This window comes from Nansenia antarctica, assembly GCF_963989245.1.
Source record: "Nansenia antarctica genome assembly, chromosome: 16".
Classification (NCBI taxonomy): domain Eukaryota; kingdom Metazoa; phylum Chordata; class Actinopteri; order Argentiniformes; family Microstomatidae; genus Nansenia; species Nansenia antarctica.
In genome coordinates, this window is record NC_137686.1 from 22,133,907 (window position 1) to 22,194,730 (window position 60,824).

The following is a 60,824-nucleotide window of genomic DNA, read 5'->3' on the forward strand; positions in this document are numbered from 1 at the left end:
GGTTAAAAGCATCACTTCTTTCATTTGTAAAAAATATTAATATTCTGAAAACTCCTATGCTACCAGTGGTAACTACACAATTCCAAAAATGTTCCAACGTGCAATTCCCCCAAAAAATAAACAACGTGCAGTGATGTATAGAGCTATGATTGAATGGAACGCTCTACTAGATCATAATATCTCAAAAACCCTGAATAAAATCAGTTTAAAAAAACAAGTGAAACAACACATCGTACGCACTAGATTCGTGTAGTTACCACTGGCACTCCTAACTGAGCATTTTTTGTCTATTTTTGTTATTTATTGTTGTGTGTAGATGGTTCTTTTTTTTGTTATGTGTTTTGTGATTCTCACCAAAAACGGAGTCTGTGAGCATTGACGACTTCTATTGAAAAGTTGTTATTTGTTGTTATGTATGTTGATGTATTTTTTCTCCTTTGTTATGTTACGTGATGTTATGTGATGTCATTGTTCTTAGTTATAGGTTTTTATGATGATTTCTTGTATATGTTCTGTGTGGACCCCAGGAAGAGTAGCTTATGCTTTGCACTAGAAGACATTATATCAGCTAATTTCTCTCATTAAAAAAGACAGACCGATTTTCAAGCAAGAGGAGAGAGAAGAAGAGGTGGAATTGTATTACGTCAGAGACATGATTGCAGAGGATGACGTGCGGCAGTAACTTAAAAGAGGTATGTAGGAAGGTAAGCAAACTTGTTAAATGTTGAAACTGTAGAATTGCACTAAATGCACTTATTTTGCTGTGTGAAGACCCCTAGACCCCTAATGTAGACATTTTGTATTTCTACATTATCCCCTTACGTTTGAAAAAAAAAAAAAAAAAGTGTATGCCCATGGATATGTTTTGAGGTATGATCAGATTGAGTAGGATCCTATATAGTAGTAGATATAGTATTAAACAACATGCCTGTGAAGCATCTGAAGATGCAGCAAATCAACTGAAACAATACATATGATGTATTATATTCTGTAAACAGATGTCTATGTAGCCAATTCGTTTTATACAACTCACCAGAATGTGCAGTAGGGTGGTTTTCCTGGAGCTCTGGCACTTCTGAGAGCCTGGCTGTTTCGCTGCAAATAAAAAGCCTTCTTTCATGACGCTGGTCTGGATCACAAGACCGAGATAATCACATTGGCGATTAACCCTTCCCCTGCATAGCTCCTCTGAAAGCCAAGTACATCTCCCACAATTGAACAATTGTCAAAGAAATGTTGCTGTTTGATTGACTGGTTGAATAGTCCAGTGCATAGCAACTGTTACTAACCAACATAACCCAGACAAACCCAGGTCAAGACAGACCTAGGTTCAAACAGTATTTTAAATCATTAAAAAAAAACGTTGCTGTGTTTGATTGAGTTTGCCTGGTGCAATGGATCCAATGGAATAGTCCCAAAAGTGCAACCTCCTCCCACCTGGCACTCCAGACAGGCTGCAAATGCTCAAAGTATTGGGTTAAGCCATTGTAGGACTAGCAAAAATATTCCAGGAATCAAGGGGGCTAAAGAAGGTGCTTGACTCTTTTTTAAATTAAAAACATGATTTAAAGTGATTTTTGTTTAGTTTCTTTGACAATACTTTTTATTGCGATAATTTTTCAGGCTGTTGCAATAGCATTATGACATGCAATATACCAAACACTTCGGTGAACACTTGATATATCCACATGTTATGGTTAAATCAAGTGTCAACAGTTGACTCCCTTACTGAAGAGAGGCCACAGGAAAAACTGTAGGAATAAATACAGAGATAGAGTTGACAACGAAACGTTGACAGTGTTCAGGTGGTCGGCTTGAGCAAGGCACTGCACTGATGCGCTGATCTTAATCACATAATCGGTATAGTCATTGCTGACAACAGATTATTTATAAATCTGGAATTTTACACAGTGTGTATGGGGGAATGAATTCTCATTGACTGAATCTTATCTGCTACATGGCAAACCGGCCTAACTTAAATACTTTAGTCTTTCATGTCAGTCTTTAGAGTCTGGCAGACATTGATTTTTAGATAGCTAGAGGACAGGAATATCACTTCTTTAGATTGCACTATACACTACCTTGAAAAAAATCTCTGTATTCCTTTCTCTTTAGTAACCAAAATTGACAAAGCGTGACATTGTATGTATGTGAAAATGTGGTGGCACATAATGTGGATAAAAATGATAAGAAGAAGAAAATAAATGTGTTTTGGTGAGCAATTCCTAATTGCCTGTAGGCAGGGATGTACAGTACACCATGAGTTGAATAGGTAGGTAAACCCTAATGGAAATAACATTGACCTAGCAGAAAAGGTTTATAAAAACATTCGCTGAAAATAAAAAAAGGTAGGTAAATTAGTCTAACTTCCACTACATCACTGGTTGTAGGCCTATTCTGCTCCCTAAGCAGTGATGTGGAAAATCTTAGAAAATTGTTAGCCATGTTAGGATGAACAATTGCTGTTTCCCCCCCCCCCCCCCCCCTCAAATGTAGCATAGGCATAGCACAGGATTACATGATATCACTTGGTCAATCCTGAAACATACATTGTATGGGTGTTGACGATCTTAAGAAGCCAGAGAGCCATCCTGTGGTGTAATCTAGTCAAGACGGCCCAGGTCACCCCACATCTCTGGCTGCTTTCTGCACTCAAGACTGCTGCCTGACATGCCTGGATACCATCACACCATAACCACAACTGAACCAATAAACCGCAGCAATGCAATAAACTGAACTGTTTCCTCACAATTAAAACTTAGCTAAATAGATGACTTTGGACACACTGTCAAGCAATGTCTGCGTGGCTGGCTGCAGGGAAAAACAAATGAGTTACTAACAGGTGCGAATTCTGCTAGCTCTGTTTTTTTTTAATATTCCATGGGCTCCCTACCAGTATACTTATCTGTTTAGGTTATTTTAATTAAATAAATGGTTAAACTGAACTGAGTGTCCTGACTGAGATTGCTTTAATTAACTGTCACCCTTGGTCTTGGACAAGTTAATCAAGACCAAGTCAGGAGGGGGTAGTCACACAAAATGGTCTTGAGTACTACAATTCGGATAATGATGCATTCATGACTTTTCATAATCCATTCTGTTGCTGACATGGTTAAGAAGTGTTCAGTAGCATCTTGTGTGATTTAACTTTCCATGGAAGGTGGCCAACACTTTCCAAGAAACGAAAGATAACATTTTTAGAACATACGTTTATAAACATATAAACCATGATGGGCATCATAATATTCCAACCAAAATGAACATCTTTGGGCTTAGAAATTGAAGATTTTCTTTTTTCGTATTTTCTTTCTTTTTTTTTTTTTTTTTACAAAAAACGTAGTCATTCAATATACATCGCAACAACATACAAAAAGGGAAAAAAATATTTTAAATCACAGTGCCAATAACTTTTTTCTCGACAGGTTGCACATTACCTCAGCTGTATAACATACAGCATTTTTATTGTACATCCTAAGAACACACATGAACTCATAAGGCATCGGTTAATCATACCATCATTTTACATTCGTCTTAGTTGGCCCTGCAGGTGTAAACACCAGTATTACCATCAAAGGGATAGTTCACGCTAGTCACATTTCTGTCATTAACCACATACCTTCACTCCAGTCTACACACAAAACACTTTTTAAAAGTGCATTTTTCAACTTCATGCCTCTTGCGACAAGTAGGCAAATTGCAGTTGGATTCAAACAGAATATAACTAACACAAACCTTTTAGACACAACACAAGGCTACCATACTCTATTCATCAACCAAAATACATTTTAAACTGGTTTACTCCATTCAGAAATCATGTAGCTTTATCGTACTACTAAGTAGTAAGCCTTGTGCAAGGCAGGCCAATATCAGCCTTTATCTCAGTTATTGAGAACGCCAACTCATTTTGCAGTTGTAAGCCGCCAAACTTGGATTAGGAAAGGTTGTTTTCCCGCTATTCCCTCGATTTGATTGGTGAAAACAGTGGTAGTGCACATCCATTCGGGACAGATGTTATTGTAAGCCCTAAGGCCAAGATTCCCGTTGATTCCAGGTTAGGTTTTGTCTAAGACTTTCAATCTGACAGTTTCATATTGATTATGGACATTACGTTATTTTCATTTTTACAATGTCCATAATGTTGCAGAATGCTTATAAATCATCAACCAAGGTTATTTAGCAACTTGCACTTCCACATTTTCGAATATAATGGAAGTGGATGGGGTCCACTTTCTGGCCACAAAAAAACATGGAGAAGCAAGTTGCTTACTTAGAATAATGACTTAAAAAGTGTCTTAGTGTATTGACTGGAGTGAAGACAGAGTGAACTATCCCTTTTGAGCCGTGGCTCTGCACACTAAACAAAATCAGTTTAAGTTCCTCAGATTTGCAAATTGACTGTGCACCAAAACAAGTTGAACAAAATAGATATTTTCTTTTCTCAGTTTATGAAGAAGTTTGATTTGGCAACTTTCTAAGAAATGTCTGCCCCAAATTCCCAGGAATCATCAGCCTAATTTCTGGTCCATACGTTGAGTCTTTGGATATCTCTAGTCTACTTAGAATGAGTCATAAGGGCGATATCCCAAAGTTTTACCCAGTAAAGCTGTAAGTACCGAGAGTAGTCATGTGTCTAGCTGGGAAAGTAGGCATCACACCGCCTTTCCTGCCCTTAATCTCCATAGCAACAGAGAACAACTGGTGCCACTATAAGCAAGATGCTAGTGGTTTCTATGTATTCTTTATTATTATTATAGCCCACCATCCCTTTAAACAAGTTTACCATCAGGAACAGTATGCATGTCATATGCGATCAATCCCACTTCCCTAATTACACTAGTTTTAGCTGAACATTTCTGTAAACATGGAAATTATGCTCCTCTGAGTCTCGTAGGTGGTCAAAAAGATGGGTTTCTGGAATTCAATAGATGCAAAATGCTCATAAGATGCCGAGAGATGCCAGAGTACATTTTGTAAGAAAATATTTTTGGGTGAAGTTAATCACTTGAAATACTAATGTTGCATATATGCAATTCTGGGCATTAAGTACTGTCACACATTCATGCTTTGTATAAGCTATCATGTAAAATAATAATTTATGGCTCAAAAGCTGAATGAAAATGTACATTGAGTCTGGATCTCTTTGTTACACGAGTGTTAGCTGCCTATATTTGTAAATATATAAAAATGTACATGCATATAGGCAACATTGAGGTCTCCATGGGTTAATTTGACTTGATTTTGACCATACATGTTTTGGAGTGCCCCCCCCCCCCCTCCCATTGTTATTGGTTAGTGGTGGCTTAAGTTAGCTGAAGTTAGTAGTGGCTATTTAAACAACTCTGAACCATGGATTAAAGTTACTCCTGTCTACTTTCAAGGTAATGAACCGTCTAACACTTTAAAGTGTTAGTTAAGTGTCACATGACCATTCTGATATAAATTACAAAAACCTAAATATACGAGATATGGACCCAAACACTGTCCGGGAGCATTGTAAAAACGGATGCAAAAGTCTAGAAGTTGGAAACCCCTCCTTTAAATCTCTATGAGATGATTGATCCCGCATCAAGCACCTGTCAGGCCCGCAATAGGCTAGGTGCACGATCTCCACTACTTCCTGAAAGGCACCTGGCATGAACATATCCTGTCTCACTCTATTGGTTTAATTGATTAATCAGCTGTGCACTGTGTGTTCCAACAGTTTACCGCACAGCTGATTAATCAATTAAACCAATAGAGTGAGACAGGATGTTCATGCAAGATGCCTTTCAGGAAGTAGTGGAGATCGTGCACCCAGCCTATTAACAGTGGACAAAGAAATGGGTCTAGCAAACACTGGCTCGCCTCGAGGTGGTATTCGAAATTAGGATAATGGTTCCTGTATACAGTAGTACACACCTGCCCATAACCTGATGACACTGACTGGTCACATGATTATGACCAACAGTTGGCTTTGTTTCAAACTTGGACACAGAGCTGCAGAACACAACCTGAAGCACCGACGCATTAATGAAAATGTTGGTACCAAAAATGTAATGTATTTTGAAATGTATATTGACTTATTGACTTTAATTTCAGAGGGCAGAATTGTTATCCTGATTGCCATTCGAGTCATACTCCCCATATTAAGAGAATAATATCTCAATGTTGTGATGATAATATGGTGCTCCACCGTCTTACAGAGCCAAAGAGATAGAGAGAACAGAGAGTCTGTTGTGAAGTGCTTGCACAAGTCTTATTCTGTTTTCACCATTACACACACACACACACACACACACACGCACACACACACAAAACTTTTAAACGCACATCCATGGTAACAATATGCACATTCATTAAGAGCAAGATCTCAATTTCCCTATTTGTGTGTTTTCAAGGCTTTCTGTGTGATCTCCTGATCCACTAGGGGTGACAGTCTCTGTAGTGGGGAACTGTCAAATGGAGAACCAAGTCCAACCAGTAGAGTGCCTCAGGCAAGAGCCAGGCACTGGGGCCCAGGTTCCAGCCATGGCAGGGTATTTGCATTGCCAAAAAAAGTTCAAGTTTTAAAAAAAGGACAAAAAAGGAGAAGAGGAGTACAAGTTTCTTCCTCGCAGCAGCCAGCTGCTCCGAGCCTCAGGAGGTTCCAGAGGTTTCCAGGTAACTCTGAAGTTTTCGCACTGTGGTTTTGTCCAAGGAACAGAGATCAAAGTCAAAAGTTGTGTTTGTGATGTGGAAGTGTCCTGTCTCTTCTATGAGGTTTACTATCTGTAAGAGGGAAGACACAAAGAGAGAAAAAACAAAACAATAAACAATTACGACGACTACAGTTGAAGTATGTCACCCAAAGTCTTATAAGGTGTGGAGAAAGCATCACCATTTTCCGAGTGAGGTAAGCGAGAGACATTTCCACCCTGTTTGTGCAGTCAAAGGGAACAGCACGGTGATAGATGATTTTGGTCTGTGCAGAATAAGCATAATTAAGAACTCATTTGTTGGAAGCGTTACTGAGTGGTGGGGCGGCTGATGTTGTGTGTTTATGAAGCTCAAGTTTGGAATGAGGAGCCTTTACCCCTCCTTGCATAATGAACCCTGCATGTAGACACTAACGGGGGCGTTCCCTTCCTAGTGGATTATTGGTTCCAGCTCTCTTCCCCCACTCCCCCATATCGGTTGTGATGGAACAACACCAAGATTTGGACCTGGTTTTGGTTAGGTAAGCAGGCTTTGACTAATTGTGTTTTCCATTGAATGATTAATGTGTACTGGAACTAAACACCAACTCATTTTAGTTTTTCAAGCCTTTCAATGACAAGAGAATTTTCCAATTTGTGGTTTCAAAAAGATGGGGGGGGGGGGGGGGGGATTGTGGGGCATCCTGAGGTAATCACTCCCATCTCTCATGGCCGAGGAGATGGTACGCATTGCTGAACTCTGTAGGATTAGCCTGATTGATCCACAAGTTAGGGCTACACTGACGATGCTGTTTAACATGACTTTTCCATCTTTCATTAGGATGGCAAGAGTGTCCTTGGCACTAGTGCTGGGAATAACCATTAATGCTTTTCATATTATAATGTAGGCCTTGAGAACAAGTATGTATTCTCTTATGTTGAAAATGTTTAAACACATAAGGGAAAGAAAGTGAGAACATAAGCAAAATGACATATGTGACACGTTCTAATCCTTTGGTCCGCATGTCAGGATCCGATGTAATGATCAGACTTTTCTTTTGAAAAATGTGAATACATTTCCACGTTGTTGAAAATCAATGACACATCGCTAGTCAACTAACACAGCTTGTTTTGTGAGCCTGCTAACAATGTAAAGTATTGTTATAGTTAAGTAGGTAGCAGTGGGGATTACTCACCGAATCCATTGCGTTGCAGTATTTTGGCTCGACTAGCGAGTTTGCGTTGTGATCCTCAACAACGTTTTGAAAAGAAAGTCTGAACATTTTGATTGGTTGCCGACATGCAGACCAAAAGACTGGAACGTGTCACATAGCTATCATCGGTGGTGAAGGGTTAACCAAATCATTGGTTAGCTCACCCAGAGAGCTTTGGACTGTCTGGATATGAACACTTGAACACTTGATCTCTGCACTTTATATTTATATTAATTATGACTCTTGCACTTTGATGTTGGTTTGCACTGTCTTGTCCTGTCTTGCACCTGTCCTGCTGTAAACCGTGCTCCATTGTTCCAAACCAAATTCCTAACATGTTTACATGTCATGGCAATAAAAGTCTTCTGATTCTGATTCTGATTTAGATTTCTTCAGGATTCTTAATTTAGAGTTTTCTGAAAGATTTCAGGACATTATGAAGTTGGTTTGGAGTTCCTAGTTCCAACAGTATAAGAGCAGTAGGGTTATATTAAAAAATTACTATTTAGAGGTACCGGTATGTGTTTGAGTAAAATGAACATTGTTGTTTTATTCTATAAACTACTGACAACATTTCTCCCAAATAAAATGATCGGTGATCTCTCTCTCGCTCCGAACAAGGGTAAACAAAAACGACGTGTCTGCTTTCTGTTTATAACCGTTTTACTTTTCGAACTGCTCATTAAGGATGGATGACAGCAGAGACTGAACCCAGAACAATTTATAATGAAGCCAAATGAAACATTATTATAACACATTATTGATGGCCATTATCAAAGGCAAACTCAGTGCACAAAGATAGGGCTGGCAGTAGCAGCACCGTAGCAGAGCTGCATCTGTCTGCATGGACACCGCAAGCGTGAGAGACGCAGCAGCTCCGCCACACACGGGCGCTGCTGAGGTAGAGCTTTCCCGTGTGTCCCAGCCGTGAGGGCACTTTCCCCATAACACTCAAACACAGAGTAGTAGACTTCACCTGTTGTAGTATGTGCCTCTCTCTCAGTGCCATCAGTTTTCTGTGCAGCTCCACCAGCTCATCCAGGTAAGCCTGAGACATGAGGAGAGACATTCACTTAACACTAGAGCCGCCTCGCCTCTTTACAATGCTCAAGCACTAGTTGGCCGCTTGTAAATTAGCCTGCCTCCTACACAGAGAAATGGCAAAATAGCTTTATACTAGCTTATCCTGATGTGATTTTGAAAAAGTAAGGATACTGGGTGGTAGAACGTACATATGTAGTAAAAGTAATGAAAGGAGGGTCCTGTTATCCAGTGCAACAGTATCATATTTTTCTTTACTCACAGGGGTCAAATGACCGGAGTTGAGAAATGCTATTGTAACAGACTTAAAATGACGTGTTCAAGAATGTCATGATCACATTGTAATATCACTGTAATCATCCGCAAATCCGTGTTCAATCCATAATCCAATTCAGACAACAAGACCACAAACAGCAACACATTCAGCCACTTACCTTGTCACAATCAATGTTTTTATTCTTAGCCTGTTTCTGTTGCTTAATGGGGCTCTTCACCTCAATAATCTGTAGGACATCAGAAAAACAACAATGTTCTCTCTGAAACGGATGCAAATAGCTTTGTTTCACCAACTGTAATTATTCCTAGGTATGTTTAATGTACTATATATTCTAGGCTTTGCGTTTGCCTTTGGAGTCTGCTATTGGCGTTTGTCAAGATGACGACCGAGGAGACGTCAGTGAAAGTCAGGTAAACCATGAGGCTGAAATATCCGAAACACAGCCGAAACCTTAGATTTACCAAAAAGAACAGTTTGGAACATCATTAAAAGGAAAGAAGGCACTGATGAGCTCAGAAATGTTAGAATAGGTATAGCATAGCATAGAGTACAGCACAGTGTTTTATTTGTATAGTATAGTATAGTGGATAGTGTACATAGCCTTTATTTATGTAAACCAGCTCTTTTCCCTTCTTGTTTTTAGTTTTTTTTTCCTAGCACCAGGGGAGCCCCCCCTCCTAAATTTCGTTGTTTGGTACCTGTACTATATCAATGACAATAAAGACCATTCATTCATTCATTCATTCATTCATAAATCACAAGCAGCCTAGTAGGCCAAGGACGACAGAAGAATTCTCACCATGATTAAGAAAACCCCCAAAACAACTGTCCCACGGATCAGGAATAGTCTCCAGGAGGTAGGCGTGAATGTAGAGACTACAATCCGCAAAATTACGCCACTAGCCGATCTACAGAGGCTACACTGCAAGGTGTAAACCACCGTTAGCCACAGAAACAGGCCAGGTTACAGTTTGCTAAAAAGTACATAACAGAGCCTGCAGAGCTCTGGGAAAAAAGGTCTTGTGGACAGATGAGACAATGATTAACATGTGCCAGAGTGATGGCAACTGTAATGTGTGGAGAGAAAAAAACTCCAAAGCATACCACCTCATCTGTGAAATATGGTGGATTGGGTGTTATGGCTCGGGCATGTTTGGCTGTCACTAGAAGACAGTTATCTGCATGATCAATGCACAGCTGAGCCTCCAAAGGAGAGACGCCCGAATGTTGAAATGCAGTTTGTCTAGTTAGTCTCTCGTTTTCAAGGAGAATTCTATGATATCTCTTCCCGTGTGTGTCTGTAGGCTACAGTACGTGTGTATGTAGGCTATAGTATGTGTGTGCGTAAAGGCCACTGATGTTAATAACAATACCTAAAGTGGGCAGTCAATGTGTAATGATGTGGATAATGGATGAGAAACAAACTCTCCAGTGCATGTGCATGTCTGGCAGGTTTATGAAATGTATCTTCCAGTTATGAATGGCTTACCCATTTCTACCCATGGATTACCCATTTTGTAATGGCATCAGCAACATAGACAGACTACGGCATGACTATATATGACTATAGCAGCCTTTTTAAAGTAGGCTTATTACATTTGTTTTACTCAAGCCATAATCTTGCTCTGATAGGGCTTTCACACCGTCACGGAACTGTGCCGGTTTGCGTTCCCAGACGTAGTCTGGAAGCAGCCGGCGCGCTCAGACCGAAAATAAATTGGTTTGGAGCTTGAAAAGTTGGTTCGCAGGTGGAACCAGAAAATAGTGGTTCTCAGAGCGAACCAAACACTAGAACCGTGATGTCGTCAGTGGGTCATATTCTAGGCTGTGAAGACTAGCAAGAAGGAAGGAGACAAAATGTAATCTAAATCATTAGGTGATTAAAAAAAAGATCAAAAGTTTCCTTATCTGCTCCATCTTCCTCACATGCTTAGCAAACACACACATACACGCAAACCTCGTGAGGCATTTCTATTCCAGTAACGGAGCAGCTGGGTAGTAAGAAAACGTGTTTAGAAAGTGTATTTTTTCCCCCATAGAAAATAGTGTTTATTTCAGATACTGCAGTGGATATTATCCTCATTTTCAGTGAAGTAGCTGCCATCTTGTTGTGACAGTTTTGTTTATCCCGCCCCTTCGTCACCCAACACCCGACAGATTTGTATGTGGACTTTACTGATGCATTTGCGGATAGCTACTGAAAGAAGAAGCGATTTTATATCCACTTTTACTCTTGTAACTTAAGCAAGTGTGGTGTATAGACCATGTACTATGTACAATTATATTTCATTACATGAATTATTGCTTCATATTTGTGTTCCATTTTAATTGTTATCAAGCATTGGTGCTTCACATTTAAATGTTTTAGCCTACAGTACAGTTATATATTACACCATTTATGTCCGTCAATGTGTTATATTCAATATGTAATCTCTTTAAAATACAGAATGTGATATTATAATGACTTAAGTCCTGACTAAACACAACCAGTTAATTATTTTGTGCATGGTATTGATTTAATGTAATGATTATACGGTTACACTAACATCAACAAAATGGATAAGATTACTGCTTCACAGTACATAACCACATCATTCATCATATCTTTGGTCCTACCTGATTATTACTGGTCTTTAATAAAGGCAGAGGCTCGTTTCGGGAAGGGGTCGAGGGGGCTGAGCTGTTGCTCTCGCTGCCGTCACTCAAGCAGACCCTGCAGAGATACAAAAGACAAGAACCATTGGGATCATCTGGTGTTAGCAAGATACGGAGTCACTGTCAGACATTTTGTGAGCAGTTTCAAATAATGATGAATACACTGATTATGATACAAATGTCCCCAATTATATATTGCACAACAATTTTTGTGCCTCATCACAACCGAAGCAATAAGGGCTTACCTTTTCAGTTTGTCAGAGGAGACTTTGTAAACAAATCTTAAAATGATGTTTTAATAAAGTAATGCTGCTCTCATGGAATGTCATTCTTTGAGCACACCAACAAGCACTTTGTGAACCCACATGTCCTGCGGCTCTCTGCCCGTTTAATAGCTGAACCTCTGGCTCATATTTCTAATTCTCTCTGGTGCTATTCCCAGAGGTCCGAGGTCTCTTTTGCAGGTGTGCCCTGTTTACAACAAAATATTACAAAAGAACACAAAAAACACACACTACTTTCTGCATGAGCTGGTCCCTAAACAAGGATGCTCCCTAAACATCCCTAAACAAGGATGCTCCAACCTTCCACCCTTAAAATCATTCCATGAGCCAGAGGTTCAGCTTTTAAAAAGGTAATGTATTGGGTTCACAAGTGAATCAGCCTATCCATTTCCTATCTAATTCCAACCATACCAGTCACACACTGACCTACGATGGCGGTGAGAGAGGTGTGCATGTGGCGGTCGCTCTAGGTCAGAGTCCATGTCATTGTCGTCATCTTCCGACTCTTCCTCGTTATCGTCCGAATGCATGTCTTGGATTATTGACCGAAGGGGACCTAACACTGTGGTGTGTGTGTGTGTGTGTGTGTGTGTGTGTGTGTGTGTGTGTGTGTGAGAGAAAGAGAGAGAGAGAAAGTGTGAGAAAAAGGATAGTGATAAATAAGTAAATGTAGAAAAGGAGAGTACCGTACAATTTAACTTTCCTTTCACCATGAATTAATCATGAAAAGTATAGTAACCCTTAACAAAAGACTTATTTCTAATGCATGAGCATACTGCCAAGTGGGAGTCCAGTGGAACTCATTCATAGAGAAGAAATGAATTAATTGTAGCCCATGCAACACATTATTAGTGGAAGGAGTGGGTGAGGTTTAGCACTCCCTGGTGACTGACTACCGTACAAGTGAGGTGCTGACTAACAGAGAAATCTAAACTTAGAAAAGTAAATAAAAGTCACATGCGCTTGTTTTTAATTAACAGAACATTAAGAAAAGACTGTGACTCGAGGTTCAGATGAGTTGTTACCTGTGTGAGCCGTGGCAGGTGTGGCTACCATTTTCCTGCGGACGAAGTCAGCCACTACATACACGGAACACAGTCACAAGAAGAGGGGTGAGCAGAACAGAGGGGAGGACATGCTCCACCCAAACTAGGAGTAAGTAAGTAAGTAAGTAAGTAACGTTTATTTATATAGCACAACATTTACATAGACAAGAGCCGCCCGCCCAAAGTGCTTAACAGATCAAATATAAAGAGAAAAACTAAATAAAAGAGATAATATACAGATTAAAGAAAACTGATAAAAATAGAAAAATACACTAAAATCAAGGTGCAGTACAAATAAAAGTGCAAAGAGTGCAGTGTCGGGAAGGCAGGCAGACTCACCTCAGGTCAAAGGCCAGGGAGAAAATATGTGTTTTGACTACGGTCGTTTTTTTTAAAAGCCTCTGAGTTCTATGTACTAGGTTCTGAGCTCTATGTTCTAGGTTCTGAGTTCTATGTTCTGATTTCTATGTTAACCAGTCCTCACCAATTGGCTATTTCTACAAAGCAGCTTACAGATACAGATAACTCTTGTACATAGTGTGACTGGGGCTGGTGAAAGAAGTAACAACCTCAGCCACCTTTTATGAAGTAGATTTTTGTTGTTGTTCATATTACGAAGGTTGAAGTGTTGTATAACAAACAACAGTTTTAGGATCACTAAATACTTATTTGTTAGCAAACTAGACTTGTTTTCGATATGCGATTCACACCACATCATCACCTGCCAAAACGTTCTGCGCTACATTCGTAAATATATTCATTCAATATTCAATGGACCACACTCAACATGACTGCTGGTTAGAGGTATGCACTGGAGTTCACCACAAAACAGCAGTATCGAACCTCCCCCACCTTTTTTATGTTTCCTTTAGTCCATCAGTAAACATACGGTAGGTCTGATCTACATTTCCAAGGAACTCTAATTTTATTCCAATTTATGAAACAAAATCAGAGCTGTTTGGCAATGCAGATCAGCACCAACTGATCATCTTCACACTGAACAGCATGAGATCTGAACCAATGTTTCAAGCTAAATGAATCACTTAACTTGGGGACTGTGTGTGTGTGTGTGTGTGTGTGTGTGTGTGTGTGTGTGTGTGTGTATGTGTGTGTGTTAATGCACATTCACTAATTACCATGACATTTGTGGCTGGGTGCAAAGCCTGAACTGGAACTGGAGCTTGAACTGGCAGGACTGAGCTGCTTAGAGAGAGAGAGAGAGAGAGAGAGAGAGAGAGAGAGAGAGAGAGAGAGAGAGAGAGAGAGAGAGAGAGAGAGAGAGAGGAAGAGAGAGAGAGAGAGAGAGAGAGAGAGAGAGAGGGAAGAGAGAGAGAGAGAGAGAGGGAGGGAGAGAGAGAGAGAGAAGGAGAGTTTACAAATATTTTACACAACAGGAACACTATTTGGCAAGCTGAAACACAACGACTTACTATAGTTATTTCACTATGATAGTGTTATGACACTGCTGTCATAGTGAGGCTGCTGTCACTTCAGTCATAACAAGTGCCACTACCTCTGTCATAACAGCGGTCATGAATGGATTATTACACCCAATTACAGATATTAGGTAATGTTTATGACAAGAAACGCATCACCAAACACTAAAATCTATTACGTCTACTTTCCCAACAATAGTACAGGCCTACTGGAAACTGAAGGTGTTTTCGGTAGAGAACGGATGCAACCGTTATGATAATGCCATAACATGGCGGAAGCCAGCAACAGATTGTTGTAATGGAAGGGCCCCTGGTTGAGGTTCCTGCCGAAGCGCCCTATGCTAAGATATAAATGGTGTGTTCTTCAGATATTTCTAACATTATATTAGATAGATAATATAACATTTCATGTTATTTTGATATTTTATGCATTTTATACATATAAATTCTCATTACTGATATGTGTCTTTAGATGGAGCCAAATATATTGCATGTGACGATGTGGCGATTGTGCACACTTCAATCGTGCCTCTGCAAAGGCATAATGTTTGTCACGGATTGGCCCGTTCCTTCAGTGTCAAAGCGAGAGAGAACCGTGAACAAAAGGCAGAGACATTTCAATGGCCATCACCCGACAACAACCAACACACAGCTGGTCTATTGGTTTATGGGCAAATTTCTTCAGTGCACCATAAATCTCACCACGACTCTGTTTCAGGACTTTTGTCTTGCCTTTCTCAAAGCCACTAAAGCAGCCCTATTAAAAGACAATAACGATAGATTGCCCCATCAATCTGCCGCCTTCTCTTTGTGTCTCACCGACTTGTGAGACACAATATGAACATTGCTAGACATGGTCAAGAAACTGAGGAGAGACAGAACTTTGGTTAATCCTCTTTCGCTTCAGCAAGGGTCGAACAAACAAGGTAGTTTGGATTTGAATTAAGTAGACATGTACTTTCAGTTTGATCGTATAGGTCAATTTAACAAAACAAAGTTGCTCTTAAGCAAGTTGGAATTGGCTGACCCATCATTCAGGGTCAACAACATGGAAAACATGGCATTGTGCATAGTAAAAGTAACTGAGGAGACAGTTTATCAACAGGACAACCTGACAAGTCTAGGAAGGTTTAGGTTTATAGCAAAACTGTGGAGAGATGAATGAATGAATGAATGAATGGTCTTTATTGTCATTGCTACAGTACAGGTACCAAACAACGAAATTTAGGAGGGGTGGCTCCCCTGGTGTTAGGAAAGAGAAAAAAAACAACAACACAACAATGGCAGTGTATAAGCATTGCTAGAAGGCTGTTTTTCTGCTTTTTATACTACTATACTCCCTGTTTTCTACCACTGGGTTGAGTGCAGTTGCTGGATGTAGCTACAGAGTAACAATGATTTTAAAACACTTGTAGGAGCATAGCCCTGTTGTATGTAGTATCACACACAATATGATGACAAAGAACAGGGATTCACTCTTGAGTTTGAACATAAAAACTGGATCTGCCCTGTGTGTGTGTGTGTGTGTGTGTGTGTGTGTGTGTGTGTGGATTGGAAACAGTGGGCACACAATTGGTATGAAGTAGAATTGTTGAAAAGAATATGCTATGAAAGCGGAATTTTTGGACAGTCAGGATTGCTAGCAAAACAGAGCCAGTGCAGTAGCTATTAACGGTAAATTCCAGTACATTACTTAATTTACCTTACCTGCAAGCTTTGTAAACCTTGGGCCAAATCATACCGTCTTTACCGTTCATTAGCTACCACTCAGATTTACTTTTACTAGCAATCATAAGAGTGACAGTGGCGTCTATCTCCAAAAATGATAAATGTCTCCAGTGCTGTTTTTATTCTGCAGATTATGACAGACTTTCTTAGCATAATGGAGAAAGACAATGAAATGTTTTCTGCCATAAATGCAGAATGTTTTTCCCTTTTCTCCCCCATTAAAAGGCAAAATACTCAAGAGGAACTTAGCTATTCATGGCGTCCTTTCCCTAATCTCCTTAGGTGCCAACCATAAATCTTCCTGATTGCTTTTCTGCTAATAAAAGAGTCCCCTCTTTATGTGAAGTTTCCTGACCAAAAGCATGAGGACCTGGAACCATGTGAAGGGCTTGTTAATTTATCTAATGATGAGTTTGTCTTGCCTACCTTTCTTTCTCTGCATCTGCATTCCGCAACATCATGCCGAAACTACTGGACACAGCCATACAAAAAACATTGCCCATAACCACATTTTTTTTGCAATACTCTACCATTTTAACTCCTGTTGGGCTTGAAAGTGAGCTGCTGTATAGTCTGTACTTGTATAAAACATCATATCGATCCCTCACCTCACCCATGGCTGCAAAATCATCTGCTGTAATGCATAACTTTTCCTAAAGCAATTTCCTGGTTGAGCATTTTCTTTCATGAATGACCTGCCTTGTGTATCCTTCCAGAGAAAATAATAAGTGCAGGTCTATCCAACTGGTGGCCAGGAGGCCAGATCCAACCCACACATCAATCTCCACTGGCCCTTTGAATGTCCTTTTAGTCACATCACCTTGTTATTGCCTCATTAACTCTGTATTGTCACATTTTATATGATGACTCATTTTATTTTTCAAAGCACTATTAAGTTGTATGTGCTATAAAAATTATTAACCTATAATAAACATAAATCACTGACTTTCATGAGTGCAAACATAGGCTACCTTGTCCTACCCACATATATTAATGCATAACATCTCATCACAGTATCAATGCAAAAACATTCACTGACCTGACTGCGATGACATTTATTTTCATATAACTAACATACCATTAACTTGATGACAAACAGCTCAGCTCAAATGCTCACTCCAATTGAGAAATATTGCTGGTGGTGGTGGGTGACCTCCTCCATCATGTCAGCATCAGTTGTTTCGTCATCACCGTCTTCTGATGAGTTTGGGGTACTTCTGATCACATAATCCTCCGCTGTTCTCAAAGAGAATTCAGAAAGACTGAACTCCGACAACAGTGAACAGTGACATCAATAAGAGCGGAGGGATGACAGAGATACTGCGTCACTTTGCAGCATTTTAGTGTGCTCTTCAAACGGTAGGAGTAATGAGGAGACAGTTCCAGTCTTGTTCGTCAGCCAGCTGGCAGAGCGTGTCCTTTACCTATAGGAATCGTGCAATCACATTGTATGTCCTGGACCATCTTGTGAGGCAGTCTTTCACTACACAAGCCACATTCTTCCAGTAGATTTGGATGATCTGTGAAACATCCGCACAGCTTCTCACACTTTGTCCAGTAGGCGCCTCACACTGGTATCTTTCATGTTGACACCAAGCTGTAGTGTATGGACCACACAGGGGGGTTCTCTCTAGGCCTCCCATGTTATGTGTGAGCTGGACATCATCAAGTGTCGGACTCCTCTTTCGAAATAAACTCTACAAGTACGGAGAGTGTACTTGATTAAAGAAACTAAACTGACATCAGATCTAGTTTTTGTGCCGTCAATGCGGGGCCCTGATGGCAGGTTAGAGGTATCAACGTCCTGTTGGTCACCCAGACAACGTCTGCTCTCTACAACTGAACACCCACCATGTGTTTATTAGCGCCCTTTTGCCCAAACCTCCATTACAGGGAATTCTTTCAGTCTGTCGTTTGATGTTTACAACCGTGGCATGTTGAAGATGGACTGACCACCAACAGGCCTCCTCTTAAACACAAGAGAATGAGATAACCCTCCTCCTGCACCGGCCCCCCTCCACTCACTTCCTAATAAACCACCAAGAGAGCACTAAGAGGACAGTGTTTTACAAAGGAGGATAGCTTCCTCTTTCCTCAATAAGTTAAAGGTACAGTTTGCCATAAATGTCCACTAAGGTGGTAGGAAGCTAAAGAGTCAGAGAAATTGGGTCTTATTTTAGAGTGTTTCTCTCTCCAACCAAATGCTTGGAATGTAGATAATTTGAAATTGTAGTACCCTGCAACTTTTAATGAGCTATGTAATAGATTCATATGAATGCGAGTTCATAAACGCATAATTGAAGGCCTCTAAAATGTTTTATCTAAACCAAATTCAACACAATTCAAAATTCTGAATGTGCCATTCATAGTATCACAGAGCATACAGTTCTGTGAAAGAAATTCACCCCCCTGCACACTTTTCAAATGTTGAAATGTAAATACACTAATTTTACACTAAAATACACTTTTCCCACTGATCTACACAACCTACTGGACACTTTCAAAGAAAGAAAGAAGGAAGAAAGTCAATAATAATATTAAAAAAATAAACAGTTCTGTCTTTGCAATGGCTTTGTTTCTCATAATAGAATGTTTACTAATTATCGTTATTATTAACACTGTGATATCAACATTTCAAATCAAATGACCCACAACAATGGCTCAGAAATATCAGGTGATTCAAAAGAGAAAAAAAAGAAAATAATTGTAGATGCCAAAACCTTCACTTACCTCTGATTTAGTGGATATGATGTCCTCCATGTCCGAGTCATTAGGTTCCACGAGCTCCTGGAACGGTTGTAGCGTCAGCAGCTTCCTGCGCTCCAGCAACTCCTCGTCCACCCGCAGTTTAGCGGGCCGGACCTGAGATTTGTCCTTCAGCAGTTTCTTATCCAAGTGATGGGGATGTGGCAGGGAGGAGCCCCCTACCTGCTTAATCCTCAACTCTGAGAAGCCCTTCTTCCGCTTTTTGATCACATGGTCCTCGCTGTCAGGGACAGTGAGCCGTTTGCTGGGCCCAGTCCCCGTGCCTGCCCCATGGGACAAGCTGACCTCCGGCCGATGTTCTTTGGACATGGACTTAGGCTCCTTGAAGCCCATTTTAGGGATGGGTGGGACGTCTTTGGGTTTCTTCGAGGAATCTTTGGAGGCTTTGCTAGGTTCCCTGTCGCAGTCTCTGAAGGCACTTTTAGGCTCTTTTGAAGAGTCTTTTGTAGGCTTGTCCTTGTGGTCCTTTGCGGTTTTGTAGAGTTTGGAGGAGCTGCTGCTGCTGTTGGTGGTGGTGGTGGTGAGGAGGGCTGTGCTAGTTCCTTTGGACCCATCCTGTGGCAAAGAAAAAAACAAGAGGAGAAGAGAATAGTATTTTAGTCCATTACAGAGGGAAACAGAAAATATGTTTTGCATGTACCCCTCTGAGACACACACACACACACAGCCCATGGTCAGAGCACATGCCCACTAGAGCAGTTAGGGCTTGCTCAAGGGCACATGGTAGGCACCTAAGATAAGATGCCAGAAACCCTTCAGGCACTGGTCCTGGCAGATAGACCTTCCGGTTACTGGGCGCCTATCTAATCTTATGGCTGCAAGCAAGGCATTACACCAGACGTGAGTAACTCCAGTTCAGCATTCTGTGCAGGCTTTTTTCCAGCCTAGCATTAACACCCCTGATCCAGCAAATCTCACTCTACCCTTCAGGGTCTGCAGATAAGGTGGGTCAAACGCATGATAAGCCTGTTTGACAAGCTAGCAATTGAGGACAACACGGGCCAGAGAGCTGTGATAATAGTATCTCACTTAACCTAGAACTGAGGGCACCTGACACACAACACCAATCCTAGGGATGTGCATGCAAAGTCTAAAATATTTCCGCAAAAAACTGTCAGGAGGAGGATCCAATAATTAAACTAGCCCTTCGGGTCCAGGTTGGGCATTGTTCGATTGCCATGGGTCTTGGTTTAATGCAACTACAGCCGATTTACTCGATTTACTCGGTTCGACGTCTCGCTATGGGGTATTTGCACAAGACTCTGATTGCCAATCCCATACCGAGATGTCAAACCGAGTCAATTGAAAGAGAACCTGCGCTATACTGCCGTGCAAAGGCAAAAAGGCCATAACTGGCATTTTTGTAACATTAAAGATCTGCTTTATCATGTGGACAAAATATCTTTGGTCAATTTTGTTGTTTCTTGGAGAAAATTGTGGGTTGTCTTTGCAGTATGGCAAACTTGACTTGGTTTTGCTGCACTCAAATTATGTTACGGTACTGATGCTGCACATCAAAGTAAAGTTACCATTTACTGTGAAGGAGTTGGTGTTATGCCTATTAATCTGTCATCAAAGCATTTCTGACACACAAGCACACAGTAGCTTGAAAAGTGTAAAGCAGGGGGGTATTCCATCAACGTCGCTAAAAGAAAATCCAGGCTTATTTTGACACGTTTCACGAGACTCAAAAATAAGCCTAGAAAAAAAGACTCTTCTGAAATTCCTACATTCCTCTGAAAACAAAACAACAATAACAATAATTGGTGTCATTACATATCCTGACTGGACCATACACTTCAGACAGCCACTTTGGGCAGAATTTAACTAGGAGAGAGGAGACAATAGTGGTTTGCCATTTGGCATCTGTAAAAGACAATGGCGCAGCGGCTGTGTGTGTGTAAGGGAGTAAGAGAGAGAGACCCCTTTCTCCATCAGTAATCCATCACACGCAGTCTGTTTAGATTGAAAACCATTTCCATGTGCATGGGGCCCTATTGTAATACGGCCTTTGCCGGAGTAGGCTCTGTCAGGCACAACACATTATGCAATTTTAAGAGACTAAAAATAACATGTAATGGAAGCAACAACCCAAGTTACTGACTAATGTAGAACAATTGCATCTCCAAGATAAAGTGCTCAGGGAAACCTAGAATTCTGTCACATGCTAGAGCTAGGCACTTAAAGCACTGGTCGAGATATTGCAACGTTATGAAAGAATTTGCTAGATAAATTACTTGCACACGAGTACAGTTACGGTATATAAGCTTGTATTTGGTTATAATCAGTATCTGTCATGATTAATGCAGGATGTAGTTGAAATTAACTGTGTTTCCAGCCCAAGCCCTCAACTTCCACAATAATGCGCAGGTCAATGTTGTGGTGGAAGCCGGAATCGCTGATTGCTGCTTTAAAGCTCAAGTGATTTTTATATTATGGTTTCTTGAATGCTTATGGGCTTCAACTTGCTCCTACTAAAAGCTGTTACGAAGCAGTCACGTCTTTTTAGACAGTTAATTTATTGACAAATTATTGTTATTGTTAACAAAAATCACTTTCATAGCGTCTTTAACCACACACTCTTAAGGCGTTTATTATATATAGCAAAAAAAAAAAAAATTCTCTACAGATGTTTGTTTTTATGACACCGCGGTTTGCCTACAACTATAGATATCCCTGTGAGAGCCCAACAAGGCAGTTGCTGAACATTTGGATCTGGCCTATCCATTTCAAACATCTGTAGAGAAATTCTGATTAGTAAGGAAAATGACACATCTTCATCTCAATATTAAATTATCCCACCCACTGACCCATTGCGCCTATGTCAACTAAACTGTGTGAGGCATAACACACTTGTTAGTGGAGTCCCTAGGACTGCTTCTAAAAAGCATGGCAGAGCCATCCAGCAGCCAAGAAATACCAAACTTAAACTTTGTCTTAACAACTTTGAAATCCACAAAGTTAAATACCCTCAACATCTTTGAACCTGCCAAACATGCAGGATGACATGCAGGGGACTTGGAAGAGACGGAAATTCTTTGGGAGCAGTTGAGGAGTTGGTCCAGCCCAAGGCTGTACCTAAGCCACTAACCTTTGACCCGTGGACGGCCTTGCTCTTCTTTGTGTCGGAGAAGGTCAATGTCAGAGAGCTGCTGGGAAGGGTGGGCAGTTTGAGATGCTGGCCAAACAGAGATGTGGATCCTTCCTGCATAACCATCACCTGGCAAGCACAAAAGATGCACACTCTAATTAATACAGCTCAGTGCAACACTCCATATGATTTCATGAAATGGAGTATCATGGTATTGGCCTACCGGAGTTTCGAGCACTCATGGTTGAATTAAGTCGCAAGCTCCGGCAAGCCAATACCACCACACACCACGCTAACTCCAATATAGCAATAACAATTTAATAAAAGATTGGGAATTTGAATGTGAAGATAATTCTATTAAATAAAGCAATAACACACACAGGTGTGCTAAATTGTGGTTTTAGTATGGCTGTGCTGCAGTCAAAGGCATGAGACACAGGCAGAGTGCTGTACAATTATATGTAGAATTAAGAACCAAAACTACTGTCCAAAACAGTCCAAAATGTTTAAAATATTGTGATATATTTAGGCAATATACAAGATGTGACTGCTGGCACTTGCAGTTCAGTTTGACAAGAGAATCTCTGATGCAACCAGAACCAACCATGAATCACACTGATATTGCAAGCAAATTAAACAAAAGACTGCCACCCCCAAACCAACCCCACGCACACTACAAAAAATGAACATATTAAATGATCATAACTACTTGCACACTACTGGATTACTTGTATACCACTGGACTACTTAACTACCGTACTGTACTATGTCACATTTCATATCATCGGACTTTGCAGCATTTTTGCACTATTAGCCACTGTAAAACCATCACTTTATTAATGTTGGGTTACTTATTTACTTTACTTATTATTATTGTGATTTTGTATCTGAATGCTGCAATGCCAATGTTAAGGAACCAAAGAATCTTTGTACAGTGAGATGTAGTAAAAGCGATTCTGACATTTCCACGGAGGTGAAGTGCATTTTGTGAGAATCCTGGGAAGGGATACGTTCTTCTTGCCACATTGATCATTCAAATAGAACAGTAGTGAGGTTTTGCCGCTGTGAATCATCATTTTCGCATGCCCTCTGGGCCAATCACAACGCTTGGTTGGTTGGTTTGCCAGCATTCTGCTGCGAGTCATACCCAACAACTCCCCAAACCCGTGACAATGTTTATGATAAATCACAATCACCTTTACTGCTTAAGTAGTTCACCTTAATGCAAATAAATGGTCTCAACTTGTAATAGACTATCATTCTAACCAAGTTGTAATGACTGTTTGCCTTTGCAAGGTGGGAGGGACAACAGCTGATTGCACTGTGCCAACATTTAAGTGTGTTTTTTATCTCTCCATTCTCCATATCAGCCCCCCGCCCCCCAACCTCATGTTCCAAAATATCATCATTATGCTGTGATGCTTTGTACCCACTGTACTGTATTTTCCAGGCCAATAGTAGTAATGAGCTACAATCAGTATCAATATATCTGAAATAATTTGTAACTGAAATTGACACCAAAAGTAATATATTATTATTATTATTATACTGTATATAAAAAGCCTTACTTTAGAGTCTTCAGAGCTTCTTTTGTGAGGATCCCGTTGCTGTTGACGACAAAAAAAAAAGAAGCATATTAGTTCTCACAATCGACTCTATTGGAGAAGGCCTTGAAACATCCAAACTTGGCCTAACGAATGTGTCTCTTATTAAACCAAAGTCAGCATGTGATGTCATGTGCAAAGCCATTAAGCCAGGGGCATCAAAGATGCAGCCTGTGGGCTGAAACCGGCCCGTTGGGTGGTCCAGTCAGGCCCACGGGTGATTTGTGCAAAAGGAAATTAAGGGATAGATAAGCTTTAACATGGGAAGACATAATTGCGATCAGAAAGCATTGTTTGCATAATGTGTGTTCTTTTTTTCTTTTATTATATATATTATATTATTTATTATACTTGGTAATATCAAAAATGAAAAATGTATAGTATCTGTCCATAGTTTCTTATTATGTTTCTATGCAAGTATATGGGTCATTATCAATTCTATTTTTAGTTCGAACCTTCAGATGCCCACAGATGAACCCATCATGAGGCATCCATCTGAGAAGGCTACTGCAACACTGCAGTGGGAGTGTCCATGCACAATGCATATTCTCCTTGACATATTGTCCTCTCAGCAAAAAATCTACTTCTGATATATTGACCTAATTGAAGCTGAAATTCCAATGTCAGCACTTGAGCCTTCAGGAGGCATTGGGGGAAAAAGTGTGTGTAAGTAAAAAAGCACTTTTTGTTCCGGCTGTAAGGGGTCCTCTGGCCATGGGCCAATCAAAGACTGGCTTTGGTGAGGCAGCCAGGTTGTTATGCCTTTATTCAGTATTTTTTTATACACACATTTTAATCCTTATTAATATATAATGATTTTAGCCCCCCCCCAAAAAAAATGTAATCATAAATATAAACTGATTAACCCCAAACTGGAAAAAGTATGTGAACCCCTAGGCTAATGACTTCTACAAAAGCTAATTGGAGGCAGGAGTTAGTAAACCTGATCAATGAATGATAGATATTTGAGATAATGAGAGATATTTTGAGAAAGATTTTTCTTTTTATACATCACGACAACTGCCAAAGGCCCCTGACCTGAGCTAGATTCTTCTTGCTACGACTGGTGAATTGATGATTTACTTGCTTAGTCAAATGTATCGATTGTAAGTCGCTTTGGAATAAGGCGTCTGCTAAATGCCAGACATTTAAATGTAAAAATGTATAAAAAACTCAAACATTTTGAGGTGGCTATTCACAAGAAGCATCTGCTGATCCGCAAAAAAGAGATCTCAGAAGACCTACGATCAAGCATTGTTGATTTACATAAAACTGGAAAGGGTTAAAGTAATCTCAAATAATTTAGATATCCATCAGTCCACAAGTTAGACAAATTGTCTATAAATGGAGACGATTTAGTACTGTGGCTACTCTCTCTAGAAGTGGGCGCCTAGCCAAGATGACTCCAAAGGCACAACGTAGAATGCTCAATGAGGTAAAAAAAAGAACCATAGAGTAACAGCTAAACGCTTGAAGGAATCATTGGATCTCTGTTGATGAGTCTACCATATGTAAAACATTGAAGAGGCATGGTGTCCATGGCAGGACACCACGGAGGAAGCCATTGCTCTCAAAAAAAAACATTGCTGCGCACCAAAGAGCGCCTTGACCCTCCACAACGCTACTGGGAAAATGTTTTGTGGACTGATGAAACTACGGTTGAATTGTTCGGGAAGAACATGCAGCACAGTATGGCGTAAAAAGGGCACCGCATAACAACATGAAAACATCACGTCAACAGTGAAGTATGGTGGAGGGAGCATTATGGGGGTGCTTTGCTGCCTCGGAGCCTGGACAGCTTGCCGTGGGGAAAATGAATTCCCCAAAGTTAATCAAGGTATCCTACAGGATTACAGGCTGTCCGCCAGCTGTCCGCCAGCTGAAGCCCAGTAGAAGTGGGGTGATGCAGCAGGACAATGATCCATCAAAGTAAATCTACTGCAGAATGGAGTGGCCCAGTCAGAGGCCAGACAGACCCAATAGAGATGCTGTGGAATGATCTCGAGAGAGCCGTTTACAACAGACATGCTAATATGGCTGAGCTGAAGCAGTTCTGTAAGGAAGAATGGTCCAAAATGGCGCACGTCTGATCTGCAGCAAACAGAAGCACTTGTTTGAGGTTATTGCTGCCAAAGGAGGTTCGACCAGTTATTCCAAGGGTTCACTTGGTCAATAAAGACATGAAAGATTATAATTGTTAGCGTATTATTAGCTTAAGCACATTGTGTTTGTCTATACTTAAGACTTAGATGAAGCCATGGCTGCCGGCAGTTCCCGGATACATCTTTATGCTGACGACACCATCTTATACTCAGCTGGCCCTTCTCTCCACTCTGCGGCTTCCACTCTCCAACTCAGTCTTACCTCTATCAAGCAGTCTTTCAATAATCTCTGTCTCCTCCTTCAACCAGGGAAACCATGTCCCAGCCCCCCCCAAGATCTCCTGTCTCTGAATTGGAGTTTGTCATGTCCTATACATACCTAGGCCTCTGGTTGGACTCATCTCTTTCTTTCACGACTCACATTAATAACCTTCAGGCCAAAGTCAAAGCTAGATTGGGCTTCCTGTTTCGCAACAAGGCATCCTTCACGCATTCCGCAAAACACACCCTTGTGAAGATGACCATACTTCCTATGCTGGACTACGGTGACACAATCTATAAAATGGCATCAAAGAGTGCCCTCAGGAAACTTGACACACTCCACCACTCAGCCATTCATTTTGCCACTGGTGCTCTGCACCCTTCACTACTCACCACTGCAATCTCTATAAACTGGTGGACTGGCCCTCCCTCCATATCAGGCGGCTTCTTCACTGGCTTCAATTAATCTATAAAAAAATCCTGGGAAAAACACCCCTCTACCTCTCATCTCTCCTGCACTTCTCACAACAGTTACCACTCAAGGTCGAGGGATCTCATCAAGCTCACCATCCCAAAAGCCTGCACTGTTTTCGGCGGCAACTCCTTCAGTTTTGCAGAACACAATCATCTTATCATTTTCAAAAATAAACTTCAGCAGGTCATAGTTGACTGTTGTTCCTGCGGATTTGCCCCCCCCCCCCCCACACACACACACTGCTCTCTTTCCACACACAGGTTAGTTGATTTTGTTTCTATTTATTTATCTTCACTGTCTTTGCCGTTCTCATGTATTGTATGTATTGTTCTATGTTGACCCTGAGTATTTCTGTTTATATGTATGTTTTTATTTTTGCCGGGGCCTTTGGTTAAATAAAGGTCAAAAATGTTTTTTAATAAAAGATCAGATCACATTTTATAACCAATAAGGTTAAATGTAGAAAACCAGGTAATTCCAAAGGGTTCACATACTTATTTCCCCCACTGTACTTTTTCTTGCCACTGTATCTTAACTTAACTATTGAAACAGTATGAAGCTTGAATTCAAATGTTTAGTTTATTGAATGCCATCATTGGATAATCCTGAACATTCATAGCTTCATACCCCTCTGGTCAGAGGACTCCCTCCCATCCCAACCCCATCTTGTACCCCTCCGCCTTTGAGCAGCTTCCTGCGAAACTCCTCCGTGGGGTTGTTGAAGGTGAGCTTCTCACAGCGCAGGTGATTGACAGGTGGGTGGCCGTCCAGGTGCAGGAACAGGTCGTAGTCAAAGCGCACTTTCTTAGGTTCTTCCTGAGGGGAGCAGTGGGCCACCCGTAAACATAGACCAGAAAAGTGAAAATTGCATGTTAATATATATATGTTAACCATCCATATTTCACAAAAAGAGTTTGCAAAATGTTCTTATTAAATTACTGAGAATTAACATTCAATAGTCAACATTCAAACATTAAATTCTTAAATAGTTTCTTCTTAAATAGTATACAAATGTGGTAACACTTTACAATAAGGATATATTAATAAACAGGATTTAATGCCATAGTAAACATGACTAAATGCATACACAGCCTTGTTCTTGCTTAATACGACTTAAGTCGTCGTCAGTGGCCATCGATATGCAGAAATTACGCAAATACAGCCGCGGAGCATTCTAGTGATTGCAAAATGATCAAAAATGTCTAGGTTTTAAATATTGTTGTTATTGTTCTCAATTTCACTGTGAGAATGTATTAAGTGCTGCGTATTACGTGAGAATGCTTGTTTACTAGTTGATTATCATTACTAAAAAAATAACACACTGCAAGAAATTAAGGGAACACTTCAAGGATATGCTTGATATAAGACCAGCTGCACGGTGCTGTGTGCACAAGTCCCACTAAAGGACGTCGGGCCCTCGTGGAGTCTGTTTTTGACAGTTTAGTCAGAAACATGAACACGAGCCACTGAGCCCACTGGAGGTCACTTTGTAGGGCTCTGGCAGTGCTCCTCCTGTTCCTCCTCGCACAAAGGAGCACAAATTGCGCCTTATTCCAAAGCTCTTTAAAACGTCCTCTCATTTACCCATTCAGACACCAATAGCAGCAAGCTACCATGCAAGGCGCTGGCCCGCTCTCTGGGAGCAATTAGGGGTTCGGTGTCTTGCCCAAGGACACCTCAACACTTGGATAGGAGGAGCCGGGGATCGAACCACCGACCTTGCGATCATTCGATGCCAGCTCCACCTCCTGAGGCACAGCTGGCCCATGGTTGGTTTCTGCTGGGTTGTTGCCCTTCTACGGCCCTGTCCAGCTCTCCTTGTGTAAGGGCCCGTCTCCTGGTATCTCCTCTAAGCTCTTGAGACTGTGCTGGGAGACACAGCAAACCTTCTTGTGACGGCACGTGTGGATGTGGCATCCTGGAGGAGCTGGACTACCTGTGCAACCTGAATGGGCTGCAGGTACTGCCTCATGCTACCAGTAGTGACGAGGGCACTAGCAAAATGCAAAACTTGAGAAAATCAGTCAGGAAGGAGAGAGAAATGGTCTGTGGCCAGCACCTGGAAAACCATTTCCTTGTCTTGCTGTTGCCTCTCCTGTCCACGCTTTCATTTGCACCAAAGCAGGTGACATTGATTAACAATCATTTATGCTTTCTAACTGGACAGATCGATGTGCCAGAAGTTTAATTCACTTGGTGTTATACTGTGATGATTACGTGTTCCCTTAATTTGTACACAATTATGTGAATATTTACAGCACCATAAATTGTGTTATTCTTGCACAATACACTGCACCCACCTAATCTGCCGTTGATGAGAATATCATAAACAAGTGGACATGTCCATCAGAATTGTAATGTTGATAGTGCAAAATATTGTGTGAAAGTGAAAATGTGGATATAATGATGAAGAAAAGTTATTGTTTCCACTTAGCAGTCTAAATGTTGAAGAGAGGTTGGTGGCGGCCTTCATTTTTGTTGCCGCTTTTGCCCCCCCCCAATTTAACGGTTGTTCCCCCCTGTGCCCCCAACCTGAAAATAATCAGAATCTGACCCTGTAACTATCTGTGTTTACTTCATAACATAAGTCAGACGACAGTTTTTGCCCTCTGACCCTGCTTTACTAGTGCTCCCCAGAGAGCAGCACACACTAGCCTTGCACGGGAGCGAGAGGGGAATCTTGGGAGTTGTAGGAATTGACTCAAATGGGCAATTTGGAACATGAGGATTGATCAGGGCATTCAAAAGCAAGAAATCTTGACTTAAGGGCTCTGCACACAGCGTGCGATTTCTGTTGCGCGTCAACATTCCATTTTGAAGTTTGAATGGAAGTCTATGAGAACATCGCATTTCAACACACACGGCCCCGATTTTAATCGCACGGCGAAAATTCGATTCCATTCATTTTGAATGGGACAAAGCACACGGCGTGCGAGTTTTGTCGCACTGTCAAATTTGTGCTTTTTCCCATTCAAAATGAATGGAATCGAATTTTCGCCGTGCGATTAAAATCGGGGCCGTGTGTGTTGAAATGCGATGTTCTCATAGACTTCCATTCAAACTTCAAAATGGAATGTTGACGCGCAACAGAAATCGCACGCTGTGTGCAGAGCCCTTCAGAGAACATTTTATAACAAGTTATTTTTGTGAATGTGTCTACGATTGACTAAAGAAAACAACAAATCCACAAGATGGAGGATCAATAGCATCAAGTTCCTGGGGGATCACATCACCAACGACCTCACCTGGGATGAACACACCAGCCAGGGGGTGAAAAAAGCACAACGTCGCCTCTTCCATCTCAGGCGGGCTGAAAAAGTTTGGCCCAGAGGCTGACAAAACAGCTATATGGAGAAATACAAAAGACTGCCACCAACCCCTAACCAACCCGATGCATACGACAAAATGAACATATTACGGTATTATAACTACTGCATTACTTTATATTGTATACCTTTGATCTAATTTACTACCGTATTGTATTATATTGCATATTTCACATGAAACTACGTTGGAAAGGGACCTCATTAATAAGGAGATAGCCTACTGACTCGTAAGGAGTTGCTTCAGTCAGACACCATGCAGAATTTCTCATCAATTGCACTTGTGACAATGTTGATTTTGAGTTTCATTCTAGTCAGTTTTTAGCCATGAACTCAGCTCTTTACATCCACAACGAAATGACCTCCCCCCTCACAGTGGTGTGTGTGTGTGTGTGTGTGTGTGTGTGTGTGTGTGTGTGTGTGTGTGTGTGTGTGTGTGTGCGTGCGCGCATGTGTGTGAGTGTGAACCAGCTCCTCCCTCTTGTGCTCTCACAACTGAGGAGGAAAAAAACTTTGCATTTCACATTCTCCCTCATCTACCAGGCTAATACAAGGCCAAAACAAAGCCTTTTTTATTTTAAAATAAATAAAAAAAACATTTGAGTACAGATTTTTCCTAATAGATTATGAGTCCAAATACAAGTACTGTTCACACCCCTAATTAATAGTGTAGCCATTATATATTACAATGATGTAAATGTTACATGTTAACTATGGCATCAATACATGTTAAATAATGCATCCTTATTGCAAACTGTTTCCCATAATTTACTAATGATCCCATCCAATGTGTGTGATTTGATCATGAATTTGGTTTTAAGTCAAACGTTACAGACAGGCAACTTAGGTAAACAAAGCAGGGTAAACAGGTCAGATAAAGAGTTAAATGTACCTTGTTTCTGAAGTAAACTTCAATGGGCAAGATAAAGCCTGCGTACCCACACTCCTCCACTTTATAAGGTGGATCCTTGCACACTGAAATAAAAAAAGATGGAATATTAGCAATTCACTCAATGTAGTTTGCTGTGTTCACTCAACAGATTGAAGTGTGTGTACTATGAAAAACAATAAAAACATTTGACAAGGTTCAACTCATGATGACATCCAAACTGAATGTCACGTCAAGACAGCGTCATTGAGCATGCATTGGAAACATGTCTTATGACATACCATGATAGCCAATGTCATTTTCTCAGGTAGGCAACAATTGCTAGCGGTAACCAGTGTTATGACATCTGTGATGACTCATGTTGCATAACCAGTACATCAAGGTCCATAGTAATGTCATATGCATTGCATTAACATTAAAGGGACAGTTCACTATTTTACCACTTACAGTCAGATGGTTTGAATGTAGTCTATGGACCAGGAAAAACTGTAATCTATGGTTCAGACGTGTTTAAATAGCCAATAACTTTAGCTAACTTAAGCCACCACTACCAAAACAACTATGGGAATGATCGGGCCAAATAACCTCAAAATGAACTCTGACTTGGTTTGAAGTTATTTTGAGTTGATCTCAAATGTTTTCCCTGTTCATTTCCATTGTTTACTTTCTTAAGCAGTGGCTAAAGTTAGCTGAAATGAGTAGTAGCTATGTCAAAACAACTCTGAAATCAGGGGAGTATGAACTTTTATTATTAGTATTATTTATTTTTTCAGACAACACACATCTAGGCAGACAAGCTTACAACAAGGACAGACAAGACAAGGAAAACAAATAACTACATAAAATAACAACGATAAGACAAAACACAACAGCAACCTAAAAGGACGTTACGCAAAAGCAAAAACAATGGTAAATAAAAAACATATGCCAATAATCAAGCAATGTGTGCAAATGGTGTGCTGTGTGTGTGTGCATTACCACCAACAACAACCGGGTAAATGTAAGACTTCATATATAAATCAAAAGATATGTGGGTTTCAAATAACTTAATTAGTAACATTGTCATTGACTCTCTTCCATATAAGATCAAAAAGGGGACCACACTTCAAAAACGAGCTCTCCATCTTAAGACGAACCAGAGTTTAAAATGTTTTTAAAATAAACTATAACTAACTATACTTTAATTATGTCCAAAGACTCTGGGGAACAGTGAGGATGAGTTTACTTTCCTTGCCTGGTCCATATTTAGGTTCAAATAATCTTTCCATGGTTGGAAGGAAAAAAGCATGTCCATGTCCTCTTTCAGCTTTTCTTTAAGAGGTGTATAATTACATTTACATAGTTTATGTAACACTGGAGAGATAAAAATACCAAGTGAAACCTTCATTTGTACATGTGGGAAGGGTTAGGGTAATAACAAATAAACTGATAAGGTATTCAGTTTATCAACATTTGTGGGATTAAGTGGACAAAGAATAGATTTGGATAAATTGATTTTGGAATGGATTGGTCTAAATTTGACATAAATAATAAAGTAACGTCTGCATAATTTCACTGGCTGCTCAGTCACTGTTTGATTGATGTTCCCCTTCTTTCAGATGTGGACTTATATTTGATGGGGCAAAGAAGTTTTGTTAAGATCATGAGGCATTTATAACAAATTGTAGAATCACTGTCTGTGTTTCTGGTTCCCAGCAAGTATGCCATCAATGCCATCAATCTTGCAATCTAACCGAAGTGATTGTGCGAAGGGTTCGATCACCAGTGCAAATAAGAGTGGCGATAGCGGAAACCCTTGTCGGGTGGCCCTCGCTAAATTAATCTTTTTAGAAAGGAGACCATTGGTAAGAACCTGTGCTGTCTGTAAAGTATACAGAGTTTTTATACAATTAATGAATTAATTTGAGCCAAAGGCACAAAAAAAAACTCCAATCTACCCAGTCAGATGCCTTCTCTGTTTTCCATCCCTGTTGGCATAATCAATTATATTTACCAGTCTGTCTGTCTGTGGGATACAAAATTAGTACGGCTTTGACTGAGCCGACAAATTCAAATGATTAAACCCTATCCTTTTTGCAAACCTGCTCAAACACTTTCCACAAGCAATGCTGAAAAATGCACTTCAAATAAATAAATACAAAACTCTGGTATTTGAGCTCCCGAAAACAGAGACCACATAGTAATATTTAGTGTCATCCGCTGTAATCCCTTGCAGCGTGATTGCCAGAACTCTGGTACTCTCCCATAACTTCGGTAATTTCAGAGTCTGCGTTCACCATGGTGGAAAAAAATAAAACGAGTCAGGGTCACCACTGTACAAGTCTGAGCGAACAAAGGATACAGAGACTTCGGTTGCAGTGAATACACAGAGTGTCAGAGTTTTAATCTAAGTTTCTTTTAGCAAACCAAGTATAGCATAACAGTCAACACATCCGTCCATTAAATCCTGTGTGAATCCCCCGTACGTCACGACAGAGACTCAGCCTTCAAGGGCCCGCACCCAATTCCCACCATACAAACATACTGGTAAATTATTAGCGTCTCAGAGTCGCGTCCGCTACAGTATAGCAATTCATGACGGTTTTGACTCAAAAACCCCGGTTCATGGTGTAACTGTGAAACCGCCCAACCCTACCATAAATACCATATAAATTCCTCTCCATAAAGACAAAAGCTTTCGAGGGAAAATTATATAGGCCTATAGAAAGGGAATTATAGAAGGGAGGGAGTGTACTTCAACATTTGTAGGACTTTTTAGGATGGAGAAAATTAAACTTAATGCACCTTTAAGTGTATGAGACAATAAAACTAAAACAGCCATTACAAAACCAATGAAACATACAGTAGCTCTCACAGGCTCTCATTAGACAAGGGCATGATTTCCACAATTCATCTGACACATACCAGAAATGGTGTCTTAAATTAGATAGAAACCTCAATGTTTGGGAGCCCTTTAGGAAGTGTCTTTTGTTCCAACCAGGCATTTCAGGACAAACAACCTGTACTTAAGGTCAGGTGGCCCCCATGGAGACACCTGTTTGTTGGTCTCCGTCCCTGAGGACTAAATAATACAGCAAGAGTGCCAATTAGTCTGTGCAGCATCTGAACAGTCTGTGTGTGTAACAGATTGTAGAGCACCTTAAGGGAAATTCAAGATGAAACACCACTAGTACTCTTCCACCTTTTTCTTTTGCTTTCATCAATCTTAACACATCTAAATAAATAAAGCGAATAAAGCAAAAATCGTTAATTTGTGAAGCTGTTTCGGAGACACACACACAGACAGTGATTCTACAATAATATTAGGTATAAATGCCTCATGAGCTTAACAAAACTTCTTTACCCCAGCATATCTAAAATATAAGTCTGAAAATGGGGAGAAAGAAGGGGAACATCAATCAAACAGTGACTGAGCAGCCAGTGAAATTATGCACTCTGTTACCATGGTGATCAATTTCAAAGCTGCATTTAGCTGCTAGCTATCTTTGTGTATTATTTGTAATTATTCATAATTTGTAATGTTTTATTATGCTATTTGGCCATTGCAATAGCTGAAACAGTTTGATAGTTTATATTTATATCAACAACTTACTTTGATTAGAAATTGTTTTAGTTATTAAGTGTTAGTATGTATGCAAATAGTATTTCAAATAACTTCCTATTTACCTATACATCCCTAATTTTTCTCATTGACAACTGTTTCGAAACATTTTAATTTGTTGGAATAGTTAACCAGCCCTCATATTTTCAGAGCCAAATGCAGCTACAGGAAGTCATTTCTCATATGATACCAGGGAAGAACCCCACCCCCTTTAGGGGATTAAAATGACCAACCCCTTGGCTAGGGGCCACGCCATCCAAAATCCAATAATTCTGCACAAATATTGTGGGTTGTGATCAACTGTGTGACTGGGTCAGGTTAAATGACAGGCAACTAAAAGGTTCCATTCACTGTAGCGCATTTATGTACACGGGGTGACAATAAGATAAGCAGCAGCATCACACAAAAACGTTAATATTTGGCCTCCAGAAGTTAAAGATACATTTTATAAGGTAACAAAACATCCATGTAATACATCAATAAAAAGGAAGGCAGAAGTATGTATATAATCAACTACAGTGTAGCAACAAAGTGAGCCTAAAATTAACTCACTGATTTGAAGCTAAAAGATCCACACAGAGGGCAATATATTGTCTGTTACTATCAGATAAATCAAATGACCGCACCAGGGAGTTCCATCTTGGCTGTGGTTCCCTAGTTTAAGTTGAAAAGGTCACTGTACATGTGAAGGAGTGACTGGAGGAGTTGGAAGGTACACAATACATTAATTGACCTGTTGCAGGAACTTTGCCAAAGCTTACAGCGGGTTTGGTAAAGAAACAGAGGCCAAGCTTTTTATCGAGCAGGCCTCATTCCTCTTCTCTCTCCGCCCGCCTCCCCCGGATCAAGCTGAGATACCCATCGTAGAACAATGCCAGTCACAATGCATTTGCCCTTTCCACAGAGACTGGTTTGTAATGAGGCATAGCTGGATGTCTTAATCTAACCAACAAAAAAAAAGTAAAATAAAATCTCCAAGACATCTCGCAGCCAAATCATTCCGCTCATGAAAATCTTTTGATGAGATTTTGTTCTCACCCCCATTGAACTCATCTCTAATTGAATTTAAAATGTTATTTATGAATCTAAGTTGTTGAAATTGCAATTAACTAATATATTGGCCCATCATCATGTACCGTACATTCTGCTGAGGACGCCCCATCAACAGATGTTTGTGTTAATGTGACTCCCTCCCTAAGTAGGAAATGTGTTTACAAGGGGTCCAGACTAGCACTCAAGAACATATTTCAACTACCAAGGGAAATATGGTTTTACTAAAGGTAAGGTAGTGGAACAGGTTTACATAGAGATGTGCCCAAATATATTCCGTGAGACGATGTGGCAATCTTGCGAGCTGCATTTGTGCCTCTACGGAGCGTGGCATTGCTAGATGTGGTAAGACACGCTTGGGCTGGTTTTCTAGAACGAATGCAATGATTGAGATTGTATGCCCCACATGAACTTCAAATGTGAATATTCAATTCAAAATATCCCAAATATCTTTTTTCAAACATTCTTTCGGCAGCACGTCTTCACAACTACTGCAGCAGCAGCATTTCAGGTATGGCTCTGTTGCGATGGCAGTATGAACCTTTTAAACACTGGCCCACTGTAGCTTGCTCGTAGATCCCTCTATACAACCACTCCTCTACGGATTAAAGAAAACACAAACTGAACACAATGACATCTTCCTTCAACTCTTCATCCTATGCACAACCTGGGTCCTAGCCAGACTGACCTCGGAACTGACTTCCTTGATAGGTAGGGATGGGAATCACGAACCGGTTCCAGGTGAGAACCGGTAACAAATTGTTCAATGCATCGGAAGCGTACATGCAAACAAAAAAGTCCCAAAATGTTTGGGATGAAGGGGAAGTCTACTCTATGCAGGTCTTCATATGACCAGGCATCATCAAACCACTCATCTATTCTAATTTGGCAAAGCTGCGGCCTACCTGAAATAACAAACCATTTGCGAAATAATGAAATTGGTTTGCTGATAATTGGTCTTCTTAATTACAACAGACCAGTGCTCCCCCCCTAACTACAGCTTCTGCTTTCTTCTACACTATTGACTGCTGTAGAAGCCTATGAGCAGGCCTCAGTCCCAATCTGATTACAGATTACCTCATAAAACCATGATACCTTGATTATTCAGTTGGAAGGTTAACATTGGATATCATACAGTCAACATTTCTTACCATGAAAGATACCTAGTATCAGATGTACTCTTGAACACAGGGTTCTCCATTTTCTAAATCAATTCCACCCTTGTACAGGATTCCTTTCAAATAATATAATTTTAGGAAAGTATGTAGCAGGGCTGGAACGGTAATCATATTTAAAAAAGGACCAATCAAATCAAATGAATCAAAATCAGCATTTTTGATTACATCCAAAGTAACTATGAATGAATGAATGAATGGTCTTTATTGTCATTGATATAGTACAGGTACCATACAACGACATTTGGGGGGGGGGGGCTCCCCTGGTGATAGGAAAAAAAACTAAAAACAAGGGAAAAGAGCTGGATTTACATAAATAAAGGCTATGTACACTATCCACTATACTATACAGATAAAACACTGTTCTGTACTCTATGCTATGCTATACATATCCTAACATTTCCTACCTCTGAACCTTATGTACCCGAGGGTTGTCATATTGCACATAGTATTATTGCACATTCATTTAAAGTGTCGCAGTTTGCAGGTTTGAAATGACACAAAATGCAATTTTATTATATTTTTACAGATTAGATGTTCAGTTGTTCTGAACTCACATTTTGTATTGCGTGTCCTACTGTCCACTTGTGGTATTACACAATTGATATTGTTGTTTTTAGACAACATTTTTAATAGTCAACAGTTTTTAGACAACACACAATCATCGGTCATACTTCTTCACATGATTTCAGTGTTTTCCATTGTTATATGGGCTATGAAAGCTGTTCCTGTGAGCTGTTCCTCAGTTATTGATTGTCTTTTAGGGACCCTTGCCGCAAATTAGTTTTTTGTTTGTGCACTTTCATTTGTTCCCCCCCCCCGATTTTTTGTATACAATTATTGGGGGAGGACATTTTTTTAATATTGGAGGGAACGTGTCCCCCACCCCCAATTACACCTATGATCTATCAAACTCTCAATCACCTCCTCCACCTATAACGATTCCCTCAAACTGTGCACCCTCTGATCCTCCCAATTTGCTCCAACCTGGCACGTTAATCTGATGAGGATGCAAGCAGCATTTAACAGGGTCTTAACCTCATGACAAGGTCACAGGCTCAAACGGCTGTCTGAGAATGATGACATACCACTCACCGCAACTTTTACCAAGTCATTTGGGTGTCTTTCCGGGTAAGAGAAGAACAATTGTGCACTCTAGGGTTCGTGATCTCAGTCTTGAAATTAACTGTGCAAGCTTCGCCTCGCTGACATCAGAGCGTGAGGATTTGGACTCTATGGATGATTTTTCTGAATGCAAGGGGTCAGACGCCCGGAGTGAGTAGCCGATAGCTTTTTGGTTAGGGGTTAGGGGTTTGTTAGGGGTTGGGAGTAGGGGTGGGCATCGACGATCGATAATTGATCGATAAGGATCTTGGTCGATCACAAAATAAAACATTTGGTCGATCACAAAAAAAAAAAAAAAATTTTTTTTTTTTTTTTTGTGATCGACCAAATGTTTTATTTTGTGATCGACCAAGATCCTTATCGATCAATTATCGATCGTCGATGCCCACCCCTAGTTGGGAGGAGAACTGGTGACACATGCTATGTAAAGGCCATTGCACCAGTTAGAGTTCAGTGAGCCGATGCGTCTGATCAGATTGGTGTGCTTGGGGTTTCCGCTGGTTAAGGTCGAAAGGTTGTGATGGTTTGAAATTCAGTTCACAGCTTGAGCCCAGGGCCATTCCTTTACCCTCGTCCCTGGTACTGAAAGTATAACACTAACCTTGGGCGTCTCCTTAAGTCTTGTGTGTGCGCGCCTTTAGATACGATCACTATGTTTTTGCTTTTGTAGAAATTAGCTTGGTTCACTTCATTTAGCTAAATAACGTATAGGTACATGGATGTAGTGACGGATGGCCCATCACAAATGGCTCAGGAGGTAGAGCCAGCGTCTAATGATCGCAAAGTCAGCAGTTCGATCTCCAGCTGGCCACGTGTCGAGGTGTCCTTGGGCAGGACACATATTCCTCCCAATAAGCGAGTCGGCACCTTGCATGGTAGCTCGCTGCCATCGGTGTGTGAATGCGTGTGTGAATGAGAGGCCATTGTAAAAGCGCTGCTTTGGAATAAGGCGCTATAAGTGCAGTCCATTTACAAATATTTGCACAGTGTATTAGTGTATTATTAATTTACTTGTTGAGCAGTCAGCAAGCCAGGAATCAGTCATGACCGGGGCACTCTTGTGCTAATCAAAGGCCTGCCACAACAGTTTGCTGCCAATTTGCTCTTGTTATCCACTGCCTAGTTGATCAGTGGAGACGATGAAATAGCACACTCTTCAAACAAACAAACATGCTACACAGGGAGGGTGGAGGAACCAGATTGCTTATCAAAGGAAGTACTGTGCCAAATGGATTAGTTAGACTCAAAACACATACAGTAGGTATGACACCACACCTACAACATGGGAGACACTACAGAAAGGGAGATGGGTTTGGTTTTTTTAGACTCAAGAGGTTTACAGTCCCTGGAGCAAGAGGTTGTCATGGCAGCAGCTTGCTGACAGACAAACACACTCAGAGAGAGAGAGAGAGAGAGAGAGAGAGAGAAAATAAGTTGGACTACACAGTATGACCAACACCAACCTAAATGTCAATTTATAAATACAACAGATATATCTTAGTCAAAATGACAGACTGAATCAAAAAAAGAGCCAAAATTAACACTGTAGAGCCCATATAAATATTCATATGAAAAATTCCCATTGAGTTTTAAATGACGGTAATGACAGACAATTAACAGTGCAATTAATAATGAAGTGGTTGAGTGGGTCAGCCAGAACGAACTGGTATTAAAAACATACAAGACAGAACTTTACATAACATTTTGGGTTAAATGTTGACTGTACGGTTCATTATATAATGTTAATTAATGTCTTCTCATTAGACCACACAGTCCTTTGTTTAGGTCGACACATTTAAAAAAAAAAAAAGCTTTTGCTCAGGGGGGTGGAGAGGTTCTGGAAGTTCTATACAATCTCTTTAAATATAAAGAAAACGAAGGTCATGTTGAGGTGCACTACAAGTAAGAGGCAAACGCAACCTGGATAACAAAAGTAGGGAAGTGGCTGACACAAGGTACTGAGTGGATAGTTGTTTCTGTCATGACATATGTAAAAACTTACTTGAATGAATGAATGGTCTTTATTGTCATTGATATAGTACAGGTACCATACAACGAAATTTGGGAGGGGGGGCTCCCCTGGTGCTAGGAAAAAAAAACTAAAAACAAGAAGGGAAAAGAGCTGGTTTACATAAATAAAGGCTATGTACACTATCCACTATACTATACTATACTATACAAATAAAACACTGTGCTGTACTCTATGCTATGCTATATCTATTCTAACATTTCCTATCTCTGAACCTTATACTTAAACAGATAACACAAGTGTAAGCCCCTGTAATTCCTGAAATTATAATTAGATAACAACTTCATTCACTACAGAAATAGAATAAAAATTATATTTTATGAAGAGTACACATTTGTGATGGATTCTACCCTGCAAAACCTCAATAATCCTTCAGAAATGTCCCGTTTGTATATGTGCATTGTGCACTGCAGAGCTGGCTTTTTGCATGTAGTCAGTTGGAAAACCAAATAAATAAGACTAGCATCTGCATTGCTATAGCTTTTCCAAACATTCTTCAGCATTAACTGCAAAGTACCGGAGAGACTACTACCTTGAATTCTTGTATTAATTGAATAGGCCACTAGATTCAGCTTGTGGACATGCAGTGAAAACCGCTGAGGAAAACCTAACTGCTGTTACTGGGTGCACTCGCTTGATGTGCTGCCTGGGCCAGATGGAGTAAAAACAGAAATAAAAAAAGAAATAAAATAAAACAGAAATAAGGCCAAAATAAAACATTTGATAGCGTTTATATTAAGAGGCTATTAAGGATCTGATCTTAAGAGGCAGCAATAATAGTTAAATGTATTGACATCAAGGTAAGAGCGGAAGAGACAACAAAGCCATCAATCAGGAAAAGCAGGCAGTTGCCATGGCCCCCAGTCTCACCCACCCAGACAGAGTGGAATAAAACAAAGGCCTGGTTGCATCACCCGCCTGTCACCTCCATGCAGGCTTGCTCTCTGGGGGACAACCCCTTTTGGATTACCCTGTACCTCCTCCAGACCTGGGGAGTACTCCCTATCTGTGTTCAAGTCCCCGTGGTGCAGGTGGGGAGGATGAATTGGCCTACAGTGCATTGAACAAACTAAACATCTTGAGGGAGGAAAAGCTTCTCTGTGCCTGAATTGAATTTTTGATTCAAAATAGGCCTATTGATGACTTGATAACCATAGGAGTGTATTAATAACAAAACGGCCTTTGCCGTGGTATGGGATTTTGACTGTATGCAATACTGCCCAGTAAGCATTGTTTTATTATCTAGGCTGCATAAAATGTATGCCTACTTTACTTTTTTTAAATGTAAAATCAAAGAATACAGGTGAACAAGTGGTGAGTTACAAAAGTATGTTAAATAACTAAAACTAAATCTGATTTCTGAATGGGCTGTTTCATGAAGCACTTCTGGACAAAGTGGTGAGATACTAAAGGCAGACACATAAATAAAGCTTCACCCTGCTTCCAGAGTGTAGGCGTGTCAGATGCCCATCATTGTCGAGGAGCCCATTGGAAATTTTAGGGTAGCCGAAGCACCCCCAGGACTTGCCATTTTGTTGTTAATAATAATAATAATAATAATAATAATAATAATAATAATAATACATTTTCTTTGTATTTGAGTGCTACAGAGAGAAAAACAACAACCGTAAAAACATAATAAGTTAAAGACATAGTAAAAAAGACACAAAAAAATGTAATCACAAGAATGAACACAGGTTCAACAGTCAACAGCCTTTTTGAATAAAAAGGTTTTTAGGCCCGTCTTAAGAGTCCAGGCTCTGTACTGCCCTTATCTGGCTAGGAAGGCTGTTCCATAGGCGCGGCGCAGCCGAGCAGAAGGCTCGGTCCCCATGTTATTATTATTATCATTGAGTCACTGAACACAGTGTATAATATTTGAACATAACATTTGAACAAATACAATTATTTTCTAAAAAGGATATAACTGAAAACAAATAAAACTGAAACTCAACAATTCTTCTGCAGAAAAATGTGCATATCTGCTTTCTCTGGGAGGATCCTAGATCTCTGGGCTAATAGTGTCTCCAGCTGTGTGCATTTCTTCCTAGACTCCGCCATGACTCCTTGTTGCAAGTTTTAGAGTTTGACGTCATCATCAGCACATGCACAAAACATGCCGGTAGAACATGTTCAGCAGGGTCCTGCACACACCAACAGACCTGAGCCTCTTCAGGAAATAAATCCAGCTCTGGCCAGTCTTGTACACAATGTCTGTGTTACCAGTGCAGTCCAGTTTATTGTCCAAGTGCACCCCCAGGTACTTGTAACAATGGACAACGCCCATGTCCTCTCTCTGGACAGAAACAGGAGACAGGGGTTCACCACCATCTCCTTTGTCTTGCTGTTGTTGAGTAGCAAGTAGTTATGCTCACACCACTCAACTGTCCACCAGCACTCTGTCTCCTGGCCTCCACTGACATACCCCACAATGGCATAATGTCTTCCAGGAACTTCTGCAGACTTCTACCCCCTGGGGATTGCCAGTGCTACTCATCACCAAGTCCGACACACACCCCTGCAGCCCTATAGCCAAATTGCGGCCTGTTGGTCAGGTAATCCGTAATCCAGGAAACTATGGGGAGTACTATGGGAGTCCACCAGCATCCTCAGCAGCTCATCCACAAGTAGTAAGGGCTGCATGGTGTTAAATGCACTGGAGAAGTCAAAGAACACGACCCTTGCAGTACTGCCAGCCTTAGCTAGATGGGAGTAAGCTCTGTGTAGGAAGTAGATGACGGCATCATCCACACTGAAGTCTGCCTGGAAGGCAAACTGCAGGGGGTCCAAGGATGTCTTCACCAGGGGCCTCATGTGTGCTAGCGCAGTCTTCATGATGTGGGATGTCAAGGCAAGTACTATATTGAACTGTACCGACCAATAAAACCCGATTACAATGCAGGATGTACATTCTTTTGGGGAGAACCATAAGGAGTTTGAAACCTCGGTTTACCATAGAACCGGTGCACAGTGGCATCCCTACTCCTTTTATCATGTCATTTTTCCCATAAAGCAGGCCCCACACAACGGTGTCATAATTACATCTTCTCATGACTTCAAATGTTATTGCCTCCTTGTGGACCTTTTAAAAGGCCACAGTGCTTCCAAGCAAATTATACTTGACCATCGGCATTAGTGTAGGACGTTGGACTCAGGGATGCTGAGGAAACATGATTTCTTTCACACACACACACAAGGTTTGGTTCAATTTGAAATGGAAAAAGAAAGCACAAAAGATTTGTTACAGTTTGTTACAATTATAAATCAGAGGAGAAAAACAATTTCTTGTCCAAAAAACCCCCCAAACAGTTAAATGACAACAGCTTATTTATTTTCCCTAAAATTATTATTGAGCCTGCGGTTTCTGGGATTTATGACAATGAGTGGAGTTGAGTTCCCAGTAATGTTAAGGTTCAAGTTAAGCTTCTTACTGCTTTCCAAACTGACAATGGCCACTGTAGGACTCCCTTTTGTTGAGCCAATGGAGGTCAAATGTAAGCACCACATCCTTGCTATTCCTCACCACTGAAGAGCAAATTTGATGAAGAAAGGTGGAACGTTGTTGTTTACCCCATTTGTACACCAGGGGGGTATTCCATCAACGTCTCTAAAGGAAAACCCAGGCATATTTTTGATAACTCTCGCGAGACTTATCAGAACAAGCCTGGATTTTCCTTTAGCGACGTTGATGGAATACCCCCCTGCATTATAACATTTAAAAACTAAGATTCACATCCAACGTCGCTCCAAGTATTTGTTATTTCACCCTTGTATTTTGGATACAGATTTGTTCCGGCCACCAGCTCCCCAAGTTGCACTGCATGACAGGGCTTTCATCTTCTTTTTGTGACAGCAATTATAGATCACTGGGATCAGAATACCCAGCACAAAACAAAATGATAGCAAAAACCCTAAATGGGCCATTTACCTTTCTCATGGTCATTTACTTGTTATTACCACAGTTTCAAAATTGATCAATACACTCAATACTTTTCCCCAGTTTTTGGGTCGATCATTGAGTTTCTAGAATAACAAATAGCCAAGTCAGAATGTATGACTGTCTGGGGCAAGCAAAAATCAATGCCATTCACCTTATTATTCAAATGAGGCCATTGGTGCAATTATAGACTAAAATGTTCCAGCTTTAGTTTCTAGAGACGCAGTTAAAGGGGGGGGGGGGGGGAAAGGGTGGGGGGGGAAAAGACAAATGTAGTCAGTGAGCCTGAGTGGGACGGAGGCAGTGAAAGACCTGCCAACAGACAGCCCTTATAAACCATGCGTCAATAAACTACTTCCTCCTCCCTCCTTTCATTGACAAAATCAGGGGAGAGTGAGCATTTACAGCTCAGTTCCTGTTTTTCAGCGGCTGCTGCCCACTCTCCCTCCCTCTATCCGCACCTCCTCCCCCTTTCCACTCCTTTCATGCCAGGAGCAGCGGTGGAGGCAGCCTGCAGTTTCACGGCCCGGGCCCTTTGTGCTCCACCTATACAAGTAGGTATGATTTCTGCCGAGTCGTAAAACAATTACTGGCAAATTCCTGCAGCTCTTTGATTTCTGGCCAGGGGCTGGGAAGGACAAGGAGGTGGAGGGGGCCATGGGGTTGCTCGCATCTCTGCAATACAGTGGGGTGGGGGAGGAGAGGGGGGTACAGGGGACTAATGTGTGTGGGGGGGGGGGGGGGGGGGGGGTCAGGCTTTGTCCAGTGAAAGGAACATCAATGACTAGTGTTTTGTGATAGTGTGGATTTCAGAAAACAGTAGAAAGAAGGCTCCAGTCCACAACCACCTCATCATCATCCCCCCCCCACACACACACACACGTTGTCCTGATCAATCAAAAAACATCCAAAAGCAGCACTGTGTGCCCACCAGGAAAATAGTGCAGAAAGGTGTCGCTTCGGTGAAAGTAACAAAGACAGTTTAGCTAAGAGACTAAAAACGTTACGGTGAAATTATAGGGAGATATCCTACTTCTGGGCAGTTCTGTGTAAAAGGACCCATGAGGACCAAAATGTGAAACGCATCAGAGCATAACAAATTGAGTCTCAAATAAAAACGGTGTGTATATTTTGTGTTAATTATCCTGGTGGCCCACACACAGTTCGCAATTTCAGATAGTGCCTTTAACAATGGAACTTTCAGATTCTAAAAAAGGTTAAAAAAAAAAGTATACAGTAGTTACAGCCTCTTTACAAGCATGCTTCATTGCCAAAGACTCAAACTGCCTCAATTACACTTGACCCAGGCACTAGTGCCAAACTACAATTGAAAGCAATATTTCCTGCAGTTTTACACTGGCCCAAAAAGCCTGTCACGCAAATCACAACTTTTAAATCAAACCGCAATCAAAATCAAACTGCCACTCAGATTTTAAATTTACAAATGTAGCCTACTTCATGAAAATAGTACTGAAACTAAATTTACTTTACAAAGTTAGAAACACACGCGTCTACTGAATGTAACAATTGTCAATTGTTATAATGCTGTACAGGCCCTGTACATTGATGAACGTCACTGTTTAAGCGCCCATTTCTCCAAACATCTAGACTACAAATGTAACCACAGACAGAAGCATACACATTAACAGTATTGTATCTAAACCTAGATTTTAGTAACTGTTCAGTGTTACAGATCACCATCAATATCATCAGCGCTAGCGAGATCACATTAGCAAACCCACAGTCAAAAAAGAGCAGAGGAATGCAATGCAACTTCTGAGACACAATTTGCCTGGGGATATCTACTGGGTTACTCCAGTGACTTGACTTAAATGGTATGCGCACACAAGCCACAAACGAATGACCAGGGAATGCAAAAGGAGGAGGACAGGAAAGTTAAACGGCTTCATGGTACAGTTAAAGAAGCTCCGGAGAGGCCCAAAGGCTAACATACTGATCCAATCATTAAACAACCACTTGAAGGGAACGGGGCAGGGGTGTGTGTGTGTGTGTTTGGGGATGGGGTTTATTTAATCTGGTTCCCCGCTATAGAGGCCCTCTGCAGAAAAATACAATGAGCCTGAGAAGGGCCCTTCTGTCCTCAATTCATATTCCACCCAGCACTGATAAACTGTGTTTGTGTTGACAACTGATGCATTGAAGGACTCTGCCAACTCGGCCATTTCCCCCCCCCCAGTAATGCTGAAACACCCTCTGATAAAAGAAACATATCCTCCATGAAACGTTACACACATCTTTTAGAGATGCCATCTCAAAATCAGATTGTCATTATGGCAGCAAATGGGGGTGCTGAACGAGCATGTGCCATTGAAGCCAATTGCTGAAAACAGACCCATACTTGCTTGGAGCAAGACGGCAATGCCACTTACGCAGCGCCATCTCCGCTGCAACACCTGAATGCCAGCCCTAACTGCAGGCGATAATGAAGCGCTGCTGTGACTTGACTGTTGCATCATTAATTTTAATGTGTCGAGGAGCAGGTTCCCTGGACTCACTAAAAACCACTGCAGCTGTGGTGGGAGAAACTCTAGTGGCTACACACCACAGCGTTCTCTCTTCTTGGCTTTGCGTGTGCACAACCTTTTCTTGAAAGATATACAGTGACCACAAAAGTAAAAGAGATGACATGTGGATGAACAAAAAGGTGTGTCTACCAGAGTGCTAACTAGAGCCTGACCGATACTGGATGTTTAGGTTCAATACCGATTTATGGGGAGCAAGATTCACTGAAACATTTTTCTTTCTTTATTTTTATTTTTTTAGAGTTCCTTCTTGGCAAAAGTTTTCAAAGGTAAACAATGGCAAAAAGATTCTCTCAATGCTCATTAGGCAAAAATCCATGTCTCAATAATGACTTGAAATTATCTCGATTGATAAATAGAGCAACATTTACTTGCCAAATGAGTGTCACATGTTCAGTGCACTGCATATTGATATCAGTGATTTGCTGTTAAATAAAACATGATGGTTTTGAACATCACCCTCAAAGAGCCTATTTTGCTGTACTTTACCAACTTGGATAATCGTCTAATCAACTATTTTCACAAGGAAATAGGCCTAGATCAACACAGGCAAAAAACATGATCTATTCAGCTCCCTCAACATTTCCATTATATAACTTGTCATGGACCTGTTGGTCATGAAATATAATCTCTGCCTTAAAGCTGTCACTGAGGTTCTGAAAAATGATTGACTCAGTAGTCTGGGGAGTCTGTCATCAGTTACCCTATGGCTTGCAAAGAAGTGTGAAAGATATTATATGATTCAACAAAACCAGGCCATACTGGTTTCTGATGAAATAAGAAATGACCGGTGAATGTAAATGAATTTCAAATCATTTTTGTAGGTAAAACTAAAAACTAATTTACAAAAAATATCAAAATAACAATGAAGTCAGTCACCCTCTAAAATGATACATTTTCGAAGGCATCCTTTGACAAGGCAGGTAAAGCCAAACGGTTGAAATGGTCGTCCATGTTCGAGACCATTACTTTCATTGGGGTCCCCCCACACACACACACACACCCCACCTTCCTCCATCCACAGTCCTACTCCAGTGTTTCCCATTAATTACTTAGACTGTGGCTTAGAGCTTAGACTACTTCTATAGTTCAGCATTGCACTGCTGTTGCGGGAAAGTGTTATGTCAGGGCCAGTGCGTTTTGTGAGGGACGCAATCTTTTGGATTCACCCCCCCCCCCCACCGACGAATATGTGGTCCACCCACCACAGTCTCACAAAATCACTCCCAGCACCAAATATCACGTTTCCAAGGATACACAGCATGGCAGTCAATCATAGCCCTTTTCTTCAGCTCTTTGTCTTGCCCATGACCAGAAAACTCAAAATTGAGTGATTTAATCCGGACAAGCGTCTAAATTGGAGCAGAATCATGACAGTAACGTGACAATCTGTGCTCATTCCACAGTTTACATACATGCTTTATTTGATCATTAGAGCATATTACAATATATTCCTTTTTCTACTCCAGAATGGTTGAAAAGTGCAACCAACCAAAATACATATTTCAAAGAAAGATGAATGAAAAGCTTCCCTTTCAAGCAAGGAGAGGGCACCATACAGGGTTGCATAGAACACGACCACACTGATGTACACGACTCATGCAGACTAAAGCCACAATCCAGAATTCTATGACGATATGTGATTCTTGAAGAAAGTGTCTTATATAGTAAATGCTTCATGAGATTAATACAATGGTCTTACCCCATCATAACCCAAAATATAAGGCTGTTTCACTCAAATGTTCACAAACATTTAGAGGTGAACATGGCATCAGCTAGTCTTCCTGGGGTCTAAATCCATTACATCATATTCATATACAACATCACGTTTGTGTTATGTTCATCACATGTTCACCTGTAATTATGTTACATTAAGAAAGCAGTTATTAAAATGTTCTCAAGCATTCATTCCGATGTACATTCATTTCTGACTCTGCTTACAGAGGTTGGGTAAGGATGAATTAGTCTCATGAATTATTCTCAGGGACATCACCAGGGAACAAGAACAAGACACTATCGATGACCAACAGCTGAAGTAGTGTTCTTAAATAGTATTTGAATGAGAACTTGCTATTGGATTGCACAATAAATTACAGTCTTTTTTAAGGCATTACATTTTGGGCAAGGACATCACATCCAACTGGAAACTAGTCTAAATGCCTATAGACTACCTTTTACCCGAAAACCACATGGCGGACAACATTGTTGATGCACTCCAAGCAGCACTTGGATGCAAATAAACTCTCGGCCATAACGACAATGCTCCTAACATTGCAGCCGCCATCAGGGCCCTCAACTGTTTTGGCCATAACGTCAATCTGGCGTGACAAAAGCAGTGCAGGATTTTATTTTATAGACAAATTATAGCCTAGATGATGTAGGACACATTTAGGACAGTTATATTATTACAAAAGCAGTGTGTGATGCTTTTTATTAAGCAATCATATTATACGCATTCAGAGATGAGCAGCATAATATCAACCACTGTAAAAAGGTTCTACACTGTCATCACAACCACTGTCTCACTAACGCACTCTGAGTGGGCCATCAATCGACTGTTTAGTCAATAGCGGCAGCACTTCTACCAAAAAACTGTATCAGTAGACTAATGTCATGAAGTCAAATTACACCTACGTGTACATCTGAAACAAAAACCCTCCAGCGCCTTTGAAGGCATCAGTGCTCAGGAAGTACTTAGGCTTGCAATTTGTCACCATGTGAAAACATACTTTAAGACCCGTTCACTGCACAGGGATTTGGGAGAAGATTTATTGGCGGTTAGGTATCCTCCTGCTGGGTTTTGGGACATTTTCTCCATGTCTTGAAAGAAATGTATCAAGGAGGACGGACGGGGGAGGGGGGGGGGGGGTGTAAGCAAGAGGAAAAACCTCATTTGGTACACCTTGGCATCAAAGGCCTTTTGAACCGATTTCAAGCACTGCAGTTTCCATATAATGTAATATATTATAAGGGATGGGTGTTTGATTTATAGGCCATTTCAAGGGTAAGGGAAAATACACACTGTGGGGGAGGACACACACACACACACACACACAGTCACTCAGCTGTTCACTTGAGCACATCTTCAGATCTTGTGTCAACTACAGCAATTTCTGGGCCAGTCAAATCAGGTCCTCTTATGTACTTTTGCCAACTACATTAAACTCTCTCATCTGTCAGGGGTGTCCTACAAGGGCCAAGAGGTCAGTTTCATATGCCTCACGAATTCACTTGTACATTCAAGAATGCAAAGAGCAACACTTTGTATAGGCCTAGCTCCTGACAACATCTCCTCACTATATACAGGAGTGCAAACTGGTGATGGCCAAAAAGGTGTGTGTGTGGGGGGGGGGCTAGATAGCGCTAGCACTAATGGTGCTAAATGGATAGTGCTAGCACGAGCAGTGGTCTAACAATGACGCATGTGTAAGTAGTGGTGGCCCTGACCGTAACACCCGCATAATGACTTAGAAATCAGGTTGCTTACCATGACTGTGGTCTCCATGCTGTCTGGAATTGTACCTAGCTGCCTGAAGCTAAAAGTTATTTAGACAGCAGGGGAGTTTAGCAGACAGGAAGATGTTTAGTTAGCTTGCGCATCATGCTACCTGGGTGAGACGTAGGTCTCCTATGCTGCATCAATGCCTTATTTATGCTGAGAATGAAGGAGCTTTTTCATCCCGTCATGTCACACTAATGTCAACAGGTGACAAAGCGTTCAGTCAACTTGCAGTTGTTTTCATGAAATACTAATGCACTACTTATAAATCCACTACGAAGAGGTTATGAATGCAACATGAAGTCATTTTGTCACCCTTCAAATAAATGTCACTAGTATTTGTGTATTCAAATATCTGGTTGCAAAAGCTAGGCAATCCAAGAATATGAACAAATGAAAATATATTCTTTTTCTTGCCTTTTTCCAGAGCAAGTTACGGAAATGCTATTTTCATTTCAAAGTAATAGTGTGGCTTTGTATTTATTTATATTTCCGCTGACAGATTTAGTTATAACGTGCACACCAAATCGTGGATGCGCTGCCCAGTAAAAGAAACAAAGCTCTCTTCAACAAATCTGGATCCCCTGCTCTCTTAGGCTGTTCTGACTCTTTGTAACACAAAGAGGTGACCCAAAAGCAGCCTTTGTTGGTGGGGGGAGTTGTACAGTCAACCATGTACAACAGATTGTACCTGCACCAGTGAACAAGGACGATGCATATGCAGCAAGAGAGCCTTATTGTGGCTGCCTTTTGTCATGTTAAAATATACAGGGATATAATTTACAATCAAAGTGTAGGTTTCACGCTAATTCAGTCCAAAAGTTAGACAATTCTTACAACATTTTCAGATTTCAATTTCAGAAATGCAGGTGCATAACTGAAATGTGTCTGATTACTACAAGAAGTGCATGACCATTGCTGCAAGTGATCCAAGTAGGGGATGCAACATGGATAAATTATAATTTTAAAAAAGTGCTTTATATTCAACAAGAGAAAGAAATGCAAAAACAAGGGAAAGGAGTCAGTCCCAATAGTCCCATAGAACATTTCACCCCCAAAAGTTGTTCAACGTACGTATAGACATGGGACAATCAATATGTAACCAAATCAACCAGCCAAAACAGAACAGTTGGCTTTAAATAAGTTGTGGACTGTGTAGACTTTTTTTTTTTTTTTTAAAGGAATATTAACCACACCTCTTTCATCTAAGAATATATGAAGATGTAGTCTTGAGGCTTCCATGTCTTTAACCCACTCACAGGAAAGTTATAGTTAATAATTTCAGTTTTGACAATGAGCATTGTTTGAAATCATTCTACCAGATCAGTTTGGAATTTGGCCAACGTCATGTATTTTCTTAGGATGAAATGAGAATTCACCAAGCACATGGCTATACAGTTTAGGAATATAATAATAATAAATACATTTTAAAAAATTGTTGGTGAGAGTAATAGCAACAATGCCGCAACAAACAGCCAAAACTAGACAAATGCGTTAATGACTGGAGAGCAGCATGATCATACCAAGTTGTTCTCAATAACCTATGAATGTTCTCCGGCAGAGAGTTGCGTGTAATTATAATATGACAGGCTCTCTCCGAGGCAACGACTTTGGCACGTTTCCCAACACTTGTCACGAACATTCAAACAGAAAAAAGGGGGTAAAATCCGAACCAACAAATATTTTAATTGATCTCTCCCCCGAAAGTCAAAACCATAAAGTACAAATAGGCAGTTTGAATAGGCTACTTACAATCAAAATATTTTTTCGCGAAGACAGCTTTACTACAATTGATGGCCGAAATAGGAAACCAAGAAAACATGAAATAGTGCCGAATATAGAGCTTTTTAAATGTGCTTTAATTCTATTAGACCTTTGTTATAGTAATAGTGTTTATAAAAGTGGTACTCTGTCACTGTGACGTTCCAAAGTTACAACAAAAACAAAGCGGTCAGTTAAGAGCGATTGAAATGGCTAATAAATGACTTCTAAAATGTTTCAGCATGTTGACATGACCTAATGCGCGTTTATCCAAATCACATGGAGGCTATGCACGCGTTTAGCAGGAGAATAAACAAGTTCTAACCTGTGATGTAAAAAAATCGAAATACGTTTTTTTGCAATACAGCCTATTTAACATAACATGTGTGCAAGCAATAGCGAAACAAAAGGTATTGGGCATCACCACCACCAAGAAGATCATCAGGCCATGACCGAATGGTCTGCTAGCAGACTAGTGGGCTGGATGTGTGCAGTAACAAGGGAAAAGTCTATGTCCTTACCTCTTTTTGATCTTGGGAAGCTTTCGTGCAGATAAAAAACGACTTTTTCAACAAAGTGCTGAATGTTGCTGTGCTCCGGTCCTCTGACAAACACCATCCAGTCGTGCGTAAAGCCCTCCACGGTGGGTTTCTTTCGGACCTGGGCACGATGACCTAGTTCTAGTTTCACCTGAACAGCACCCTGAAACACCCCAAAAATAACATTGCAATTTTATTATTGCTGTCAATCCCTGACAGATGTTCCTCAAAACAACACGAGTAGCTTAGCCTTAAGTGTGAACAGTAGGGAACAAAATATTCGCACTTTGCATAACACTTCACATAAAAATAAAATAAAAAAACGAATGCATTTTTGATCATCATTTGACCTCACATTTGATCAAAGAAGCTTATGAACCATATTACATGCTAACAATGTTCATGAAGTAGCCTCCCATATCACCAAGGTACAGCTTTGCAAACAGCGAAACTGCAAGTCATTTCTAACAACGCCGAAATGTTTATAGCTGAGTTGGCAAGGGCTTCCTTGGAGTTCTGTATTTATTTATTTTTGTACTAATCCATGCATGCATCCCTTTCGCAGACATGGTCCATTGCGTGTGAATTGCAGCATTGCAGACGCGCCACTCAGCTCAACTAGTTCTAATGTACTTCAATATCGAATACAGAATTATGGCTGGAAATCTTCGGCACAGACGCGCTGAGCAATACCGCCTCTCTCAAGCAAAGAAAACAATGCCCTACTAGATCGGCATATTATGGCTACTACTTGCAACATACTCACCGAACTGGCCATTCTTGGGGCCGCGCGTTGCCGCTATTTCATGGAGAATTAGTTTTAAATGAAAGGACAGAGAAGTGTAGATGGCTGATGGCGGACATGGTCTCTTAATTGGACTCAACCTCGAGTTTCAAAGGCTGAGGAGCAAAGTAAGACGCATGCGCCGTGTTGCGCCCTGACAAGGCTCGCGGACAGACATGGGGAGAGCGAACCAATGAGACAGCAGACACGCGCAGACAGCCAATGTGATGTTGTGCTCTAACCACTCGCAACTTCTCAGTGTACGCAAGTCACGAAGCCTCCTATCAAACGTCCCAAACCAATTATGATAATTTGCATGGAGACTCCCAACATAAAAAGTCCAAACAGAATTTAGCATTATGAATGAATGAATGAATGGTCTTTATTGTCATTAATACAGTACAGGTACCCAGTGGCGGACTGGCCACCGGGCAAGCCTGGCAAATGCCAGGAGGGCCGCGAGACTCTGGGCCGCTCAGAATGTATTATATAAAATATATATATATATATATTTGTAATTTTGTCTCTGGTGATTTTCATTGAAAATAACTTATTTTAGCAGACCGCGGCCCAAAACATTTTATATCGGCCGGGCCATCCACGCAGTTCTGCATCGCGGATGCCCAGGGCCCTAAACCAATAGGAGCAGAGCTCCCCTATGGGGCGGAGCTCCACGATGTAGAACTGGAGTATGTAAACCAATAGGAGCAGAGCTTTAGGTAGCAGGGTAAACCAATAGGAGCAGAGCTTTAGGTAGCGGGGTAAACCAATAGGAGCAGAGCTCCCCTATGGGGCGGAGCTCCACGATGTAGAACTGGAGTATATCTCCATAACTATCGTAGTCAGTTCTATATCGCCAGTGGACACGCACCTCATGTCATCATTCCGTTTATAACAGCAGTTAACGTTACACTGCTTTCATTTTCAGAATGGGGGAATTTGATGAGAGCGATGCAGTTAATGTGCAACAACTGGATGCAGGGAGCAAGTGTAGTTGGAAGTAGGAATGCACCGAAATTCGCATGTATTGGGCCGAAAATAGCAAAAAAAAGTACATTCGGTGTGAAAAGGCTATTGAAAGATGACTGCCTACTGATAATACATATAATTACAGCAAACATGTCGGTAGTTTGGCATCTGTCCTCTGACTTTTTATGTTAACAATCCCTGTTGCGTGTTGCGTTTGGAAATAGGGCTGTTGTGTCGCAAATGCCAGGGCTGTTTTTTGATCCCAGTCCGCCCCTGCAGGTACCATACAACGAAATTTAGTAGGGGGGGGGGGGGGGGGGCTCCCCTGGTGCTTGGAAAAAGACAAAAGACAAGAGGGCCAAGGGTAAAATAAAAAAGGGAAAAGAGCTGGTTTACATAAATAAAGGCTATGTACACTATCTACTATACTATACTACTATACTATACAATAAAACACTGTGCTGTACTCTATGCTATGCTATAAATATCCTAACTTTTCCTATATCTGAACCTTATGTACACAAGGGTTGTCATATTGCACATAGTATTGTTGCACGTTTAATAAGCATTCTGGCTATTATTATTTTTTTCTTCAAAATTATGCATATCAACTGTGATACGATCATATTGATGATCATCAATTGTTCTCTCGAGACAACACATCAACTTTAAGATTGTTATTTTATGCCCTTGTTTTAATCGGATCATAGAGACTTTTTTCATATATAGTGGCATATTATGTGGTATTGAACTGCGCTTCGATTCAAATACTAAATGATGTTCTCCTCCTACATCAATGGTATGGCTGAACCTTAAAAGCAGGACTTGGGGGTTTCAATCAGCTCTGGGGTTCTTGCTGTGTATGTTTAATATTGTCCTTGTCGTTGTATTGTTTTGTTTGTGCCCTCTATATACAATTGAAAACCCCAAATAAAAACAGTTTTAAAAAATAAGTAAAGCAGGACTTGTTGAGTTCAAATCAATGCACCTTCAAAGTCAAGTGCTCAGTTTCCTAACAGGATCTAGTGTGGGCCAGCATCAAAATAGGCCTAAAGAAAACAGGTGAAGTGTCGGATTGGCTCATTTTATCATCATTATTCACTGGGAAAAGCATCCATTGTTTAGAACCAGTCACTTGAGAACGAGGATATATAGTTGGGGACTGGGGCAGTTCTAACGTTAAGGATCAGGTCAGGTGGTGTGCTAATCTGACAGTGCCTAATGTTAGTAGAATAGAGACAAGAACAAAAAGGTGACAATCTGCAGTGGTCTGGGTGCCAAACCGAAGCTCTGTGACAGGATGAATGAGGATTGACTCCAATTTGGCCCTTATAACAGGAAATGGTGATGCAATGTAACCTGTACTGGGCATTAAAAGTGCCAGCATATACAGTATGTACAGTGGGGAGAATAAGTATTGAACACATCAACAATTTTTAAATTAAATATATTTCCATTGCAGCTAATCACATGACATTTAGATCAGACATTAATATTAACTCAATAAAACTACACCGCTAAATCAATTGTAACACTCCAATCCAAGTGTTTGGAGTGTCCAATCCAGTGTTTTATTTGTATAGTATAGTATAGTGGATAGTGTACATAGCCTTTATTTATGTAAACCAGCTCTTTTCCCTTCTTGTTTTTAGTTTTTTTTCCTAGCACCAGGGGAGCCCCCCCTCCCAAATTTCGTTGTTTGGTACCTGTACTATATCAATGACAATAAAGACCATTCATTCATTCATTCATTCATTCATAAGAAAAGTTATGTGCAATAAAGTGGAATGACACAGGAAAGAACTATTTAATACGCTAACTGACATTTTATTTTCCAATTACAGCTTCAAGATGCTTCCTGTACGAAAAAAATAAATCTCTCACAGTGATCAGGTGAGATTTTTGGCCATTCTTCAACATAGACAGTCTTTACATCTTGAAGATTGCCTTTTGTTTTCTTTGTGACAACTGTAACCACTGCTTCCAGGTCTTTCTGGTGCTCTGCTCGAGTGGTCCTTGGCTCTTGGGATACTCTTGGCTCTTAGAAACTTTCTGAATGCCCAGTCAAGTTCTTGTTTCTGGTCTAAATGTCATGTGAATAACTGTAATGGAAATATGTTTAATTAACAATTGGTGATGTGTCGAATACTTATTTCCCCCACTGTATGTATTGGAAATGTACTGCCACTTTATATGCTGCAAGAACACACACACACACACACACACACACACACACACACACACACACACACACACACACACACACACACACACACACACACACACTACAGAAATTACTCCAAAACAGCACTATATGGATTGTGTGTCAAGTTTATTATATTTATACACACCAATTTCACCATTGGATCACTATTTTGTATTCAACATAAAATACAGATATAACAAGCGCTGCCCCTAATGTAAAAACGCCACTGAATGCAATGAAGGCTGCTATTTAGCTTAGCTGGTTTAATGAATCTCTCGCCAGGTCACACATCCTAAACCAACCGTACACTTGTTACTGTATTCCCGTATATGACACAGTGTATTCACAAGAGCATTAGACTACCGTATGACATCTCCACCTCTTTTCTGTGTTAATTCAATAACATCAAAGGAACATTTAACAAAAAAAGGCTATTTAGACAGCACATCTTAAACCAAGATTAACTCCAATTGAGACATTTCAACAGGCTACTGGTCTCTTTCTTATGCAACCAAGGCACTGTAATATTACTGTTACAGTTTCACAATCACAAATCAACTGTATCAACCAGTCCTTTTTTTTTTTTTTTTTTATGAGCCCAATTCTATAATGACGGAATTTAATTTACTGAAGCAAGGTGTTAGACCATTTATATCAATATCAACAATATTGTTCTGTCAGATTTCTAGGAATTATTCTATTGCTTTTTGCGAACTAATTTTGATCCTTATTACACACCGTACATGCGTTTCTGCAGCGCTGGATCAGAAAGGTAAGAGTTTGAGGAGCTTGTCTTGTATATATTTACCAGAAGTTTACTGAACTGATTTGTAAGTGTTACGGCCTGTAGTGGAAGATTTTGCAGAACATTTCTTTATTAGAATTTGTTTTTACTAGCTACTACTAATGTTTTTGCGTTTACCATTTCTCCCGCACATCCATGTACTGCACTGACAGTTGTCAGTACAAGCTAGCCGGCTAAATGCAGGGCTAATTTAAACATAAATAAATAGGTGTCTGTGAAACCTCCCTGGTATTATTAATGACATCAACCTTACATGAAATCAACCCAAAGATATCATGTTTTCGTAAGCACTACTAGGCTATATGAACGACTATTCCAACACCAAATACTGGCGCACAGGACATGCCAGCATCACTGAACCTGATGTGATGTGATACTTTTTATAACGTGAAATAATAAGATTCAATAACTAGCTACTGCTAATATGTTTGCCTTTATCTTGGCTTTAGACGCAAACTCACCTGATCTGCATTCTAGAAGTGTTGTTGAGTAGAGTGTTACTAGAGATTCATTGAAATTATAGCCTATAACCATTATATGTGTACGAAACAGGCTAGATAGGGCACTTTGAGATGTATGGCCGGAGTAAATAGCCATCAACATTTTGCTAAAACATCACTTTAGACTCAAACTCACTTGATCCATATTCTAGAAGTGTTGTAGAGTGATACTAGAGATTAGTTAGATTGAAAATTATCGACAAATATTTCTGCACAGTCCAGTTTATACAAATGTAATAGGCATGTGTACATTTACAAAGTAATTGCACCATTTATGTACATTGTAAAGATCAACATTGTACTTTCTCTTCATCCAAAATAAGAGAAAACATATTGTGATCCCACAATATGGGATTCAGCTCTAAACTCGCACTTTTATTTTGAAGCATTGAAAAGGGAAACCGGAAGTCATAATGAAGCTAGATGGATCTTATTGGAGTCCAGAGAATAAGCTTTGTGTTATATTTGTAATTTTACAGTGCTGAACGCATCACCTCAGTTTCAGTCACTTGTCCTATTTCACACCTGTCGTTTTGCATATCTACTGTTATCAGTCTATCTATCCAGAATAAACGGAAGAAATAGAGTCTATGAAGTCTATGTGCTGGCCCTTTACTTCTATACAGCTAGATGTATGCAGCTGATCACAACTTACTATGTTGGTGATGATTAAGCATGTTGGAGAGGGTCATGATGAACAAGCATGTAACATGTGCAGAGACTCAGCACTGGAGCAACGTGGTCTCAAGGGTAGTTCATTAGATCTCTTTGCTGGTTACTAACTTTTATATCACTCAACACTACATGGTCAAAAGTATGTGGACACCCCTTCTAATTAGTGTGATCATTAGTGGGATCAGCAATTTCAGCCACATCCATTGCTAACAGGTGCATAAAAGCAATCATACAGCCATGCAATCTCCATAGACAAACATTGGCAGTAGAGGGCTTGACATTAAGCTTTTTCAGGTAGGCTACTTGTCCTTCGGACAAGTGAATTTATCTTTTACTTGTCCGAGAGCTGAAGTTACTTCTCCAAATACAAAGATTTTGAAAAAGCGATAGGCCTATATGTTAGTGCAAATAACAAATTTGACTACTATTGATTTGATAATGATGTATCCTTTATCTTTAAAAATATGAATTAAACAATATTTTGTAATTATTAAAAAATATTATGAAGGGGTAATCAGTGATTTCTTTTAGATTAAGATTGGCCACAATAGGCATGAATATTTAAAAATATTGACCAAAAATGCTTTGGGTAAGTACCCTGCCCCCCACCAACCTTCCCTCCCCAATAGAAGCAATCTTATTTATGAAGACACATGTTTTTTTTCAATATCACATAGTTAATTTTGGTATTGCTAAACAACTGAGATTATCTTCTCTGGCCTTTGTCAAATGTATTTCAGAGACACCAATCAGAAGGGAGGGTCAGCCTCAGACAGGCAGAGAGACCAATCAGAGGAGAGGGTCAGCCTCAGACAGACAGAGAGACCAATCAGAGGAGAGGGTCAGCCTCAGACAGGCAGAGAGACCAATCAGAGGTGAGTGTCAGCCTCAGAGAGACAGACAGACAGAGAGAGAGAGAGAGAGAGAGAGAGAGAGAGAGAGAGAGAGAGAGAGAGAGAGAGAGAGAGAGAGAGAGAGAGAGAGAGAGAGAGAGAGAGAGAGAGAGAGAGAGAGAGAGAGAGAGAGAGAGAGAGAGAGAGAGAGAGAGAGAGAGAGAGAGAGAGAGAGAGAGAGAGAGAGAGAGAGAGAGAGAGAGAGAGAGAGAGAGTGTGTGCTTTGGAGGATGGATGAGAAGTTTCATATAATCAAACCTATTTCAATATAAAAAAGTAGCAAATTGAAGGTCATGGTCAATACATCTTTGTTTTCAGAATGCATCACACTTGCATTTCAAAATGATATAGGCCTACACATGATACAAATCTCATAGGGGTGGTGGTGGTGGGGGGGGGGAACTACATAAAGTGCTTTTATTTTTTAATGGTCAAATAGAAAGTACTTTAGCCAAATATAAATTGAATATCTAATTGAAATTGCTGGAATATAGAGCCCAAATTCAAAACAGTCCAAACACTTTTGGAGGCAATGTATCCCTTTGTCAACAAATGTGGAATGTTACTTATATCTGAAGAGGAGAAGTAGAATGGCTAACTAAGTCCCTGTCTGCCTGCCTATAGGTAGGATAGTTGTAGGGGGACAAGCAACAAGCCATAGTCATCATGTCATTTGCAAAGGCACAGGAATGGCCATTTAAACAATGTCACATTGTCTGTACGTGCATGAATGCAGAGCTGGCAGTACACGGCAGTCTACATTGTTAGTGAACAAGTTAAAGGCCGTCTAGAAACCACTGGACTTTCATTTATGTATTTCGCTGACTTGTATCTCTGAGTTTTGAAAATGTTCTAAGACTAACTGAGCATAAAACATGACATAGTAACTAAGGTGAATACGGTTGAACACAATGAACAGTAATCATTTTTTACCTTATGGTAACCCATAATGTGATCTTGTATAACATCACCAACATAGCTTCACTTTCAACATGGACTACTTCACTGCCTTCTGCATTGCCATGTTTTGCCAACATAGATAACCTACATTTGTATTTCCGTTATAATGAAATACTTTAACATTCTAATAGAACCAAAATAGTGGTTGTGCAATGTGAAACTAGGCCTATGGTAAACCCAACATTAACAAGTCTAGCCTGTCTTTTACTCACACACCTACAGTATTAGTTTAAACAACAAATTCAACTATTTCTTCAAGTCTTGCGGCAGAATAGAATATGGTTGCCTTACCTGGTTATACGTTTGGGCAGTAGTGTGGCTTCTATCTTAGGTGAATGAGAATGTTGATGGTGTGTGAAGGATGGAACTGGTGTTGCAACAGTGTCGGCTCGTCAGTTATCAGTTTCGTGATAGGGAGGAGGGGTGGGGCTGGGTGGGGGGGGTACATTGTCTCATTTTTCGTCCTGTATAGAGTTAAACCAGCAAATACAGATCTCCCCTGGCTATCAGCCAGCCACGGCCTGGTTAGAAGCAGCTGGTGGTCAGTGCACTCTATCTCATTGTCATGCTTAACGGGACAACCCCAAGATTCAGTTTACTTCTGAAACGGGACAGCTAGGTAGCAAGTCATTCTAGAAGGTATCTTGTGAATAATGCATTAAATTCATGCAAAATTATGTACTGGCAAGTGCCACCTGTCAGATTACACTGCAAGGGTCGGCTTTCATAGCAATACCACCCCACCCCACCCCCCCCACCAGGATTGCTTTTCTTTAGAGTAGGTGTAGTCTACACTGCATTTGTAGTAGGATAAAGCTGGTGGCTGTATTTTAAGGCATCACTCAGTTCTGCTCTTGTTTCATAGGCTATGAGTCCACTGGCAGCAGCCATGTAGAGATCCAAAATATATATCGGTACTGGCGATAAC

General features: G+C 40.5%; 1 protein-coding gene across 1 annotated transcript; it reads right to left on the reverse strand.

Moving 5' to 3' along the window:
* Nucleotides 1–5,972: 5,972 nt before the first annotated feature.
* On the reverse strand, nt 5,973–52,198 carry mllt3 (MLLT3 super elongation complex subunit). Its single transcript, XM_080546628.1, has 13 exons — nt 52,087–52,198; nt 30,849–30,931; nt 27,306–27,449; nt 23,760–23,798; nt 22,192–22,320; nt 19,065–19,655; nt 14,307–14,373; nt 13,150–13,203; nt 12,551–12,686; nt 11,802–11,898; nt 9,343–9,411; nt 8,844–8,915; nt 5,973–6,747 (listed from the first exon to the last, which is right to left on the reverse strand). The coding sequence occupies exons 1-13, from the start codon at nt 52,181–52,183 to the stop codon at nt 6,616–6,618; spliced, it is 1,710 nt and encodes a 569-aa protein (XP_080402754.1). The 5' UTR covers nt 52,184–52,198; the 3' UTR covers nt 5,973–6,615.
* Nucleotides 52,199–60,824: the final 8,626 nt, after the last annotated feature.

Excerpts from the sequence above, each read along its gene's own strand:
- mllt3 (XM_080546628.1), bottom strand. The coding sequence starts at position 52,183 with ATGGTGTTTGTCAGAGGACCGGAGCACAGCAACATTCAGCACTTTGTT. Across the intron at positions 22,321-23,759 it reads GAAGCTCTGAAGACTCTAAA|GTGATGGTTATGCAGGAAGG; the intron begins GTAAGGCTTTTT and ends TGTGCTTGCCAG. Across the intron at positions 14,374-19,064 it reads TCATATCCACTAAATCAGAG|CAGCTCAGTCCTGCCAGTTC; the intron begins GTAAGTGAAGGT and ends TCTCTCTCTAAG.